Source organism: Ptychodera flava, chromosome 4 (genome assembly GCF_041260155.1).
Source record: "Ptychodera flava strain L36383 chromosome 4, AS_Pfla_20210202, whole genome shotgun sequence".
In the NCBI taxonomy this organism is placed as follows: domain Eukaryota; kingdom Metazoa; phylum Hemichordata; class Enteropneusta; family Ptychoderidae; genus Ptychodera; species Ptychodera flava.
The window spans coordinates 24,017,684-24,089,772 of record NC_091931.1 but is presented as its reverse complement, the minus strand read 5'-3'; the positions used below and the strand labels follow the sequence as shown (position 1 = coordinate 24,089,772).

The 72,089-nt window shown below is 36.6% G+C and overlaps 1 protein-coding gene across 2 annotated transcripts; it reads right to left on the bottom strand.

Moving 5' to 3' along the window:
* Positions 1-17,302: 17,302 nt before the first annotated feature.
* LOC139131238 (zinc finger protein 227-like) lies at positions 17,303-39,363 on the bottom strand. Of its 2 annotated transcripts, XM_070697218.1 has the most exons (3): positions 39,195-39,363; positions 35,151-35,308; positions 17,303-21,525 (listed from the first exon to the last, which is right to left on the bottom strand). In XM_070697218.1, the coding sequence occupies exon 3, from the start codon at positions 21,354-21,356 to the stop codon at positions 19,722-19,724; it is 1,635 nt and encodes a 544-aa protein (XP_070553319.1). In that variant the 5' UTR covers positions 21,357-21,525; positions 35,151-35,308; positions 39,195-39,363; the 3' UTR covers positions 17,303-19,721. The 2 variants fall into 2 exon arrangements, with proteins under 2 accessions (XP_070553319.1, XP_070553318.1); XM_070697217.1 differs by lacking the exon at positions 35,151-35,308.
* Between the last annotated feature and the right edge of the window lie 32,726 nt (positions 39,364-72,089).

Sequence of the window (72,089 nt, the reverse complement as noted above, 5' to 3'; positions counted from 1 at the left end):
GAATGGGGGGGTCAGCCACTTTTTGACGTCGGCAAAAAATAATCCACCGCCCCCCCCCCAGGCCGAAGAAAAGACCAGTCCCTAATACATATTTCTACAGTGTATAGAGTATAGGTAAACTGTAAGCTTTGGATCTGAGATAGAAAAATCATTTCCATTATTTGTATTTGCGAGTGAAGAGATGTTGTGTCTTTCTGAAATTTCAGTATAATAAAACCTTTGACAGAAAAAAACAACAGAAAAGAAATGATATTGTTTGTGTTTTATCTTGATGTGCTACTTCAGATGTCTTTCATTAACATCATGGTATTCTTTGATGTTTTCTCATTTAGAGAGTGTCTTTTAAAATGCAAGGAATTCCGACCTTCCCTTCACTTAAATTGAACCCTTGTCAACCTTAAAACAGCTTAAACACTTCATTGCAATGCAAAGGACCTTGGTGGTCAAGGCTTGCCACTAGAGGGTGCACCCCTCTGGCTCAAGCGACGGTGATTCAATCAGTTCAACGTGATCAAGAACGCGGAGATTGCAACTTCTATTTCATAGCCTACCAGCTCTAAAAACGCGATGTTATGCGACAACTAGGATTTAAGATTTTTGTCTTCTGATCAATAAACATTTTTGAAATTTCAATGAAATTGTCTACAATAATTGTATACTGTGTTCTTCCCTATGCCCTAATTCACAAGGCCCCTGGGGAGTACTCCCATAGAATAGGTTTACGAAAAAATCTCTAAACATGGATTGATTTTTCATCGGAAAACAAACTGTAACTAAACATGGGCCGATAACAAAGCAAATGTCCCATGATTCAGGAAAACCTACACATGCAACAGAATAAAGGTGAAAATTCTCAAAATTGTCAAGCACATCGCTAACAATGGGTCTTATATTTGGAATATATATGGGTAGATGTTTTCAATGTAGGTAGGCGCCTCCCTGTATGAAAATATCAGGAGTACCCCTCCTGGGAATCAAGGGTTTATGGTTCTCCAAAGTACGTTGCATATCCTGTCACCATTGCTATTTCTGCCTGTATACTTAGATTAAATAGTAAAAAAAATTAAAGGTCTTCAAGGTAAATACCACAGCAAAGTGTAAAATAAGTAGCCAATGTTGTACCCCTACCTGTGGTACAAAATATAATATCAGGACCATACATAGAACATATATGCAAAGCAAGCTACAAAAGAAACTCCGATAATTGATAACTTTGTCGAATGCGATGGTGGAAGAGAAAACTGGTGTAGCTGTCCTGTGGACATGGGCAGCTGAGCTTTTATATTCGGTACACTCTTTGTAGGCGCATTACTTGTGAATAAGAATGATATAAACCACAGCGTATGGAGGGACTGCAATTAAACGTATTTTGGCAAGCTTGGTGTCTGCAATTTCCTTTGGTTTCAGTTTATCTTTATTGTATTAAACATTTAAGCAATACAGATTACCTTCTTCAAGATAAACACACTAAAAAGACAATGGATGAAACAAAACTGATATACAATAGTAGTTGAAAAATAAACAGAGTTAACTTTCTATTAAATGCAAAAAGTAAATGGGTATACTGCCATACAAAGAAACTAACATAAAAAAGCCAAAAGGATATGAAAATTAAGTTTGAGACGTGAGACATAAAGACTAAATAAAAAATCCAAAATATATAACAAAGAATCAGATGCGAAAGTATCAACAAAATACAATATCTGAGCAGATAAAATGATCACTAGCCGTGATCAAAATTGCAAAGTGAGAGAGAGAGAGAGAGAGAGAGAGAGAGAGAGAGAGAGAGAGAGAGAGAGAGGAGAGAGAGAGAGAGAGAGAGAGAGAGAGAGAAGGAGAGAGAGAGAGAGGAGTGAGAGAGAGAGAAGTCCTTATGAGGGAATGTAGAGAGTGATGAGCCTGCAGCTATAACCAGCAGTGTTTCTTGTCACATCGTCTATTACACAGACTCCATTGCGATCGCTGCAGTTGATCTCCTTTTGAACACTCTATTTGTCGCATGACTCATGAAAACTGTTCAATGCTCGTAGATTCTCGTTCATATGAATGACTGATAAGAAGTCCTACACGAAAGGTCCTTATTAATCATGAGATATGTCTTGCCTACTTTTGATCCTCAGCGTGTTTATTTCTCAGTTGAGCGACTACACGCACAGTATTAAGTAAAACTTGTCGAAAGGAAACAGTTCGCGTTCGGACATTTTGTTACTAATAGGATGTCGTAAGGCTGCGTTCACAAAAAACGAGGGGGGCTGGAGGAATTCAGGGGGGAATTCAACAATTTTGGGGTTGGAGAAAGGGGACTTGAAAGCTTTGCTCTGCCTACGGGGGAACTGAAAAAAAATTGGTTCCCTTTTACTTTTACATTTTCCAATTTCATTTCAAGGTTTGGTACCTAATTCAATGAAAAATCAATAACATTTTAATGTCATCCAATCGTTCTAATGTTAGTAATAATTAAACCAAATTTTAGAACCATTTTGTCACATTTCATGACTTTTATCTCGAAAAAAATGTAAACATGTATGATTTTTCTTGAGGGAACAAGTGGGCATAGTAACGGGGCAAAGTTGCGAATGTTGATATTCTTTTACTATTAACACAATTGGAACTAATTTGGGATAATTGGATGGTTAATTATGCCTTTAAAATCTGCAAATGTAAGCTAATCTGCTTTTCTTTTACGTTACACGATTGTTTTTATGAGTAATTTGTAATATCGCAACATTCAGCTATAGGGCACCTACCATTCTTGAGAAATATGAAAAATATGAAGATCCAATTATCCCAAATTAGTTCCAATCGTGTTATTTACATGCGATGTATCAAATCCAGTTTCTTACTCTCTCCCTACAGCATGCTGAAACACACAATACAGCCTGTATATATAAATGTATGGTGATAACTGAATTCGTGTCAAGTCTGAAAGTCATATGTCAATGATACAAATGCACGGTACATATCGACAGGCTCTATTGGCAAGCTGAATACGGGCAGTTCAACATGCTGTAGGGACTAAAACAAGAACGCGGTTGTATAAACTGAACAAAAATATTGTCAAAATTATCAAAGTTAATACAACTATACCCTGCTATTGCAGAGTCACTGTCATATACACAGGGAGACTTGAAAAGTTTTTGAGGGTATGAGAGGGTCTGAAAAAAGAGTTCAATTACGATTCCTTCAGCCCTCCCCCTCACTATTATATGTGAACGCAGCCTAAGTATTGTCTCCTTGTGAAAATACATACAATATAGAGCAATAACTGCAATACTATTCTTACAAATGGCTGTCTGGAAAGATTATTACACACCTTCTGGGTAGAAGAATAGAAATAAAAAATAATAGTGTAATATTGGATGAGTAAATGAAACCAAGTAGAGTTTTTATGGTATATTCCTCTACGAGTGATAGAACAGCATGGATATTTTAAATCACGTGAAGAAGGACATGAATTGCAAGGGTAATACGCACTTCGAAAACACTGCACACATTTCCTTATATTTTGGTCAGAGACATATCGATATGTTGATAAAATACAATGCAGGGATCGCTACCATGTAAAGGTTTCCGATTACAGGAGCATATTACTTGATGTACACCGATATTTCAAATTTCAAACGACCGCCATTCTCCATATTCACTGTCTTCTACGATCATTAATGTGATTATGTGTGTGTGAAAGTATACTGTTCTCTGTGTATGAGTTGAACTTTCATATATTTGTTAATTGTTATTTTCTTGTGTGTATATATTTCTTGTAACACGACTTTCGTAGGACGACTTGAATCTGATGAAATATACTCTTCTTCATGTCATGTCCGATGTTTACGAGTATAGATCTTCAGACTTGAGACTCTGTGTTGCTGTCTTTGTCGGTGTCTCTGTTATTTTTTTCACGCTCGTTGTTGTCGCCTACATCAATCAAACTTTGACAGTCTTGAGACCCTGTGTTGTTGATGTCGTTGTCATTTCTTTCACATTCATTGCTGTCGCCTACATCGCGCAAAACACGACAGTTCTTGCGCCTGAGGAAGGCCTTCATCAGAAAGAAGTCAGCGAGGCTCCATCTAGATAACAAATGTACGAAAGAAACATATTATGACAACTTTACCACGACTACTGTGTCGTTGACTTGCACAGTAAAGTGTAAGACTTTTATCCCAACTTCACCTGATTTGGTAACCAACGATGCTATCAAATAGGATGGGACGATGCCGAGCACAAGGTCATTTAGTACACTGTCACGTTCTTTAACAGAAATTCCAAACCTCGGACTGGAGGGATTACAAAGTCGTGTGACGTTTAGGAAAGTGAATGAGGCATCATTAATATAATTTTCTTGCGATTGCATAATTGTAGGCAAGATACGTGACATGAGCAATATTGATTAATTTTAATCCATAGCATTTTGATAAAATAAACTATTTATTTGCATACCTGTACCGAGCGTTGACCACAAGAAAAGTCAAGTTTATCGCCATGTAAATACTGGTGTTACGGGTGAATTCTGCTGGCAAGGTGAGTACCTTAAGTGATATATAAATTGTCGATATCACTGATATGGTAAAATTCTCAACAGCAACCATCATAAGAACCGCTATGAACATATTTAAGATGAATTTAAATTTCTTGCTGTCATCTTCAGTTGGGTCTCCCCGGAAATTTGAGACGAGCATTAGTATCGTAGAACTGGTTATTTCAAAGGGCCAAAAGATGTACAGGTACGATCCTGGGAGTCCGAATTGGAGTGGACAACTGAATAATGGTAAACCAAGACAACTGGCCAGGCGAAAGCAAACTTCCAAAAGTACACTTTGTTCAAAAGTATTTTCGCGATGTGACAGTAGTGGGTTTCCGCTGTTCGAGGTTATGGAGAACGACAAGCCATAGGATTGACGTTGCTATGGACAGCACTGGTAGAAATGCAGGAAATGATTCCAACACCTGGCGATTGGGAATGAGATTGAAATCATTGCATTTTTATGTGGTTGTGCCATTAGCAAGACAGTCGACGAATACGATGAAGAACATCACCAGAAGACACAAACGCGTGATCAGCAAGGCTACCGTCATTACCAGGAGAAAATACCACCATCTCGTGCAGCAGTTTCTCTCATTGTTTTCAATTCCATTCTCATGGACATCATCATTTCCCAATTCCTTAAGTGATAAAAACACGACAAAGAGCAAAGAAACCCGTTAATAATTTTAACCAGGTAGTACACATCCTTGCGAATCGCACTGTAATATATCAATACTTTGAAAGCATTGTATCGTTACTCTGTCGAAACCCTGCCGACAATAAGAGAATTTTGTTATATGCAGGCTTTGTACCTTGTTCTAAAAAGGTGACTGTGATCAATAAAATAGAGCTTAGACACATAAATTACTCGAATGAAATAACACAACACAAATGGGTGAATATGAAATCATAAAAACCGTTTCAATATAAGTGTCAGAATGGCCGTCATTCTTTTTCCTCACCTGAAGAGCAATATCTGGTTGTCGATCTGAAAAAAACAAACAAACATGAATGCAAATATTCAAGTCAGTCTTCTTCTCTAAACATCTACACATAGCAAAAGGACATCGCAAGTAAATTGATGAGAGCGTAGACTAAACGTAGATTTGTCGGCATTGATTTATTAAATGCTGACAAATCTACGCTAGTCTATCCTAGGCAATCCCTTATTCTAGTATCAAATGAATAATTAATCATGATTTTAAAAAGCAGTAATGTGAATGTTTATCATCCCCTCATCGAGGCATGTAATAAATACTACTACTAGTTATGGGCGGGCGACCCGGTGGAACTCTCCGAAAACAATGACGTAACTGTACACAGTCAGACGAGGCTGCTGCGAGGTTACCCATTCAACCTAAATATTTATTAGACTTACCTGGCATTAAGGATATTGTAGGGGATTATTGATTATTTGGTGGCCATTCTACGAAATGAGAAATTCCTAGGCAAAAACTTGAAGAAATTAATCTACACTGTTGCCCTTGCTTTTTATATATAATCCAATTTTCTCTGTTCGACGTCATCGTATACTCGTGTTTTTCGCGGAGCCGATCTCGGTCGTCCAAGTTTTCGAATTTCGGACTTTAAATTTGATGTTTGCAGTGACACATATCTCGCCCGTGGATACATCCTAATTTTGTTACTTGACGGAAACTCTCTTTGAGTGTTTTCTGAGTCAACTTTCGAAAAGTACATAGGATTCCACAGCACTGCCTGCACACAGCTCAACAGCTGATGTCTTAGCTACAGCCTTACGTCGCGCTGCAAATTTGATTCCGAGCTAGAATTTACGAAATTTTTTGTGCAATGAAGGAAATTTATCGTTGTGAGTCGAATGACTTTATGCTTGTGCCCGCTATGTCGCTTTCCCCGAAGATTATACTGTACTCATTTATTCAGTTGAACTTACGTTCGGATGTAGGTTTCGGTTTTATCGCCAACCGGCATCGCCAGGTACGACGTCCACATTAAGCCTACACGACTCGACTCGAGCTGCGACCTTACTGAGCCATTAAAATAAAACGATCGACAGTATCTCCATTCGATTCTCGGGAAAAGCTAAAGGTTTAGCAACTCGAAATCTCGTTGAAGACACAAATAGGCATATGCCTTCTATGTTTCCATGTCTGGATTTATCGGGTCACTTTTTTGTAAAATGTCATGAGAACCAGCACTGCCTCGATCACGACAAATCTGTCTGTGTCACACAGGTGGAGATTCGGGCCAGTTCATGTGATAAGATGAGTAACGCCAATATATGAACGATGTGAAAATACAATGTAGGTAAAGGGTGTGATCAAATTTGGACAAAATTACCCATTTCTATAGTTATTTTGTAACCGATCAAACGGTTACAATATGAAAACAAAAGCCTAATTAAAGCACTACTTAACATTTTTTCAAAGTCCACATTAATTCATTATCCATACGACCAAGACGCAATTTATCAAATGTTATGTTAAATCTCGTCTCCTTGCTGATAACTATGAGAATAGTTTGTGTACATGTACTTTGTAAAGTGAATATAAGCCGTCCACTTAGGCCTTTACAATGAGAGAGAGAGAGAGAGAGAGAGAGGAGAGAAGAGAGAGAGGAGAGAGAGAGAGAGAGAGAAGCGGGTCTGTCGCGTGTTTTCGGGAACGCTCTGTTGGTAACATAAACAGGTTTTCACCACGCCCGACGTTTAGATAGTTACGTGTACATTTTATGTTTATCAATTTGCTCAATCTACTTGAACACTGAAATGTAATTCACAGAAGTGTTTTTAAAGACGATTTGATCATTACAAGCCGTGGCTGTTCTGGAAGTCTTGTGCGACATTTAATTGATGTTGACGTCCAACTGTCAAAAAGTGATCAATTTTTAAGGCTGTGAATTGGTCGTCTTTGAAAATTATGAAAAGAGGAACCAAACTGGCTAAAATGCAGTAAGTGTTCGGGCGTGAATGCCAACCCACTTCGAAATAAAAAAACTTTCACCTACTATACCTGCTCTGTCGTTGATACCGTCGTTTTCTTGGTCATTTCTTTGTGCCATTTCTGATGTCTGTTATAACGTATCTTCAGTTTTGAACAAATAAAAGATTATAGTATTCGCTTCTCTTTCGTAACCTTTGTGGGGAGAAACACTCGAGACGCTAAATGGGCAGTAATATGTGGATCGCTGCCAAGCCAGTGTGAAAAGCATGAGGGGAATGGGAGCAGCACGCTACCGGGCGTACGTATCGGGTAAGAACAGTGCCAAAAATAAACTTGATCTCTATATTTGAAGCATATGTCACAATTATGCCATTATTTGATTATTCTTCGTTTCGAAGTCATGAATCTTTGGTCATTAATTTTGCCAATATTTTGTTATTTAATCTATACTGTCTCATAATTCTGCACTATATTCAATTATTGTTTTCTTATTTGTTTGTCTTTATCTCATTCAATATCAACGACTTTATTGTTAACGTGTATTTCAAAGGAATTGTTTCATAGGTTGTTGTTACTGTGTCATTATTCAGTCGTCATTTCATTATGTACTGATTTTTACTTCAATATTCAGTATTTTTCTTAATTTCGAATCTACGTCATGATGACGACACCATTTGCTGATTGTATCTTTGGTTGTTTATGTCATTATTAATCTTATCCGTCCGATTTATTTGCCTTACTTACCCAGAAATCATTGTACAAAATAGCGACGTAGCTATAGGTGCAGAGAATATCCGTAGTGACTTTAACAGTCGTAAAATGATAAGTATCTTCATGACCCCCACCTCCATCGCCATCTCTATGACGACAATGACAGACTTCTAGACTCTGTTATTGCCTGTATAGCTAGACGACACGTTGAGCAATGTGGTGGGCGCAAACGCACGCAGGCGACAAAGATGCGATTACATCCTGGTGGTGGCAAGATTTCAAAACACCCTTTCGCTGAGAAATTTTCGCTAAAAACACCCTTATGATGAGAAATACTGGAGGAAAATAGACCAGAAAACAAACACCTCCTAATTCATAAATTATAGGAGTCGGTGAGAGATAACCATGTCGATGTTGTCTGCTGATTAAATGAAGATTGGGTAAAATTGCACTACTCTGTTGGTTAGTTTTTAATCATCCTGAGGTTTACCACAAGAACCGAGCCGTATTAACACATTCGCCCGGCATTTATATGATGTACTTTATCAAACGTTGTGTAAAATCAGTACTATTTGCTGGCTTTTATAGGCGAGTATAGTTAGGCTAGCTGCAGTAAATATGATCAGTCCACTCAGGCCCAGACAGCTCTCATTTCCGCCGTTGTGACAAACTTTGAGGAGAGAGAGAGAGAGAGAGAGAGAGAGAGAGAGAGAGAGAGAGAGAGAGAGAGAGAGAGAGAGTGTGTGTGTTTTCTGTTTTACTGGTGTAATGTTTGCTGGAGAGTTGTTAATGTAAATACTTTGTTGGGTTTGACTTTGAGATATTTATGCTCTATATACATCCCGAAGCCTATATACTCAATTGAAATTTACACACGTAAATTGCGTTAACAGAAACGTCCTCACAATGGTTCGATCATTGCAAATATGGTTGTTTTAGTGTTTGGTGAGAGATACTAATTAACCTTGAGGTCTCACAATTATAAAATTCTTAAGGACTGGAGCAAGAGTTTGAACTAAAGTTTAAAACGAAGGGTTACTTAGTTGTTAGTAATCCGTGGCACTTTGCGGCCACTTCATTTTCTAATTTAGGTATTCAATTAAAAAATAGAATGAAGGGTAATTATCAAATTTCAAATATTTTAGGCGAGCAGATTGAATTTGCAGTTTGCTTTTCAACATGGCATATGGCCATTCGGACATTGATAAAGTGAAATACGATTTGACAAACGACTTTGGAAAGTTAAAAGGAAAATAAATAGGTTAGTTAAACAGAATTTTGAAAAAGATAGGATTTTCAAATATCGAATGAAGCTTTCCAAGCAAAATTCTGATTGGCCGCAATGTACCATCCTCACAAGGCTTTTTACTTATTTCTCACTCTCTAACTTTAGGCAAAATCTAATATATTTAGAAAAGGGCCAAATGCGCTTCATCTGCTCGCCTAAAATATTTGAAATTTGATAATTACCCTTCATTCTAATTTTTAATTGAATACCTCAATTAGAAAATGGAGTGGCCGCAAAGTGCCACGGATTCGGATTCTTCACTTACCTTCTGCCTTCGATACCGTTGGTCGGTATACCATCTGTTTGTGCCATTCATGATACTGGTTATACCGTACTCTTTGTTGAACAAAGATGTCAACATGCAATGTTCACTTTCTCCCTCGTTCACTCTGTTGGAAAGTGACTGGTATGAAACACGCCACAAAGGTATAATTTCCGAATAAATGGCATGGTAGTGGGAAAGTTGTTGGAGTTGCATGCTGTTGGGTGCACGCATCATAGCTATTTTACACTGTCATGTAATATTATTACATTTGCGTAAAGAATGCTCTGTCTACAGCAGTGGCTGCACGATGGACGGATGCTTCTGACTTGCCTGAGTGATAATCACCTTAATAGCCTACGATCCGAAATACATTCCTGTAGGATTGGCAACTGCATCAATTAAATCAAGATTCGCCATTGTGGCATAAATTATGTACACTATCGCTGACAATCAGCCAGTTTACATTGTCTGATAAAATTTACAAACACTCCGGACACGAGTGAGTCAAAAAGTGTTGTACTGTTTTTAGCTTGGCTTGTGAAGCACGTGTAGGCGTTGACCACAGGTATCCTTTCTTACTGTTTCAGACAAAGTATGAAAAGTACACAAATCTAGTCAAGTTTGTCGCTGTAGAGAATTTGAGAGCCAAGAGTACATGAAAAAGAGAAATCAAATTTGTTTCCAAAAATGTTGAACTTCCACACCATGTAAGAAAATTTGTTTTTGATCTTCTGTAACATGACAAGCACCACATAATTTTCAAGGGCGTAGCTTCCGTTTAAATAACTTTGCACTACAAGGTAAGATTGTAATGAATAAATTTAAAATTGAAATTACATGTATAATTCTTTTTTTTTTATTCAAGGGGCGTTTGTAGCACCTTGTTTCCCAAATATAGTTCCATTTTAAATCTTGCGGATAATTTATTTTGGGTCAATATTGTCTCAACATAGAATTTGTCAACTTTTTGTTTAATCACGTCGACATATTGGGACCTTGTAAATTTTGTAAATATGTTCTTACTGTAAAGATTAGTATTTTCGTTAAAAGCTTAAGATACCCCATGGTCTTATCGCGCTTTTCAACAGAAAAAGCTCGTTTGCAAAATTGCGTTTACTCCCAACGCGAGTTGTTACTTTCTCAATATTTAATTGATTTTATGTAATTACATCTTTAACAAACATAGTTCCAAATTTAATCCACCCTTTACAAAAGTAAACAAGTTTTACACTTAGTAGATTGAATGGACCAAAGTGCTTGCTGTAGCAATGCCTCGGCTCATTCTGTTTTTATATTCTAAGACTAGTTTTGAGGGTTTCGTGTAAAACTCATTTCCCTCCAGAAAGGCAGAAACAACATGTGTTGAGACATTACACAATAGGATAAAATATTCCTAAGATTTTATTGAAAACGAATATTAATGTTTCCTTCAAACGTAACACTTTTATTCATCAACAAAAGGGACTCTGAATGAATAAATGAAAACTGCAACTTTGGCGAATATGATGACATGAAAACTTATCGTATTATTGATTCTGATAATGACTCTCACTTAGTTACAAAGTCTCAACCCTACAAAGTGCAAGGTCCCTACTGCTTTATATCTTCTTACATTCCTATACAAACTCGATACCCATGCATTGATTAAAGTTAATAGCATGAGAGATCTCCTTGTTATTATTGACAAAAGATTTGTCTTTTGCGAACATCAGTGTACATGAAGTAGCCTGATTCAGGGTGCGAGAAAAGCGCCAGTGTTTATTAGGTGGAATAACCACTGTATTAACAATGAGCACGCTTTAAATTGTTGTACTGTACCATGGTTGTATCACCCCTATTTGTAACAATCAACCCTATTTGTAACAAATCTTAATTTAAAAAAACAAACTTTGCCGTATTTGTTGAAATAATAATAAAATATGCATATTTGTATGTTTGGGGGCAATTTTTTTTCCTTGTCAAAACTCATTTTTCCGAAACTACTTTTGTAACAAATAGGGTTGATTGTTACAAATAGGGCTGACATGTCAACCCTATTTGAAACAATCAACCCTATTTGTAACAAAGCCTAATGTTCAAAGAAACTTGGCCGTATTTGATGAAATCTTGATGAAATATACATATTTATATCTTTGGGGAAATTTTCTTTTTTCCATGTCGAAACTCATTTTTTTCCGAAAATGCTAGTTAGATTAAATGTTGTTGTGCAGGTTCCTAGGGATAAGAGGCCTACTCGTAAGATATAACAAGTCGTACAGATACATGCCAAAAGTTTGTTTCGGGGCAATTTTCACCAATTTCGGTCAAAAATGTTAAAAATCTTGTTTTCTGACCGAAATCATACTAAACCTATATGGGGTTAACTTTTGTTACAAATAGGGTTGATTGTTACAAATAGGGTTGACGTGTCAACCCTATTTGTAACAATCAACCCTATTTGTAACAATCAACCCTATTTGTAACAAAGTTTAACCAATTTGTAACAAAACCTAATTTTCAAAAAAACTTGGCTGTATTTGATGAAATCTTGATGAAATATACATATTAGTATGTTCAGGGGTAATTTTCTTTGTTTTCCTTGTTGAAACTCATTTTTCCGAACATGCTCGTGAGATTAAATTATTTTGTGCAGGTTCCTAGGGATAAGAGGCCCACTCGTAAGATACAATCAAGTCATGGAGATACATGCCAAAAGTTTGTTTCGGGGCAATTTTCACCAATTTCGGTCAAAAATGTTAAAAATTTTGTTTTCTGACCGAAATCATACTAAACCTATATGGGGTTAACTTTTGTTACAAATTGGGTTGATTGTTACAAATAGGGTTGACGTGTCAACCCTATTTGTAACAATCAACCCTATTTGTAACAAAGTTTAACCAATTTGTAACAAAACCTAATTTTCAAAAAAAACTTGGCCGTATTTGATGAAATCTTGATGAAATATACATATTAGTATGTTCAGGGGTAATTTTCTTTGTTTTCCTTGTTGAAACTCATTTTTCCGAACATGCTCGTGAGATTAAATTATTTTGTGCAGGTTCCTAGGGATAAGAGGCCCACTCGTAAGATACAATCAAGTCATGGAGATACATGCCAAAAGTTTGTTTCGGGGCAATTTTCACCAATTTCGGTCGAAAATGTTAAAAATCTTGTTTTCTGACCGAAAGCATACTAAACCTATATGGGGTTAACTTTTGTTACAAATTGGGTTGATTGTTACAAATAGGGTTGACGTGTCAACCCTATTTGTAACAATCAACCCTATTTGTAACAATCAACCCTATTTGTAACAAAATTTAACCAACTTGTAACAAAACCTAATTTTCAAAAAAACTTGGCCGTATTTGATGAAATCTTGATGAAATATACATATTAGTATGTTTGGGGCAATTTTCTTTTTTCCTTGTCGTAACTCATTTTTTCCAAAATTGCTCGTTAGATTAAATTTCTTTGTGCAGGTTGCTATGGATAAGAGGCCTACTCGTAAGATATAATCAAGTCGTGCAGATACATGCCAAAAGTTTGTTTCGGGGCAATTTTCACCAATTTCGGTCAAAAATGTTTAAAATCTTGTTTTCTGACCGAAATCATACTAAACCTATATGGGGTTAACTTTTGTTACAAATTGGGTTGGCACGTCAACCCTATTTGTAACAATCAAACCAATTTGTAACAAAAGTTAATCCCATATAGGTTTAGTATGATTTCGGTCAGAAAACACGTTTTTGAACATTTTGAACGAAATTCGTGAAAATTGCCCCGAAACAAACCTTTGGCATGTATCTGCAAACTCGATTATATCTTACGAGTAGGCCTCTTATACTAGGCAACCTGCACAACGAAAGTTAATCTAACGAGCATTTTCGGAAAAAATGAGTTTCGACAAGGAAAAAATAAAAATTGCCCCAAAACATACTAATATGTATATTTCATCAAGATTTATCAAAAACGGCCAAGTTATTTTGAAAATTAGGTTTTGTTACAAGTTGGTTAAATTTTGTTACAAATAGGGTTGTTGCTACAAATAGGGTTGACACGTCAACCCTATTTGTAACAATCAACCCTATTTGTAACAAAAGTTAACCCAATATAGGTTTAGTATGATTTCGGTCAGAAAACAAGATTTTTAACATTTTTGACCGAAATTGGTGAAAATTGCCCGGAAACAAACTTTTGGCATGTATCTGCACGACTTGATTATATCTTACGAGTAGGGCTCTTATCCCTAGGAACTGACAACGAAATTTATATCTCACGAGCATTTTCGAAAAAATGAGTTTCAACGAAGAAAAAAAAGAAAATTGCCCCCGAACATACTAATATGATATTCACAGATTTCATCAAATACGGCCAAGTTTTTTGAAAATTAGGTTTTGTTACAAATTGGTTAAACTTTGTTACAAATAGGGTTGATTGTTACAAATAGGGTTGATTGTTACAAATAGGGTTGACTCGTCAACCCTATTTGTAACAATCAACCCTATTTGTAACAAAATTTAACCCCATATAGGTTTAGTATGATTTCGGTCAGAAAACAAAATTTTTAACATTTTTGACCGAAATTGGTGAAAATTGCCCCGAAACAAACTTTTTGCATGTATCTGTACGACTTGTTATATCTTACGAGTATAGTAGGCCTGTAATCCCTAGGAACCTGCACAACAACATTTAATCTAACGAGCATTTTTGGAAAAAAATGAGTTTGGACATGGAAAAAAAAAGAAAATTGCCCAAACATATAAATATGTATATTTCATCAAGATTTCATCAAATACGGCCAAGTTTCTTTGAAAATTAGGTTTTGTTACAAATAGGGTTGATTGTTACAAATAGGGTTGACATGTCACCCCTATTTGTAACAATCAACCCAATTTGTAACAAAAGCAGTTTCTGAAAAATGAGTTTTGACAAGAAAAAAAAGAAAATTGCCCCAAACATACAAATATGCATATTTTATTAATATTTCAACAAATACGGCAAAGTTTTTTTGAAAATTAAGTTTTGTTACAAATAGGGTTGATTGTTACAAATAGGGGTGATACACATGGTAAGGTCTAAACCTAAATATGCTTCTGTTATCTGAAATAGTATAAGTAACACCAGTCTGACAGAAGTTGAAAGAGTGCATAATTTATATTATCGTATACCTACATTCACGTGCCTGTGTAAAGCTACGGGAGAAAGCGCCCTCAGATCCGTGCATTTTTTCACGTATCACGCCCCGGCCCGGTGCCCAAATATGGGCAATCGAGTGCATTTCTGAACTATCTCGATTCGACCTCGGGTCGCAAAAGCCGTATCAGGGCCGTAAAGATTAATATTTCCTTATAAAGGATTACTGGTTTTTAGAGTGATTACATTAACATGTTGTGCAATATTTACGATTTACAGTCATTTAAAAGTAGAAGGACTACGGTTGGCAATATTTCAAAATTCAAAATTTGAAAACGAGGCTTGATCTTGGTCGGATATTTATCATGGCTAGTTTTTCATAACTATTTTGAGTTCTTCATCAAAGATTGCTTTCTCATTTCATAGTTTCGATCTCAAGCATATGTTTGTGATCTGGGCCTTGAAAGGTGTTAATCTAGGGACCAGATAATTATAGCGGCATAGTTTACAGATTTTGTGAGTCGATGATATGGTAAAAAACGCATATGAGTTTTTGGGTAGCCTATAATGGGAAAAATACTTTCTTGAAACAATGCACCTATTTCTGCCAAATAATAAACGCACTTCAAAATTATTATTACCAATCCAAGTTGAAAAATTACCATTTCAATGTTACTGCTCATTCTGAACAAAGAAGAAACCATTAGCACATTCAGATTTTTGAATACCCCAATGCTTTGAGAGGCAAAAAACATGAGAGGACAAAGACTTCACGAAAAGTTTTGGGATTTAGACAATATAAAGATATAAACATGGAGGGGAAAAATGAAAAGACCGCTTACATGGGTACTGGCACCCATCAATATAAAGCTTGCCATTTCTAAAGGAAATCTTCTTTTTCTCTTTTCTAGCAGCATCCATGACGAGCTTCAGTTGTTTTCTTCTTTCTAAGTCTTCTCCATAGGAGGGTCGTTGGTTACAAAAATGCCTGTCCCTTCCAAAACGGTTCTTGCTCTTCTGAGAATGTCAAACTTCCGAGGCCTACTGTGTAGTCTTACAATGATCTGTCTTGGCCTTGTATTTCCTTTCAAACCAGTTCTGTGAGTGTTCTCGATTTCATGCACCGAAACATCAAAATGTGAAGACAGAATTTCTCGTGTAATGGTCATAGTATCTTCGTTTTTTTTCTCTTCGACTCCGCCAATACGCGTGCACGTTGAAACTCCTAGAATATCTCCCATGTCGAGTATTAATGCATGTAAATATGGGGTGATCAAGTGTTTGCATTTCATTGCGATAGAGATTGATTGTCATTGCAGTGTGCCTGCATAAAGCTGAAGCTTGAATTTTTCATATTTCCGTCACTGATGCAGTAAGAGCACGTCTTTCAAGTTCTGCTTTAAAACTTTACCTTTCAAAACCTGTTCATAAAATTGCACTGTCATCCACGGATGCTGAACCGCAACGACGTCATCGGCTGTTCTTTTCGATGCGTACACTCAACGTCATATACGTCACCAAACCTGAATGACAGGCGATATTTTGTCTTTTCCGCGGACGTAGTTACACCAGTAAATTCACTGGTCACTACAATATGAGCTTGGGCCAGCCTTATATAAATATGGACGTCTTTTGATTGCTATGTTTTGTCAGGATAGAAAATAGCTCGAAATGTGCAACTTGCGCAATTACACAGTCGAGAGAAAACACTGTTATAGACACTTGATGATTGATATTAATGTACTTGAATACACTGAGGTGGTTAAAAGTGCATGTGCGTGCAAGAAATTTGATTTTGGAATTTCACCGAAATGTTGATTCACTATACATTGTAGTCTATGAGGAAACTGTGAATTCTTTTTTCAAACACAAAACTAGCTATTATCTATGCTTTTATAAATGTTTGAATGGATATAAATGTACCTGATAAAAAGAGGGAGTTTGAAAGAGCAGATGCGAATAACAAATATGATATTGGAATTACATCCAAGTGATAATTTGTAAAGGTTACAGAGTATTCTTTGAAGGTTCAAAGGTCATAGACTTTAATTAAGATATTATTGATTCTGACTATGACACGCCGGGGCAGGATCACTGATTTTCGCGCATGAAAAGTGAGGAGAGTCACTCTTTTTCTTGCAAACACTTTTGAAGGGTCACTTTTTTCGCATAGTGTCTGATATTTTCATGTTAGGTGTGCTACCCGAGTTGAAAACATCTACAATGTACATTCCAAAAGTATGACCCAATGTTAGTGAATCATTCCGGCAGCACATACCCTAGCTGTGGTGGTTTCGGACTGGATTCATGCCCTTTACGGACTGGTTTTGACTTTTACGACATTTATCCCCGTTAAAGGTAGGAATCCCATCTGTAACCACCACTGCTATTGACCCGCAGCTACACATACCCATACACCTTTTCTATGGGAGTACCCCTAGGGGTCACATGATTGTACAGGGAACACACTTTTGAAACATTTTTAGTTTGTTTTCGACTCAAGTTTAGTAGCTATATATTCACAGGTATTACATGCAAGATTCAATGACAATGAACGCCTGAAACATGACAAAATTATGGAATTCTGGGACCAAACACGGAACGTCAAATAAGTACCGTAACCTTTTGATATTGCCATAGGCTTGTGACGATCAGGCTTGGTCTGGTTCTCTGCCCCATTTCTATTCCTTATGAGCAGTTGGCCAGCGGTTGAAATGGGGTAGGTAACCAGACTAAATCATGCTTTTGTAGGCAGGGAGCTTCCTGTTTAAGGTACATTGTGCCTCGGGACGGATTTTCGGACTCAAATTCTTACAGATTGTTTCGGTTCTACAACTACTTGGGGCTCATTTTAAAGCTCTTGGAGTGAAAAAATATCACCGTCATAGTTTTTTAAAAGTCAAATAATTTTGTTTTCCCATGAATTAGTGCGGCAATGGCCTTCCATTTTGGATGTTATATATCGGTAAATGTAAGGTAATTTTGTTTCCTTAGAACACAGTGACCCCTTATTTTATTCTTGACTTTGGAAGAATATCGTTGAAAGTTTAATAGAAAAGAAAGTTTGAACAAAAGTTTAAGTCTTTCACTTTTGAGGCACATACTACGTTACAAAAGCAAAGCAACTCATTGCGCAATCATGTGTGCCCACTTCAGTAATTACTTGCCCAGTCTTGCCTCCCACTAAAATGTTCACTAAGCTACACTCCCATCACAAAAGTCATGTACTCAAAGTTTATGAAGTTAAAATCATCACCATAAGTGAAAAAAATACTCGACAGTTTGCTCACATTTGGTTTGAATTGGTCCATTAAAGAAATAGTTAAACCAGAAAAAACAAGAAGGACAAAAGTAAATAAGGTCTGAAACTTTAGGTACTGGAGGTCAACTTTAGGAACATGCATAGCAGAGAAATGTTTCAACACAGTCCCTGTAAGTTTGAGCAGGTCTGCCAATATGTAACAGTTCATGAATAATGACAGGAAATAACTCATTGTGTAGGCTGTTTCAGTTACAGCCATCACTCCCACACATAGAAGGTACACTGCATACAAATGAGGTCATGCCTCATAATACCTCTCCCTTAGATGTTTAGGCTGTTTCAGAAGTACCACCTTTCCCACACATTTGCAGGATTTTCCCTATTTCTTAACTCATTTGCATATTTTTGACACTGACATGTTCATTTCAAACAAATTCACATCTCAACCCCTTTGTCTACCTATAAACCAAATACTAAGATGTTAGGTGCGGCGGTTTTAGAATTTTTGAAGTGAACGGACATACATCCACACGCACGCATGCATGCACGCACGCATGCCCACACACACGCATGCCCACACACACACATATACATACACACACATACATACATGTATACATACATACATACAAACATACATACATACATAAATACATACATGTGCAACTGATTCACCATATAAGCTCTTTTTGGTATATACACATATACCAAATATGAGCTAAAAATGAAATGTTCAAAAATGCTTATGTGATATGTACATGTGAAAAAAAAATCATTGAATCTCTTTGATGGAATTTACATAACAAATTTTGAAGAATTACAACAATTAAGGAATATAACAGCCTTTTCAACAAGAGATATAATAAAAAATACAGTATCTACTGATTTTACTATAATTTGAAGAAAGATGCAGAAGAACATCAGTACAGACCTGAAAAGGCAATTTGAACTTGATCATGACACAACAATTTTCACTAAGATGGAGAATCTGAAAATATTTCCGACCAAATCAGAATTTATGATTGCTACAAAAAAAATTAACATCTAAATAATACAAACCAACTTATGTATCAACAGACAATATGCATCCATTATCTCCTTATATGAATTCCTTAACATCTCAAGATTTCAGTAGGTTCTAAGTTGCTTTGAATGTAACAGGATAAAGAACTATTGCAGTGAGAAAATGCACAAATTTTAAAAATCTAATACAAAATACTACAACTGACACTAGGTATGATCAACATATAGTAGAGGTCCAGTAAATATGAGAGATTTGAAATACATGAAATACTTTTGCGGCATACTTTGCAGACGATTAACCTCTCATTTGTATATGTCCTGATCTGAACTTTTATACTTCTACTCAGAGTAAAACCCCTACCACACACTTTGCAAACAAATGGCTTTTCATTTGTATATGTCATAATCATTATATGTGAACTCTTAGATGTCTACTCCTTTGCAAAACCAATACAAAATACTTTGCAGATGAAAGGCTTTTCATTTGTAGGTGTCCTGATGTGACATTCAAATGTCCACTCCTTGTAAAACCCATACCATATAATTTTCAGACAAAAGGCTTTCCGTTTGTATGTGTCCTCATTTCCACTCAATGCAAAACCCTTTCCACTCACTTAGTATACAAATGGTTTTTGATTTGTATGTGTAATAATGTGATGTTTTAGATCTCCACTCCATTTGAAACCCTTACCACACACTTTGCAGATGAATGGCTTTTCGTTTGTATGAGTCCTTGTGTGTTCTTTCAGATATCTGCTAAGTGCAAAACCTTTACCACATAATTTGCAGACAAATGGCCTTTCATTTGTGTGTGTACTCATGTGAGCTTTTAGATTTCCACTTCTTTTAAAACCCTTACCACACACTTTGCAGACAAATGGCTTTTCATTTGTATGTGTCCTCATGTGATATTTGAGAGTTCCACTCCTTGCAAAACCCTTTCCACACACTTTGCAGACAAATGGCTTTTCCTTTGTGTGTGTCCTCATGTGAACTTTTAGATCTGCACTCTGTGCAAAACCCTTTCCACACACCTTGCATACAAATGGCTTTTCATTTGTGTGTGTCCTCATGTGATCTTTTAGATGTACACTCTGTGCAAAACCCTTTCCACACACTTTGCAGACAAATGGCTTTTCATTTGTGTGTGTCCTCATGTGAACTTTGAGATTTCCACTCCTTGCAAAACCCTTTCCACACACTTTGCAGACAAATGGCTTTTCATTTGTGTGTGTCCTCATGTGAACTTTGAGATTTCCACTCCTTGCAAAACCCTTTCCACACACTTTGCAGACAAATGGCTTTTCATTTGTGTGTGTCCTCATGTGAACTTTGAGATTTCCACTACTTGCAAAACCCTTTCCACACACTTTGCAGACAAATGGCTTTTCATTTGTGTGTGTCCTGATGTGAACTTTTAGATCTGCATTCCTTGCAAAACCCTTTCCACACACTTTGCAGACAAATGGCTTTTCATTTGTGTGTGTCCTCATGTGAACTTTTAGATCTGCACTCTGTGCAAAACCCTTTCCACACACTTTGCAGACAAATGGCTTTTCATTTGTGTGTGTCCTGATGTGAACTTTTAGATCTGCATTCCTTGCAAAACCCTTTCCACACACTTTGCAGACAAATGGCCTATCATTTGTGTGTGTCCTCATGTGAACTTTTAGATGTGCACTCTGTGCAAAACCCTTTCCACACACTTTGCAGACAAATGGCTTTTCCTTTGTGTGTGTCCTCATGTGAACTTTTAGATCTGCACTCTGTGCAAAACCCTTTCCACACACCTTGCATACAAATGGCTTTTCATTTGTGTGTGTCCTCATGTGATCTTTTAGATGTACACTCTGTGCAAAACCCTTTCCACACACTTTGCAGACAAATGGCTTTTCATTTGTGTGTGTCCTCATGTGAACTTTGAGATTTCCACTCCTTGCAAAACCCTTTCCACACACTTTGCAGACAAATGGCTTTTCATTTGTGTGTGTCCTCATGTGAACTTTGAGATTTCCACTCCTTGCAAAACCCTTTCCACACACTTTGCAGACAAATGGCTTTTCACTGGTATGTGTCTTGACGTGGCTTTTTATGGAGTTATTGCAGTTGAAGCGTTCATTGCATAGTTTGCATGTAAACTGCTGTTCATCAATATGAATCAGTGTATGGTGTTTCATGTCTTCATTCTGTGTAAAACTCTCACTACATTCTCCACAAATTAGTGGCCTTTCTTTTCCATTATTTCCCATCTGACATTGTTCATGTTCTAATTCTGTGTTTAAGTCTTGTAACAATCTTGGAAAAGAGATGTCGCATTTTAAGAAAGGTTGCTGTCTCACTCATGTTATCTGTACATTTCTTCTCTTGATGGTTGAGCCTGCTGAAAAGACCTCTGTGCAACTGGCGTCTTTGAATATTCTGAAAAACAATAATAAATGGAATACAATCATTATTGGCTTTGGACTGCCAAACAATTGGTCTGTAAGTTGTTTGAACAGTTTTGACTGTCTAGGGGTCTATTAAAAGTCAAAACAAGAACTCTTTTGTAACTGACACCATCAGCTTTTCTAGACGTTTGTTGTCAAAACAATCAACAGAAAATAAGTTAGTTGATGCTACATGCAATTGTGTTGACTTTTATTAGACCCCAAGACAGTGTAAACTGAAGAGTGAGGGCAGTTCAAACAATGTTAAGATTAATTGTTTAGCGGTTCAAAGCCAATAATGGTTGTAAGTTCTTATGTCAATGTGTTGGGAAAATTTGTGAATTTCATGTTCATTGCAGAATCCAAAATTCAAGGTTTACAGTTGTCACATATCACGAAGTACCGGTACATGTATCTTTGAACATGCTGCATTACATGGCTCGAGAACATTTTATAGGTTGCACGCAGTAATAGCTCCAGGGACAATCTAAGATTATCATACAAGGTCAGTAAAAGACATTTGTTCGTTTTAATCAAAGCCTTCACCATTAACAAAAGACAAAAGTTCAAATGTGTAAAATCTTAATGTCAGACAGGGAGTACCAGGGGTTTCATTAAGTTTTGAAGTAGGGGGCCAGAATGAAAATGTAGGCGGCTTGCAGCTGTCATAACCACAAAGCGGTCATCGTGGGGGAGGGTTCGGGGGGTGTTTCCCCTCCCGACCGAAGGCCGGAAACCCTGAAAAATTAGTTAAAATTCACATTTTACAGCTTACAGTCACTTGAATTTCTAGTATTTTCAGGAGAATTGTCAGCAGTGTTCCAGGGCAATTTGTGTTCATATCATAAAAGCCATTTTCCTGAGATATTAGGCCTAAATATGATAAATCATAATTAAAAATGATAAAATGTGGTAACGTTGACGATATTTTGAACAAAGAAAATTGAAGTCTTAGAACCTAAGAACCTCTTTGCTTTTCAGAGGTAAACTATAATAATTCACTTTTATTAATGATATAAATTTGATATTGTAGATGATATTATACAGTGTTATATCTAGACAGGGGATAGGGGATTCTCCCTCTGTTGAAATGTTGGCACCCCCAATTAATTTGTCAAGGGGGACCACTCCCCCCCAATGAAATGGTGCCAGTCACACCTTTGAGGTACAAGAAGAACACATGAACAGGTGAAATCCCCTAAAATTTACTGGTGAAAGGGGGAAATCCCCCTTTTTGATGCCACCCTGGATGAAACACTGATATTTCAGTGATATTTTCATTAGTGTATAATGTTTTGCTTAAAATTAAGAACCATGATGTTTGGTATGGAAATCTGTAGATGAAGAACTTTTATACCAATGGGGAGGTAAAAGATAATTTATATAACAATAATGATAAAAAACAAGTCATCGTTGATGACACAGTCCCCGCTTATCCATTTTGTTATAATCTTTTGTGTCTAGGAAGCTGTGGTCTAGGTCGCTTTGGAATGACATCAACGCAACGGTGGCATCAGGCTTGTGACTTGCATAATAAAGTTATCTGAGGAACATTCAATAAATGACTCATCTCTGCCGGTAATGACCACTGAAGGAACTTTTGATTACATCACACATAATGATGCCCTCACTGCCTCTAGTGTCATGACGGCACATACTAGACACATGGTTTGGTGGAATTTTCGAAATGGTATGGGATCGGGTATGTTGTTGTAATCAGCCATCAGCCATTTCGGATCATATAATGAAACAAATTAATGTGCACAAGAATGCAGCCATAGTATTTTATCTTCGTATCACGTTTGAACAAAATCAGTCCATCGAGGGACAGTGACCTATGTTGATGTTTCAAAGGCATAAAAAAATCACCACAAAATTGAAATCAAATGGCTGTCTATTGACCATATGGATCATAGCACAAAATTAGTAGACATGGATATGTATGCCATAGTACTTTATCTTTGTACCAGGTCTCAACAACATTGGTTAAGGAATATTTGCATATGATTAAGCATCAAAGACATGAAAAAATCCAAAAATGACCATCGGGCAGCAATATTGGAAAAAAATACCGTCAAGGACACTATGTGCTCACATTCGGTTTGAATTGGTCCATTCGAGAAATATTTAAACCAGGAAAAACAAGAATGACAAAAGCAAATAAGGTCTGCAACTTAGGTACTGGAGGTCATCTTTAGGAACATACATATCAGCTTCTATAGCAATGGGAGAAGCAGATCCTAAATACATAAGCAAATGTCAACAACAAAACATAGGGCCAAAGTCCCTGAAGCTACTATAGACATGGATACAAAATTAAGTATTTCCTGATTGTATGAAATTATCTCACTAAGGTCATCCTAGGGACCTGTAAACCAGATATTAAAACTTGTGTGACCAGCGGTTTTGAAAAAACAAGCGACTCAACAGTTGACAGAGCTCTGCTGTGTTATGTAGAGAACAACCTTTTGTAACACATGTATTGATGAAGAAGATGGACATCTTTGATAGCTCATTTCAGGATGGCCTGACCAAAAATGGAAAAACAAATTCCGTAAAAATACAGATTTGCATATTTCATTTCAGTTGGGTTATCCCTGTATACCAAATAACAAAGCTGTCTGACCAGTGGTTATGGAGAAGAAGATTTTTTACCAAAAACGCCTTTTTTGGTGCTAATTTGCATATTTTCAACAATATCAAAAATTAATAAAAAGAGTTTCTCAAAATCATATATTTTATCCACACAACAAATATCAAATAAGTAAGTACTGCAGTTCTCAAGATATTTGAGTGGACGGACACCTCACAAAAAGACATACATACATACATACATACATACATACATGCATACATACATACATACTGACAGTGCACGCCGGACAGATACCCATCCCAATAGCTTCTATAGACTATATTAGTCTATAGTAGCTAATAAACAAGAGTTAATTACATTCTAATTAAAGTAAACAAGACTTGCTTAAATCAAGATTTTCGTCATAAAAAACAGCATATCTGTCAGGTTATAAAGAATCTAAAGCTGGTTATCTTTTTATCAGTATTTTCATCCTATTAACCAAGCACATTTTAACTTTCAAATTAACATTGTAAGTAAGTTCTGTTGAATAAGTTGAGACTGTACGTACTCAGAGAAAGCACACTGAAGAGACAAATGTTTGAAACTTAAGAAGTTCAAGGTCATGAAAAGCATCATGTAACACTTTCATTGCACTGTTTACACAGATTGCATAATTGCTATAAATAGCACATGAGGAATCTTACAGCCAAGCTTTCCATAAAAACCCTATCACTTTGACCACTCTTTTAATTGATCACTCTATTTTTTCCTCAAAAAGTAATTTTATTTATCCTTACCTGGTTACCAAGTCAACCATAAATGGAAATTAGAACTTTCTCTATCTCTATTTATTGACCACCCTATCATGACAAACTATTTTGAACAATTTCTTTTAGATAACATACAAGACACAATAAATGACGGTTCAGAATATGTCAAAGTTGGGATTCAGGAAAGTTGCCTTTACATGTTTTAATCCTCCAAGATGGTAAGCATTTCACTATGAACTGTCAAAAAAGTTGAACTTTCTGATAATTCTACACTAAAATTATTTGGCTTTGATGATTTCCTAATTAATTCAATTTTTTAAAATCATATTAATTATTTTTTCTGGGTGAATTGATAGGGTTTATACAGTACAAGAATTACATACAATGTAAGTCAAATTTTGATCAAAAATGACAAAAAATTCCTTAAAAATACAGATTTGCATATTTCATCATGATTGGAACAAATCTAAGTTGGGTTGTCCTAGGGACCTGTATACCAAATAACAAAGCTGTCTGACCAGCGGTTATGAAGGAGAAGATTTTTTACCAAAAACGCCTTTTTGGCATTAATTTGCCTATTTTCAACAATATCAAAAAATTTAAAAAAAACAGTTTCTCAAAATCATATTTTTCATCTACACAACAAATATCAAATCAGTAAGTACTGCGGTTCTCAAGATATTTGAGTGGACGGACGCCTCACAAACGGACATACATACATACATACATACATACATACATACAGACTGACGACGGACGCCGGACGGATACCCATCCCAATAGCTTCTATAGACTATAGTCTATAGTAGCTAAAAACAGAGAAGGCTTGATAAAAAGAAAAGGTGGGAGTGGGCAAAAAATGCACAAGGGATCTGGTAAAAAAGTAATGCTACATCATTGATCTTCTAAACCAGTGTTTCAGCCAGCTTTTGCTTGCATGGGGACACAGTGACCCATAGTAGGTCTGAATGGGGGACAAATTAAATTTTTGGGGGACATGTAATGTATTTCAATAAAACAACACAGCACAGTGTCATTATGTGTCATTATGAGCTGGTACTATATTTGATGTTCAATAGGCAAGTTAGGTGAGTGCATTAACGGTAAGTATATATAGTAGGCCAATGGTGTTGTGCAAAATTGTGCCAACATGAAACTTGCAGTATCATTAAGTTACTGCTACCATGTGGTATCCACATAAACTGTAGGGCTCCCCCTAAGTCACCAAGATGATTAGCCAACTCATTAGCCAAATCAAAAATCTTGTAGCCCCTTTGACATATTTTAGGCAGTTTATGATCTCAAGTGTGGCAACAACTTTCTTGGTATTCAGGAGTCCTTCATTTTTCAAATCAAAATGTTTTGTATTTTACATTAAAGAAATATTTGATCAGTTTTTATTGCATTAATTATCTGTGTTTTTATGACATTAAAGTGATAGAAATATTTTTCATTTCTGGTGGTAAACTTTTACCACCAGAAATAAAATTAGGTGGCAATTCTAAAATCAGGTAGCAATGTGAAGTGTATATTACCAAAGATACAGAATATTTCTGTAGCATTCTGTCAGTGTTCACAGAATGACAACTTATACATTAAGCTACAAGCTCCTAATGTGGCAAATTTATGCAGTTTTTAAGTCATGATGAAAATTTGTGAGCCACACACATAAAAATTTTCCATGCAGAAGAAAGCATTGGGTAGCATAGTGGCAATGTAGATACAATTATTGTGGTGTTTAAGGCCCTGGTGTTGTGTCATAGTTGTGATCAAGGAGGCTCGATAGCGTCTTAAGCATAAGCATTTTTCTTGAGACAAAAATGGTTTGGCCAAACCCAAATCCTGTAAAACAATACACAATATTGATATTGTTCATTTAATTTCCCAATGTTTAGAGTAATTATTGTTTCAAAGATTATGATAACATTTAGCCCAGAAATATTTTCATTTATATTTTGATATCATCAAGAAATGTCTAGTGATGTTCACTATTATATCATTAAACTTTTGGAATCTGCAGAAATATTAAAATCATTCAGAATCACACCATTTCTTGTATAAGTTATAGCAGTTTGAAATATGCCAAATGGACAATTTTAATAGCTCTACTTTTGAATTGTTGCTTTGATGTTAAGTTACCATGCAAAATTGAAGCTCTCAAATGTGAGATTTGAAAATGAATATGCTTACTTCAAGTACTGTTGACAATTTCCCTTTGCCATGACTCTTAATAAAGTAGAATTTAAAACTGACAGTCAAGCTAAATGCCATTTAAATTGGAAGGCACCAGAAATTTCTTTTTAACATGCGATTGTACCTATTGGCCCTCCCTAGGTGGTTTCTTTTGAACCATAATTGTGTACTTAAAGGGTCTTCATTCATGACATCACGTGAAATGACCCAGATTTGACCTTTCAGAAAACTCAGTTTTTCTCCTTTTCACTTGTACAATGACTCTGTTTGTGAAAGTTTCCTTAGAAATTATGGTTTTTACTATCAAACTGAGTAGCTGCAGGCCAAATTTTGATGCAAGCAATGTAGGTAAAACTTGAACTCAAGGACGACCGGTACGCGGCACTATGCAGAACCAAGCCTCAGTGTATTCATGGACGTTGTGCGTCCGTGATGTATTGTAGTATCGAACAGCAACAATGTTTGTTTTACGTACCAGGGAATTTGTAACTTTGTAGAAAGGAGAGTAAACTGTTTCAATACATTGCAACTTTGTAGGAAGGAGGGTAAACTATTTCAACATCTTACAACATTTTATTGTTAGCCGTAGTTTTCTGTCCAGGAGGCACTGTCTAAAAATTCAATAGCCACTAAAATATGGCCTACTCAGATTGCGTCATGGTGACCACAACGGTTATTTTATCGGGACAAAACAAAAAAAATTGCGTCAAATGTCGCAATGCCGCACGCTGGCTGAAACACTGTAAACCCTACCCCCTCCTGCATATCAAATGGTCCACCCCTTGGTATTACATAAGACCAAATGACAGGAAGTACATTTACAACCTTGGAGATTTTTAATTAATGCCATGAGTGTTATCATTCTAATGTGAACAGCACTTAAGTTAGTTACAGATAGTGAAATGCCTTCCACTGTGGGTGGTGATTACAACATCTGGAATTATCCTGGATCCAAATTTCTCATCAGTTTTTGTATGTCTTACATAGAAAAGTTGCAAAAATTGGTCCAAAATGAAACATAGGGCCAAAGTCCCTGAAGCTACTATAGACATGGATACAAAATTAAGTATTTCCTGACTGTATGAAATTATCTCACAAAGGTCATCCTAGGGACCTGTAAACCAAATATTAAAGCTGTCTGACCAGTGTTTTTAAAAAACAAGTGACTCAACAGTTGACAGAGCTCTGCTGTGTTATGTAGAGAATAACCTTTGGTGACACATGTATTGATGAAGAAGGTGGAAATCTTTGATAGCTCATTTCAGGATGGCCTGACCAAAAATAGAAAAAAAAATTCCGTAAAAATACAGATTTGCATATTTCATCACAATTTTAACAAATCTAAGTTGGGTTATCCCTAGGGACCTGTATACCAAATAACAAAGCTGTCTGACCAGTGGTTATGAAGAAGATTTTTTACCAAAAACGCCTTTTTTGGTGCTAATTTGCATATTTTCAACAATATCAAAAATTAATAAAAACAGTTTCTCAAAATCATATATTTTATCCACACAACAAATATCAAATCAGTAAGTACTGCAGTTCTCAAGATATTTGAGTGGACGGACGCCTCACAAACGGACATACATGTACATACATACATACATACATACATACATACATACATACATACATACATACATACATACATACATACATACATACATACACACATACACATACTGACAGTGCACACCAGACAGATACCCATCCCAATAGCTTCTATAGACTATATTAGTCTATAGTAGCTAATAAACGAGAGTTAATTACATTCTAATTAAAGTAAACAAGACTTGCTAAAATCAAGATTTTCGTCATAAAAAAACAGCATATCTGTCAGGTTATAAAGAATCTAAAGCTGGTTATCTTTTTATCAGTATTTTCATCCTATTAACCAAGCACATTTTAACTTTCAAATTAACATTGTAAGTAAGTTCTGTTGAATAAGTTGAGACTGTACGTACTCAGAGAAAGCACACTGAAGAGACAAATGTTTGAAACTTAAGAAGTTCAAGGTCATCAAAAGCATCATGTAACACTTTCATTGCACTGTTTACACAGATTGCATAATTGCTATAAATAGCACAAGGAATCTTACAGCCCAGCTTTACCATAAAAACCCTATCACTTTGACCACTCTTTTAATTGACCACTCTATTTTTTCCCCCCAAAAGTAATTTTATTTTATCCTTACCAAGTCAACCATAAATGGAAATTAGAACTTTCTCTATCTCTATTTATTTGACCACCCTATCATGACAAACTATTCTGAGCAATTTCTTTTAGATAACATACAGGGCGCAATAAATGATGGTTCAGAATATGTCAAAGTTGGGATTCAGGAAAGTTGCCTTGACATGTTTTAATCCTCAAAGATGGTAAGCATTTCACAATGAACTGTCAAAAAAAGTTAAATTTTCTGATAATTCTACACTAAAATCATTTTGGCTTTGATGATTTCCTAATTAATTCAATTATTTAAAATCATATTTATTATTTTTTACTGGGTGAATCGATAGGGTTTATACAGTACAAGAATTACACACAATGTAAGTCAAATTTTGATCAAAAATGACAAAAAAATCCTTAAAAATACAGATTTGCATATTTCATCACAATTTTAACAAATCTGAGTTGGGTTATCCCTAGGGACCTGTATACCAAATAACAAAGCTGTCTGCCCAGCGGTTATGAAGAAGAAGATTTTTTACCAAAAACGCCTTTTTTGGCATTAATTTGCCTATTTTCAACAATGTCAAAAAATTGAAAAAAGTAATTTCTCCAAATCGTATTTTTAATCTACACAACAAATATCAAATCAGTAAGTACTGCGGTTCTCAAGATATTTGAGTGGACGGACGCCTCACAAACGGACATACATACATACATACATACATACATACATACATACATACATACAGACTGACGCCGGACGGATACCCATCCAAATAGCTTCTATAGACTACAATGTATAGTCTATAGTAGCTAAAAAAATCACCTCAGCTTTGTTTTCTGGATCAAATTTTCCTACAAATTGGTATCAAATATGACAAAATTATGTTCACAGCCTTCAAAATTGTCTCACAACATACCCTGGGTTAGTATAGGTCATTTAAGGTCACAAACTGAGAAAAGTACCTAAAATATACAAATTTTGGGGTTTCCCAACACTTTGAGCAGAAAATTTATCTAATAACATCTTTCGGGACTTTATACCAAATTACAAAGCTATCAAACAAGGGACTTTATACCAAATTACAAAGCTATCAAAGCAGTAATGTTGAGATAAAGTTTTCTTGACCAAAAATGACAATATTGTCTTAAAAATACAATTTCTTATATTTCAGGACAATTTCCACATATCTAACTATTGTCATCTCTGTATGTCTGTGTACGAAATATGAAAGCTGTCTGTCCAGGGGTTTTAAAAGGAATCACTGTCTAAGATTTTTTGACCAAAAATGACAAAATTGCACAAAAATAGTAATTTTCCCAATTTTGTCATAATTTCCACAAATTAAAAGACTAACACCCTTGCAAAGAGACAACCCAAATTTGAGAGCGATTGGGCCAGGGTTTCAGAGAAGAAGAATTTTTACTGAAAATGAGAAAAATCACAAAAAATTCAGCAAAAATACAAAATTAAGGATATCTTCACAATATTCATAAAACTGTATAAGGTTAATCTAAGGTACTTGCACACAAATTTTCAAAGCAATCAAAAAAGCGGTTCTTGAGTTATTAATTCTTAACCATTTTCACATTTTGTAAGCTCATTTGCATAATTTTGGCAATGCAGACTTCATTTGAACAAAATCCCATCTATAGCCCAGGATGCATCCACACACCAAATACCAAGCTGAAACGTGCAGCGGTTTGCGTGTTTTTGATGTTGACGGACATACTGTACATACATACATACATACATACACACATGCATACAGACGCCATCGACTTCAGCCTATACGATAAACTCACATTGGTAAAACCAAATGTGAGCTAAAAATGACAATCTGGCAGCCATATTGGAACATGTCACGAAGTACATTGACATGTATGCCATAGTGCTTGATCTTTGTGCCAAGTTTGGACAAAATGGGTGCAATGACCTTTGAATTACGCTTCAAAGACATGCAAAATTCCAACAAAATGGCAGTTCTGCAGCCATATTGGATCCTATTGCAAGGTTAATTGATACATGCATATGCATGCCATAGTACGTGCTTTGCCTTTGTGCCAAGTTTGAACAAAATCGGTTCAAGGATGTTTGAGTTACGGTTCAAAGACATGAAAAAATCGCAAAAAAATGGCCGCCTGTCAGCCATATTGGATCATATCACGAAATAAAATTGGTGTTCATATGAAGGGCACAATGTTTTGCTTTTGTGCCAAATTTCAACAGAATCGGTTCGAGGATGTCTGAGTTATGGTCCAAAGACATGAAAAATCGCAATCACGCCCATATTGGATCGTATCGCAATATACTTCGACATGCGTTGTTAGGCCAGTGTTACGCCTTTGTGCCAAGTTTGAACAGAATCGGTTCAAGGATGTTTGAGTTATGGTTCAAAGACACGAAAAATCGCAAACAAAATGGCCGCCTTGCGACCGAATTGGATCGTATCGCAAAATAATTTAACATGCACATGTAGGCCATAGTGTTATGCCTTTGTGCCAAATTTGAACAGAATCTGTTTACGGATGTCTGAGTTATGGTCCAAAGACATGAAAAATCACAACAAAATGGCCGCCTCGCGCCCATATTGGATCGTATGGCAAAATTATTTGACATGGATATGAAAGCAATAGTGTTATGCCTTTGTGCCAAGTTTGAACAGAATCTGCTCAAGGATGTCTGAGTTATGGTCCAAAGACGTGCAAAATCGCAACAAAATGGCCGCCTCGAGGCCAAATTCGATCGTATCACAATATAAATCGACGTGCATCAGTAGGTCATAGTGCTATGCCTTTGTGCCTAGTTTGAACAAAATTGGTTCAGCAGTGTCTGAGAAACTGTTGATGACGGACGGATGGACGGACGGACGGACACACAGACGGGACCCAATCTATAAGTCCCCGCCGGACTTCGTCCGCGGGGACTAATGACAACCATTACCATATTTCGCATATAGAAACACACCCTGAAGGTTATTTGACTATATGGGTATGCAAAGTTAGAACCTTGATATAGGATATGAAAATTAGTACGTTCAGAAGCTCACATTTGGATTTAACCTGACGATCGCTTTTGAAGTGAATTTAGAGGTCTGATCGTATTTTAACCACTCTGGGCGACGTTCTTATTGGCGCCGATAGACCGAAAAGCACTATATATCATACGTCCAGCTGGTTATATACCTTAACATTTAGGCATAGCAACGCACTTCCTCTTACTAAAATTCGAACTATAATCGGGAAGTTTTTTCGTGAGAATAAAATCAGGTCATTGCCTTCGAAAACATATTAAATCCACATAATTATCCTTCTCTTGTTTCTTGCTCCATTTCCAAACCGAAGATCGTACAGAGAAGCTTGACCTTGCGGTCGCTTCCGTCTTCATTTGTTCATGGACCATTTTGAATTGAGCTAACAATGGCCGACAGGTGAAGTACGCACGTTTTCATTGGCGTATATAAAGGTCACCACATAGGAATCAACAATTCAGGTAGCCAATAGAATCATCCGTTGCAATTTCTATTTTTATTGAGGCAGTATACGCCAGACCGTGCTACATCGTAGTACAAGGTGAACGTAGTAGTCACTCGTCTTCTAAATTTTGTTTCATATAAAGCTGTTGAAAAGTTTGATTACACAGCTTGAGAAACTTGTCTGCATCATTTCAGACGGTAAAAAATATTTTAGCGATGAAAGAGTTCAAATTTTCCGAAAAAGTAGCCGGCGAAATCGTAACAGTAACCGATCAATTTCGCCGGCTGCCAGCTCTTAATGAAACCCCTGAGTACAATGTAAAAGTTTGGATAGACGACTGAATAATTCTGTCATGTAAACACAATATGTTGCAGCTTGTGATTATGGGTGAAATTTAGTGATAAACAAGGAATTTAGCGGTCACTCCACTGTATTATGTACATGTAGAGAATAATTTTTGTCCTTTGTTGATGATAGCTCAGTTCAGGATGGCCTGACCCAAAATGGCACAAATAACTGCAAAATACACAATTGAAGATTTTCATCATAATTTGCCTAGGAACATGTCTACAAAATATCAAAGATATCAGATGAGTATTTTTGTGAAACAAATTCTTTTACCAAAAATGGCAAAATCTGCCCCACAAATACAACATGGGGCCCGGGGACACCGATGTCCTTTGTACATCCTTAGAGTTTATTATTTGCCATAAATGTGAGGTTTGTCCAAAAGTCAAATTGTTTGGACATAAATGAAAGTTATTTGAACTGGTTGGTTACTGCTCCAGCATAAGTTCAAGTGTAAAATCTAAGTATCAACAGCTTTGATATGTGTGATAGTGAATTAAGACATGGGACTCAATAGTATCAACAATATCTAAAACAGGAGATGGTGAACTTATATAATGCAGAAAGGGTGAAATATTTAGCAACAAACGATTGTACCATAATGGACAATGGCTAATCTAAACCAAATTACTTATACTGGATTGTTGGCATTGATTACACATGTATCTATTGTCCATCAAATAGAAAATAAATTTGGGCCATTGACTAAAAAACATTTGCTTGTTACACTCACCACATGTACTTAGTATTTGGAGTGTACACCTATCTACAGTACATGTTCAATGAAAAAAAGTTTGGAGACTGTAAGTCAACCGTGCATCTTAATATATAAATAAGCTTACCCTCAAGAGTGTATAGGCGAAAACCAAATTTAATTTTGAATTACGTAATGCAGGGAAGGACATGCAATATGGTGAAAAGCAAACTAAATATCATAAAAACTGAATATAAAATGATATGGAAATATTGTCTGACAGTCCCAAGTATCTGGTGTGTGTCAAGAGACAAATATTAAAATTGGACAGCATCATTTTGACCACAGTTTCTCTGACTAGCTTGTTTTCTTCTGATTTTCTGAAACAGTGATAGGTACAAAATATTTATAATATCCTGCTATCACAATAGAAATACAACATAGCTTGCATTTTGTTCGCAGTAGAACTGAGTTTTACATGTAAGATAACTTTATCGTAAACTGTAAATTTTGGCTTCGGGCAGCTCAAACGTCACAATACTTAAAATATATTGATATCATACGGAGTGACTTGCATGTACTATGCAGTAGATGTATTCATAGTATGAGAGTCTACTACATTCAAGCATAGTGATGTTGACAATCACATGCATGCTAGTGCACAATTTCAAGTAGCCAAAAGGAAATTCTGATGGTCTTTTAGAGGAAATATAGGTAACAACAGTGAAACAAACAACATTACTCTTGGTGACCATGCTAAAGTGCAATCTTGGATCATGTATGATCATGCCATGTTGGATCATGCCATGAGTTTGAAATGAGTCTACTTCCTAAGTAAATGGATCAACATACAAGCACACACTGTCTTTAGCGATCGAAGTCAACAATGATGTCAAAATCAACACACAACTGAGGAAATCAACCAAAATAAGCAACAGAAAATTCAAAAGTTATCGCTATGTCTAAGGGACAGCATATCCTCAACAGCAAAACGACGCTCACTAGTTATATGCACATGGGTATACTAAGTGTGGCCTCGCTCTGACCAAGCTTTATACTACAGGCCGGTGGATTGCCTTCCTCGGTAGAATTACAGGTTTGCTGTCAAAGAAATCAATTTGCCGGTACTGGGTGAGTAACGCGTATGGAGGCCATCATTCTTCAGTCGATCCAAGGAGCCTTTTGTGCCAAAAATACGCGACAGCGATGAAAGTACCATCACTGTCAACTTAATATTTACGAGACATCATCAAATACACGCTAAAATGCTTAAAACATAAAAAAATTGGACCAGACTGAGAAACAAGATGGTGTCAGTTTTGATTCTTCATTCACATTTAGTACTTGCAAAACAACGCTTACTTGTTATATGCGCATGCACTTACTAAGCGTGGCCTTGACCTACTATGGGCCAGTGGATTGTCTTCCTCGGTAATAGATTTGCTGGTACCCGGTGATTATCGCCTATGTGGCCATCATTTTTCAGTCAATCGAAGGTGCCTTTCATACCAAAAAATTCACGACGGCGGCAAAAGTAACATCACTATCAAATGAAACATATTCAAATACATACTGCAACGTTTACAGCGTAAAAAATCTGACCAGACTGAGAAACAAGATGGCATCTGTTTCGATTCTTCAACTCAGATTTTGTTCTTCAGTTGTGCGCATGCACAGACAGTAGCTTTAGCAAAATTGACTAAAAATCAACTAAATATAAAGTAAAAATGGATAAAAGTATTATTAAAAAATAATACAAGGCATGCATCACCAAACTTTGAACATTTCTGACAGCATTTCAACTATACGAACACCCATGTCAAACATCAAAATGATCAAGTCAGTGGTTTTGAGGACAAATTGAAAATACTGATTTCCAAAAAAAACTAAAAAAGTGACTTTAAAATGATTCAATCAAAAAAAAGCAAAAAGGCCTTTTGAGATATTTGCCCAAGTGACCATCAGACCAAATTTCAGAAAAAGTTACTGAAGCGTTTCTGAGATACCTCTGTCCATGGCAATTTTACGGCACACTGTATACAGCATACGCCACGCCACTAGTTTAGACCCCCACAGGGTTCAAATGACTAAAATTGCAGATTTCGTCATAATTTCAAAATATCACATTGATAGACAGACATACATAGAGCTATAGACAGACAGACAGAAAGACATGTATACATACATACATACATACATGTATACATACATACATACATACAGACGCATCAATCTACGGTAATAACTTGTGAGCTCTTTTCGGTATATGTACATATGGCACAAGACATCTAATTAAATTCCCATAGGCCACCACAGTAGCGTTGAGCTCAATTTTCCTATTTTAAAACATTCAGCGGCACAAATCCTCTTAAGAGGTGTTAGGTCAATGTCAGCTTGACTACTGGTGAATTTGTGGCATTGTGCCAATATACCAAATTTAAGCTAACAATAAATATATAACATGACCATACAACCACTTCATATATTATTATTATTTGATGTAGAAAATCATAACTTACATCCTTACTTATCTAATTGGATGTTGAAATTGAATTTAGCTACACATTGCTTCCACACTGACAGGTAGAAGGTATACTATGCAACACGGGAAGAGACCGTAAGAAAAAACTTCATATCATTTTCAAATCTGTGACCCAAGTTTTTCGATATCGATAGCCGCCTACACGGCAAAAGTTTGAAAGCGGAGACGAAACAGCACGGCAAAAGTCACACAATGTACATAAAAGTACGGTCAGAACGCAAGGGTCACGCTTACGAATATGATGGATCAGTCAATTACTAAATAGTTTGAAGACAATGGAAACATGGATGCCGAAACGTCTCGGGTTGCGGAGCCGAAGTGACTTGGGGCCGGAAATTGAGAGGCCGAAACGACTTGGTGCCGAAACGACCAGTTACCGTGTGCTCTTCATGGTGAACACACGGTTCTATCTAAGGGATGGACCATTTGATATCCTGGGGGGGGGGATTGGAAGATTGGTGGAGAGCCATTATTTTTTTTTCCCACCTGCTTCACCATGAATTATTTTTTTTCTACATGGCATATGCTGGCAACTTTTTTTTCACTTTCCTTCTTCGAGAGATATTTTTTTTTACCAAATTTCGGTGCAATGTTTGTTTGCTTGGTATTTCACACCCAGTAACAAGATGCTGTTCTATCGCACACAGACTATATTCAAGAAACTAAATAAAGATATGTAAATACATGTACATTTTTGATTCACTTTACAAAAATATCAGTTTATAGATCTTATTTATACCATGGGTAACACACTGAAAATACAAATCAAACAACCTGATTACTGAGTTCTACATTAAGCATTAACAAACTTACAGTGAAAACTTTTCTGAGAACATCACTGGTGTCATCAGAAGAGATGATGGTATCCTACATATATTTGTAAAATCATGAACATTTATGGCAGCAGTGTTCTCCCAAGGATTTTGTTAAAAGAGGGCGAAGACGTGGTGCGAGGGGGAGGTCAGGAGGGGGGTGTCCCCCCTCCTGCCATTGGAGCTTTTGAAAAACAGAGATTAAAATAGTGTTATTTGGTGGCACTTGGGGAGTATTTTTTCAGATTTTTTTCATATAAAAAAGCTCAAAGGAAAAGAAATCTGAGACAGTGTTCCATAACTTTTATTCCAGTTCACTGATTTCAATGAAGATTATATTTTTTGAAAACGAAAAGATAGCGACAGACATACATTTATTCATCGATGTCAAAATTATCACCATAACACTTACGCTTATGTGTTCTCAGCCTGATACACGTACACGTCCGACCGAGTCTAACAATAGGTCGTTTTGCTTTGGGAAGAAATACACAAGCGAAATTCTAACCTTCTATAAAAACTTCAGAGTACTCTGCTGTCCTTGGTTACCCTCAAGTTCCTAGGCATGTTATACAGCTAAGTCGGTTACCTAATGCACGGCCCCTATGGAGGGACTGACCGTGGCTAATGTTACGGCCTGTGCCATGCAAATATGGCTGCCATCAATCACCGTCCCTCCATCCACAAGGAGGAGGGACGGTGCATCAATGAATGAGTTGCACATGGGCTTATGATCTCGGATGACATCACAAACTCGCGAGATTTGCAAGATCGATGAGAATTACGTTTGCAGCCTGCAGGATCGACGCTCACGCTTGCATTTTACTTGTAAATCACTGTCAACTTTTTTTCCCCCGTACATTTTATTGTTTTATTTTTCAAAAAAATAAATCTTTTTCATTTCTGGCAAGGGGCGCTCGGAATTTACAAGAGGGCGCCACGCCCCTGTTACCTTATTCAGGGAGAACACTGTCCAGGCATAAACTTGTGCTTGAAAAAAATATGTCATTGTCTGACAAGTGTCCTGGTTTGAGTGATATTAGCAAGTTGAACAGTCCACTTGACTGACTGAGTCCACTTGACCCAGTTCATGGCAGGCTGTCTCTCTTCTTGTGGTATTTTGACAAAATCCATACATTCAGATTTACACATTTCTGGAAAACACTGGTGAGCAATTTCAATTTCAGCATACTTCCTCTAATCAGAAGGTCATGTATACTGTACAATTGTTCATATTCAGTTATTGTTCCTCAAGCTTGAAATGGTTTATGCTTTATAAAACTCCAGAGCTACTGCTTGATTTTTATTGATGCTGCAGTGTGCATCGAACAATTGCCAAGATTTTTTTTTTCCGAGTCGCAATGGTACATAATTGTTTTTCCATCAGCCACAGTCCACTTAAAGCCATTTTTTTGGCATCTTTTTTTTCCCCAAATCTTCCAAGCCCCCCCCAGGATATCAAATGGTCCACCCCTTAAATGATTATAATTTGACACCCACAGTCCCACACGAGTTGCGAATTGTAACTGAGGTCCGTCTGACCGAATACTTGCCCACTGAACGAACATTCTCAATGTGCCGAAAAATTGAAAGGTGCTTACAATAGTACGGGAGCGGGCTATTGTTTTTGTATCGTTTATATACCGTCAATCAGAGAAGTACATGTATGTCATATAAAGTATTTGTGCAGGACTTAGCCCTGCGTACGATGCTGTGTGTTCCGCTACAGGTAATCGCCCCGCTCACCACATGTGGTGAGCGGGGCGATTAGCTGTAGCGGAACACACAGCATCGTACTCAGGGCTATGCAGGACTGTGCCTCACTGCATGCAGTTTCGTAGCCCCGCAACTCCCCTTTGTGTTGGGGAGGCCCCACCTCCCCACACAAAAATCTTCAAGGGGAGTTGTGGGACTACGAAACCGCAGCAAGGGTGTGCATAGCCCAGCGCCCGAACCTAGCCCTACGTTCGCGTTCCGTGCTGTGTGTTCCCGGCGTTATACGGCCTCGCGGTGGGAGGCCGTATAACGCCGGGAACACACAGCAGCGCCCAAACCATACATGTATACATATTTACCTGTTATTCACAAATGGTATGGTCACCGTATCTGTTTTAGTCGTGGCGTATCGAAAATGTAATTCTTCAGAGGGTCTCTCTTTGTTAAGGATCTTCTGAAATCCTTAAAGCGAGTCTTCAAAATTAAAATCTTTTGGTGCTCCGAACTGCTGTTTACAGTCATGTTCCGCCATCTTGCAAACTTGTTTTTACCCACAGTGCACCGTAACCTCGCTAATGCGCCTCGAAAGTGAAGGACTTGAACCTTGCTCAAACTTTGTTCGGTGAAACTTTTAACCATTCTCTCGTCAGACCAAGAACAAAGATCAGGAGTCACCGTGCAAAGTTTGATACGAGAGAAACAATTTTAATATCTAACATTTACTGGTATTTGAAATTCAAAATTGCCGCCATCTCTATGTTAAGGAAGCCGTCATTATTTGTGGCCTGGGGGGTCGGAGGAATTGCTTTAGAAACTCCAAAATTTTGAGTACCCCCCTGCCAACCGTGACGTGTTTGAGTGACCCCCCCAAAATGGATTGCTGCTGCGACAGGCCCTGTACAGACCCTGATTAAACCCTGTGGTAGGCCTACAGGTATGTGTTGGAAAGAGGTTCCATTGCTGTGACAGGGGCTGATGTACAGGTCTGTATCCAGTGTTCTGATGACATGCAATGTTCTCCGTAGGATTTTTTTACAAGAGGGTGAAGATGTGGTGCGAAAACACCACAAGCGACCGCGCAAGCGGTCGCAGGGGGGGGGGGGGTGGTCCTGCCGTTTGAGCTTTTGAAAAATAGAGAATAAAATGGTGTTATTTGGTGGCACTTGGGGAGTATTTTTTTCAGATTTTTTTCGTATAAAAAACTCAAAGGAACAGAAATCTGAGACAGTATTCCAAAACTTATATTCCAGTTCACTGATTTCAATGAAGATTACATTTTTTGAAAACGAAAAAAAAGCAACAGACATACATTTATTCACATTATTATTTCTTATTATTTTCCTGCAATAAATATGGGTTTATTTCAAGGCATTCCCACTGGTTTTAAACTTTATAGAATCAGAATTAGCTTGCTTTACACATCTTCCCCTATCGGTAACCTATGTCAATGTAGAATATAGAAAGCAGACGTTTCTCATGAATGATCAGGCAAGTATATCAATAATACTTAAAAGGAATTACTGAAAAATGTATATACGTACTCAGTGCTAGCCTCTAACATAAGGCTTGCCACGTCGAATAGCTGATAATTCTCGTCTGAAGATCACAATAACGTGAAACACATAGTGTAATGAGATTTTAGTTTCTGCTTTAAACCACCTGTATTATGATATATATATATATATATATATATATATATATATATATATATATATATATATATATATATATATATGTGTGTGTGTGTGTGTGTGTGTGTGTGTGTGTGTGTGTATGTGTGTGTGGTGTGTACGTGTGTGTACGTGTACATATACCGCGTATGACATACATATCTCAAGCATACATATTGCTGTTCTCTGCTATTATTGTTGTATTAATTCATAACTTCACTAAATGCTTCAGTACATATCAACAAAATTGAGTAGCGCCCCTTCTTGTTCTCCACTTTTGAGCAACCCCCTTGTAGCTTTCAATTTTTTGAGTGACCCGCTCAGATTCCTCCAACCCCCAAGCCATAAATAATGACGGCTCCCTAACTTTAGGGGGGGGGACAAATTTTCGATTTTCAAAAATCTGAGAGGGTGAAAATTGTCTTTACACTCCAAGAGCTTTAAAATGAGCCTCCACATGGGGTAGATCAGTGAAGAATTGTAAAAGTTTGAGAGTCCGAGTGTATGTTCCCCGAGGCGAATTCTTGTACCCCTCGTTTTTTGCTCACGTGTGAACACGTGAGCATATGTCGCAGCGATGTCTGTCTGTCTGTCTGTCTGTCTGTCTGTCTGTGTGTCTGTCTGTCTGTGGGTCCATTTTCTCAAAAACGGCTGAACGTATTTCAGTCAAATTTGGTAGACATCTTCAGAATTCAAATGGCTAGAACTGAAAAGGTTTTGGTGGGCGTGGCTTGGATATTAATGAAGTTATGAAAGTTTTAATTTTTCTGTTACGCCGCGTATGACAAGTGAAAACAATCGACTGTTTGAGGGCGCTGTGAAAAGTGCTTGTCCAGGTTGGCTACAGCTGGATAGCTCTGGTTTCAACACGGTCCCTCCGTGTTTCAACCTCGTATTGAACATTAAAAATATGATATTTTATTACTCATTCAACTCACTATTCAAGATAAAATATCGTTTAGCAAATTAGCTTTATCCTTGGTAATTGATTGTTTCCCTCGCTGCTCGATCGCCAGAAATGAGTACATACGTTCTCGCTAGCCCTGCGTACGTACGCAGTGTACGCTGTGCATTCCCTGTGTGCGTTCCTAACACACAGCGTACACTGCGTACGTACGAAGGGCTAGCAAGAGAGTTGCCGACATCGACGGTTATTTACGAAAAAAGAATAAAAGACTGGCATTTTTGGAAGCGATCGAGTAGCTGAGGTAGGCAGGGATACGACTTGGGCCCAAGAACGCTGAATTTCGGCAGTAATTTGGCTTTTTACGTCAAGTCCAAAAATGGATTTGAAGTCACCAACTCTACGTACGGGTCTTTGCAGGGCTGTGGTGAGCGGGGCTATTAGCTGTAGCGGAACACACAGCATCGTACGCAGGGCTAATACGTTCTCTACCTAGCCTCATGGCATGGAAGTGCTGATGAATAATAACTTTGGGTCAAAGGTATTGAAGTGTCCAATCAGGTTCGTGCACAGAGTCCAAGGCCATGACCTACTTCATGTACTTCTGCACTGTTTTGATTTTGCTTCGCCATGAAACGTATTCGTCATTGTCCATAGAAGTATGTTTGCTCTCCTTTGAGGTTGTTTGTGAAACAAATTCCGGGATAGGCCTTGGAATGCATACGATCGGCATCGCGGCAGTGCATGTAGTTAGCCCTACGAGTATGGCGAGAGTGTCCGGCTTTGGCTACGCCGCCTCCCACCTCCGGTAGGCGGCGTAGCCCCCGGCGTAGCCAAAGCCGGACACTGTCGCCATACTCGTAGGGCTATGCATGTAGCGTACCATGCTTGTGTAACTGCCGAGCTCAACGTGCATTCACGGTTGATACTCGTGTACAATCATGATGTGTTCAATTCTGATGAAGATTCATGTCTTACTTTTGCAGTCTTTTTTCCGTACGATAATCCCGACAATACGTGTTACTGTTAGACGAGGTGGCCATTTTATGATAAGTTTCAATACTGCACAGCTACATAGCGTCACTATCGTGTGATCGAGGTACAGCGTTGTTGAACGGGATACAGAAACTCTGCAGAGGGAGAAACGATCGTTGACATGAACAGTCAATGTACTTCAGCACGTAGTCCGCAGATAGCGGATCGAGAAAATAAACGTGTCCCAGTAAATAACGGAATATTTATGTACATTAACTCGATATTAATCAAATTTCCAGCTCATCGCAAAAAAAATGTATTGCAAAGATTAATTTGTCACTGACAAATACTGCACTGTATGGAAAAAACAGTCTGTAGAATAGTTCAAGTGGTATTACCCGAGACAAACACTTGTGTTGTCAATTTTGATTTCATTTCATAAACTTCATACTTCATCGAGTATCGTGTATTTCAGCCTTTGTGAAACCATTTTATTGATATTTTCAATTTTTGTCTTGGCTTTGTTGTGGAACATGTTGAATCGTCTCCGTGGACATGTAGGCAAAAGTGTGACGGGGTCGAAGTGACTTGGGTACCTGGGGCCGACCAAAACCAGTGTGAATTACTGGGGTCAAAGCGGACAGCGGCCGGGATGACGTGTTCCCCAAGCGAGCTACCTTCAGAAGTCTGTTTCATCGCAAAAAACGTCAACTTTTAAAAACCCGTCATTTATTTACTGATGTTATTCTCAGCATCACAAACATATACGCCTCTGCTATGTATCACAGCAAATAGTTATATTTGAGCGCCCCGTAAATGGGATCCTCGTTTTTTTTTGCGAACCGGAAGTGTGTCTTGCTCAATGCATTTCCTACCCATAGCGAGGGAAACTGCCCGCGTTCCCATGCTCCCATGCACCCTTTTTCAATGCAAGTGCAACGCCATCTGTGCAAAATTTGTGGTGGTATGCTCCCGTGTTATGGAAAACCTCTCTTATTCTAACAATGACGTAGTTGACTTTGGACTTCGATTTCGTAAATGTGATGTCCATGCAGTGAGTTTGGGTTGGCGCGCTTATAATGCAATCTTCGCCCGCCTGCGGTCCGATATCCCGCATTTATTAGCGATATTTATCTGTTTTGACTTGACCAAAGTTGGCAAAACTTGCTATGTACATAAAGATACTATGATACAAGATTATTGAAAGTCATTTGACATTTTTTTCAGCCAATTCCCAATATGCATATTTAATGAACCTTCCAAATTAGGGATATATACTGGCATTTACTTGATAAAATTTGGCGAAACATGCTGTGTACATTGATCATTATACCAGGTTATAACAGTATTGAAAGTCATTTTGCATTTTCATGTCAGCTAATTCATAATTTGCATAAATAGCTAACAAGCTTTCACGGTTTGGCATATAGAGCTTGAAGGACTTGACCAAAGGTAATTACACATGCTATATTGTGATACAATGACAGTACTCAAAGAAATTAATTATTTTTATTTCAGCTAATTACATATTTGAATACTTAATGACCTTTAGAATTGATGTGGTGAAATTCATTGTGTTGATCATAACACTTTAAATGTAGCAAAGCATGTAGCAAAGGTTCAAACTTGCACATAAATGCAATATATAATGAAACACGTGAGCATTTTCAGTTCATATCTGGTTTAGGGTAGTTATTTGTTAGCAACATTGTATAAACTGGGGTCACTCTGTGCTATGTTAGCTCAGTATGGCACGCGTATAGATCTGTAAAAGACAACTTGTTGTCTGCGTTCGTGTATACGGCGGTCAATATATGATCGAGACATCGTGTGCTTTTGTACACCATATGGATGCACAGGCGTACGGAACGTTTCGTAGATCGTCGTCGGATGGGTAGTGACTGACACTGTGAGGCCGAAGGCCGAACCTCGGTACTGTATTCTTATACAGTACTGAGGTTCGGCCTTCGGCCTCACAGTGTCAGTCACTTCCCATCCGACGACGATCTACGAAACGTTCCGTACGCCTGTGTGTGGATGTACTATTTTTGTACATCTATGGATACACAGGCGCCCGTGGGTCGGCTGGTCTGCTAGATCGATCGACTGTCTGCTCGATCTATCGATCCCGTACTCAATCTGCCCGCCACTGCAACCTAAATACCCTGGCAGATCGAGTACAGGATCGATAGATCGAGCAGAGAGAATCGATCGATCTAGCAGACTACCCAACCAACGAGCCTGTGCTGTGTGTGCATGGATGTATCATCCTCGCGAGCCAGAACATGATTTCCGTTCCACGGACCTACGCAAAAATCAACTCAGAGCTGTTGCCGTAAAGATGCATGTGGTTTACGACGATGTGGTTTACAAATAATTACATTTGACTGGTAAGAAAGATTGCTGCCATCAGAGCTTTTACCTTTTCAGCCGCTATCTAGAACTTACCGTTTCAACCATTAAATTTCTCAGTATAGTGAAGACAGGAAGGAAATAACGTAGGGAGGGGTGTAGTTTTTTAAAAATGACCCTGCGCAAATATTAGTGACCGTTCAAACTGAAGTGTTTCATCATGTAATTCCTCAGGCTGGACAGAGTGACCCTCACCTGCGTGACACTTTCCGTATCAATAATATATGATGTAAATTCTCGTTTGACCTTTGAACTCTCCAAGAATACTTTTTAACCTTCACAAATATTCTATTTTATGCAAGGTATAGGATAGTCTCGGTGACCCAGACTCTCTGCTGTAGGCGCTTCTTCTGCGGGCGGAAGCGACAGCGCCCCCAGCAGAGAGTCTGGGTCACCGAGACTGGTAAATCGGATGAAAAAGAGAACACATTTCACAATATAAGTCTATAAACTACGTGAAGGGCGATTCGCTAGTCAAAAAGCAGAAGAGACAATAGCTGTAATGTTTACCTTCATTTGTAATTGTACAGCGAGCACAATTATTTTTTGACAAGAACCTTCAACAGTCAATATTTAAAAATATACCGGTACGTATGTAAATGCACAGACATAGCAAGTTTTTAAGGGGAAGAATGTTTTTTTTTATATTACCCTGTCCGTCGCATTTTAATTGGTCGAGCTGAACCATGTGACCGACCACAAATACGCAATAATGGTTTGTTTATGTGCCCGTGAACATCGCAACTTTTCAGCTAAAACGTAAAGTTGTAATTTGTACAAAGATCCTAATCAATCACAAAATAAAATGGAACACTTGTGGGCCAAGTTTAGATACTTTTTTTGAAAAAATCTCTCCGAATTTGCAAATTTTTACAGCGCGCGCACTACTCACTGACAGAAAAGGCTCGTTTACAAAATTGCGTTTACTCCCAACACGATCGAGTTATTATATTTTCAATATTTTATTAATTTCATACAATTACATCTTTAACAAACGTAGTCCCAAATTTAATTCACCAATAACAAAAGTGTGCAATTTCATACTTAAAATAGATTGACTGGATCAAAGTACTATTATTTGCTTTAGCAATGCCTCAGCTCATTCGGGTTTTCTATATTCTAGTTTGGAGGGTTTCATATAAGGAAGAGATCATTTCCCTCTAGAAAGGCAGAAACACTATGTTTTGAGACATTGTACGCTAGGATAAAATATTCATAAGAATGTTATTGAAACGTATATCAATGTTTCGTCCTTCAAACGTAACGCTCTCATTGATCAACAGAAAGGTTGTCTTTTTTGAAAACAGGCTATTTAGTGTTCACCACAACTTTGGCGAAATTGATGACAAGAAAATATATTGTCTTATTGATTCTTATAATAACTCTCACTTGGTTATTAAGTCTAAACTTTACCAAATGCAAAGTCCTTACTACCCCATCCAAAGGTTTGTATACTTTGTAGTGGTAAGAAGAGAGGAGTAAGAAGACAGACCTTCTCTCTCTTACTACTACAAGGAGATAAAGCTTTCTGGGAACATTAGCGAGAATGATTTTAACATTAAGAAGAAGCATATCCACGGATGGCTTCAGAATGGTCACCATGTCAAGATTATTGTAAAGGAAAATGAAAAGGACAACTTTTGAATACAAGGTAACGGAAGTGATGAGATTCATGTAACAAACACGTGACTCATTACAGGGAAATGTGAATTGATATAAATGTGAGAACAGAGAGGTTAGGTAAAATCGCAAGTGTATGCCTCCAGATTAGAATTACTATGCAGCACACTACCTAATATAATTGGTCATTAGAGAACTACAGGTGACAGTTCATGTAAAGAAACTTGATTTTTGGTGGTACAGTATCATATAATTGTTTTTTGATGGACGGTACTGACTGCTCATACAAGACTAGGCTATATTGCTAGATTGATCCTGTGGTACAGCACAATACATCCAAAATGAAATGCATGAGTAGTCTGAGATATGCCACTTCAAATACCTTGGCAGTATCATATACCATTTCAAGGTCAAAGTCACCATTAAATATTTCATTATCAGGGCAAGTTGGTGAGAACTACTGAAGCGCGACATGTCCCATTTGGTGCATTTCAACAAACACTTGAACATTGGAAGGCCCCTGAAAACATAGAAGGTGTACATATGATTTTTAAGGACTAAACCTACTATATAGACCAAGCAAAGTTGATGATAAAACACTTGGTCTTGGCCCATTATCTTTTTTTTTGCTGACTTAGTAGATGGGGAATTGATACTGTCTGGCAGGAAAGGGGTTAAAGAGATATGAAAATCGGATTTCTTATCAGACCGATTGAAGGAAATGCTAATTTCAGATCATAGATGCAGATTATCAGGTATGATTTCAATGAGCAAGTGGTTATGGTATGCTGCATCAGCCTGGATGTTTCTGATTTTCATTAAAGAATTTAATGTTACTAGTTAAGCATATGGGTTACATTACTGTTATCAATAATGTTAGCATTATCATCTAAAGAATTTAGTGATGAATTCAATAATTAAAAACGAAACTTTTGTCAAAACTTCATACGTACTTCAAGTTACATAAACTAATGACCAGAATGTTCATTTTTGGACACCGTGGTGCGAAGCACCAAAGGTGTCCTTTGTCGCCACAATGTCTGTGTGTGTGTCCGTCTGTCCGTCCGTCCGTCCGTCCGTCCGTCTGTCCGTCCGTCCGTCCGTAGACAGATTTTGTTCCACTCATAACTTAAGAACCCTTAGGTCCAATGTCATGCAATTTGGTATTTGGTATTATCATGATGAGACTTAGATCTGATTAGATTTTGGTGGGTGTGGCTTATTAATTAATTGCTCATTTGCATATTTTATGACTTTTTTCGTTCACGCAGATATCTCAGAGACGCCTGGAGCGATTTCGTTCAAACTTGGTACAAGGATAGTACTCTACCTCATACAGATGCACGTTGATTTGTTTCACAATGCGATCAAATTTGGCCGTGTTAGAGGACTTTTTAGTTTTCACCTCCATAGACTCCCATGTATAAGGCAGTCCATAGACTCCCATGTTTAAGGCAGTCCATAGACTCCCATGTATAAGGCAGTCCATAGACTCCCATGTATAAGGAAGTCCATAGACTCCCATGTATAAGGCAGTCCATAGACTCCCATGTATAAGGCAGTCCATAGACTCCCATGTATAAGGCCAAGAAAACTAAAAATTTAGTTTCTCATCGTATTCATATTGCAAAAAGGATGCAGTGACACAGTTTTTAGTCCCCACAGATAAAGTCCAGGGGGCTCATAGATTGGGTCATGTCAGTCCGTGAGTCCATCCATGTGAGTCCATCCGTTCATGCAGATATCACAGACACTTTGACAAAATGTCACGTGACCTTGGTGACCTTTGACCTCGAATATACATATTTGTCCATAACTCAGTAACCACCAGTGCTAACCTTTCATATATGGTATGATGGGACACCCTATGACGCCACATATTGTACCTCATTAATTATGCACATATCTAATTTTGAGCAAGCCAATAGAGCTAGAGGTCTGATTTTTGGTATATAGGGATAACTTAGCAATACAATTTTTTTGACAAAATGTCATGTGACCTTGGTGACCTTTGACCTCAAATATACATATTTGTCCATAACTCAGTAATCACTAATGCTACACCCTTCATATTTGGTATGATGGGACACCTTATGACGCCACATATTGTACCTCATTAATTATGCACATATCTAATTTTGAGCGAGCCAATAGAGCTAGAGGTCTGATTTTTGGTATTTAGGGATAACTTAGCAATACAATTATTTTGACAAAATGTCATGTGACCTCAATTACCTTTTACCTCAAATATACATATTTGTCCAAAACTCAGTAACCACAAGTGCTACACCCTATATATTTGGTATGATGGGACACCTTATGACGCCACATATTGTTTCTCATTAATTATGCGCATATCTAATTTTACGCGAGCCAATAGAGCTAGAGGTCTGATTTTTGGTATATAAGGGATAACTTAGCAACATAATTTTTTTGACAAAATGTCATGTGACCTCGGTGACCTTTGACCTCAAATATACATATTTGTCCAAAACTCAGTAACCACAAGTGCTACACCCTTCATATTTGGTATGATGGGACACCTTATGACGTCACATATTGTTCCTCATTAATTATGCACATATCTAATTTTGAGCGAGCCAATGACCCACGGTGTCCACTCAAGTCTCACTTTGATTTTGCATGTCTCTTCTTTATTTGATGTTATTTCAGGAAGCATTGATAGAAAAAATGATGGAAGAAAAAGAAGATATTGCGACGTTGAACTCCAAACCCAAAGCCACTTGCTCTAAGGGACTGGTCAGTTTCCTCGGCCTGGAAGGGGGACAGTGGATTCATGGAGGTCAACCTGTTTTTGACTTTGGTTATAGGGGGTCACCATGATTTTGAAATGCCCAATAGGGGGATGGGCCTGAATTTCGACACAGGCTCATACTTGACTAAAATGCCTTGTGCAAGTCACAAATTCCATCATTCAGTTGCTTTTTTCGGCGCGCAGGCTTGTAACTTTAATAATAATAATAAGAACATATTTTTCAGAGCCCCCTAAAAGCGCGAAACTTTAACATATCAGACATATATATATCAGAGATATCGATTATATCTGGATGTTTAATATTTTTCGGCGCACCTTTTAGGTCCTTTAATATATCAGACACATTTGTTAGAAATATCTTGATGTATGTAAATTGAAAGTCTGTTTTGCAAAGTGTAATGATTATAGTCCGTGGGCTGGAGAGCCCACGGTGCACCCCCCCCCCACATCCCTACTACTTGGGTATTTTTTTGTTCTTTAGGACCTGCTGAACAAGAAAAAAGATGTTAACATTGGATATTTTGGGATGCACTACCTATCTGGGCTGGTTTTTGTTTTGTTTGTACCGCAAAAAGTGGCGAAAAATAGGTAGGGGTAGGGGGTACTATATCCTCCCCTACATTGAGTAAACTAGCATGAAATAGCACAAACTATACATTTTTGGAAAGCTGAGATTCTGCTCTTTATGAGAAACACCAACTTTAGCAAAATTAATTTGTGTACATAGAATAGGACGATTTTAAAATGAATTTTTTTGACAATTTTGAAATTTTTTACCGAAAATACAATGTAACAATTGTGATTTACTTGTTATTAAGCAAAATTTTGACAGCTATTTGTGTTTGAATTATTTATTCCCACATATTAAACAAGAAAAAAAGTGTTAACATTAGATATTTAACTATACACTACTTCTCTTGAGTCAATTTTGAATTGCGTGTATCTGTATGGGGTGTGCAAAAGCTAGGGGTAGGGGTACAACATTCTTTCCTTGATGAAGTAAACTGGCTTGAAATGCCATATACCTTATAGTTTTAGAAAGCTTAGATACTGGTCTTTCTAAAATGCATATAGTTTTAGTGAAAAAATATGACGTCATAGAATTGGATAACTTTAAATCAATTTTTTCTGGTAATTCAGTATTTTTAACCGGAAGAAAATACGATAACTATTGTTTCCTCCTTATGAAGCAAATCAAACACATTTATGGATGTTATTTACTAATTGCAATGTGCTGAAGAAGAAAATAAATGTCAAAATTGGGTATTTACCATGCATTATTGTCTCTAGTCACTAAAATAGCAAGTTTTGCTACATTGGTATATCGTGAATGGGCATTTTATTGTTATGCAATGAACTAATGCACAGCCTTAAAAAGAAGACCCGAAAACGTGCACACATAGTCATATTGCCATTTTCTCCTTCAAGTAAATAGATTATTGACGACTGTCTATTGTTATCATTTAATTTTTAAATATTTTTTTATAAAATAATTTTGTTAAGGCGTATTTGGAAAATTGTCTATGCCTCCTTGTCTTACTTTATATACAGCAAGCATTACTAACAATCTATTAGGCAGCGGCCAGAGGGGGCATCTACGTGCACCTCCTCCCCCCCTAACCCCAAAGGATAACAAACCTGTAATTTTCAGAAGCCTTGGGATCCCTAGAATAAGAAATGGGATTTTAACAGACAAAATATAGGGACTCAATAGCTGTTACGGTCATGTTTTGAAGGGTACCACAAAATCATGATTTTGTGACCCACGTGGATTTTGTCAAACCAGTCTTCTTGTACCTGATCTTCTGAGCTTACTGTTTAACATGACCTAGGTTATGGGGTATCATTAGAAAGGTTATTTATTCTTCTTGAAAATGGTATATAGCAATATGCAATATCTTCTATAGTTTTCATAAAATAGGGCCATAATTTACCCCATACCCCAAAGTTTTATGTCACAAATTACTGTCAAAACTAATCTAAATTCCACCAATTATTTACCTATACATAATACAAAAGGCAATACTGTGTATTAACTTTGTGTTATTTGCTACAGGTACATGTTAGAAACCTGGAATAAACTGTTAACAGAAAAAATATTGGGATCCTGTAGCTGTAACAGTCATATTTTGAAGGGTACCGAAAAATCACAGTATTACTGACTCGTATTTGTTTTTGGTAAACCTGTCTTCTTGTAAGTCTTCTGCTGAGCTTAGTTTGAACATAACGAGGCCAATGGGGTACCATTAGAAAGTAAATTTACTCTTCTTAAAAATGATATGTTGCAGTATGCAATATCGTCTATAGTTTTCATGAAATAAGATCAAAACTTACCCCATACTCCAATGTTTTATGTCGCAAATTACCATTAAAACTAATCTCAAATTCTACCAATTATTTTCCTAGACACATTACAAAAGGCAATTCTTTGTGTAAAATATATTTTATTTGGTACAGGGACATGTCAAAAATATGAGTTAGACTTTAAAGAGACAAAATATTGGTATTTTGTATTTTGTATATACTATTGTATATTGGTATACAAGTTTCCATATAATTTATCTGCCAACCTTTATTTTATCCGTAATGCAGATTGTAGGGTATCATTACAAAGCTTTTATCACTCTTTATTTTAGCATATGATAAAGTGCATTATCATCTGAAGTTGTAATGAAATGGCAAAAAACTTACCCCAGCCCTTAGTTTTATTTGCAAACTACATCTGTTCGAAAACTTTGCAGTTTGCGAATTTGGGATATGGGGTAAGTCTGGTCCTATTTCATGAAAACTATTAAAGATATTTCATATTACAATATGTCACTTTAAGGCAAAATAAATTTTCTTTCCAATGATAGCCTATAAGATAGGTTAGAGTAAAAAGTAAGCTCAGCATATGACTTACAAGATGACACATTTAACAAAAACACATACGAGTGGGCAAGGCTGAGACTTTACAGTACCCTTCAAAACATGACAGCAACAACCATTCATTCCCAATATTTTGTCTGTTAAAAGTCTATCTAATATTTGTAACATGTCTCTGTAGCAAATAAAACAGATTTCATACAAATCATTGCCTTTTGTAGTATGTCTAGGTAAAAGTTTGGTAGAATTTGAGATTAGTAGTGATAGTAATTTGCAATATAAACTTAGGGGTGGGGGGTAAGTTTTGGTCTTATTTCCTGAATACTTAAGAAGATATTGTATATTACAATATGTCATATCAAAGAAGAAAAAATTACCTTTCTAACGATACCTCAATAACCGGGTTATGTTAAAAAATAGGCTCAGCAGATGACTTATAATAAGACATGTTTAACCAAACGTATGCGAGTTGGCAATACTGTGAGTTTGTGGTACCCTTCAAAATATGACTGTTACAGCTACAGCATCACAGTATTTTTTCTGTTAAAAGTTCGTTTCAAGTTTCTAACATGAATCTAAAGCAAATATACTAAATTTAATACAAATCATTGCCCTTTATATTATGTCCCGGTCAATAGTTGTCAGAATTTGAGATTAGTTTTGACGGTAATTTGGAATATAAAACTTTGGGGTATGGGGTAAGTTGTGGTTCTATTTCATGAAAACTATAAAAGATATTGCATATTGCAATATATTATTTTAAAGAAGAGTAAATTACCTTTCTACTTTGCTACATTATGTTAAAAAGTAAGCTCAGTAGAAGACTTACAAGAAGACAGGTTTAACAAAAATGTATGCGAGTTGGCAGTACTGTGATTTTGCAGTACCATTCAAAATATGACTGTTACAGCTACAGCATCTGGATATTTTTCTGTTAAAAGTTTATTTCAAGTTTCTAACATTTACCTGTATCAAATAAAACAAATTTGATACAAAGCATTGCCCTTTGTATAATGTCTAGGTAAATAATTGGTAGAATTTAAGATTAGTTTTGACAGTAATTTGTGACATAAAACTTTAGGGTATGGGGTAAGGTTTGGCCCTATTTTATGAAAACTATAGAAGATATTGCATATTACAATATGTCATTTTAAAGCCAAGTAAATTGTCTTTCCAACGGCAGCCCATAATCTAGACTATGGTAAAAAGTAAGCTCAGCAGAAAACTTACAAGACGACACATTTAACAAAAACATATGCGAGTCGGTAATACTGTGACTTCACGGTACCCTTCAAAACATGCCAGTAACAGTCATTCAATACCAATATTTTGTCTCTTTAAAGTCTAACTCATATTTTTGACATGTCCCTGTACCAAATAAAATATATTTTACACAAAGAATTGCCTTTTGTAATGTGTCTGGGAAAATAATTGGTAGAATTTGAGATTAGTTTTGATGGTAATTTGCGACATAAGACATTGGAGTATGGGGTAAGTTTTGATCTTATTTCATGAAAACTATAGAAGATATTGCATATTGCAGCATATCATTTTTAAGAAGAGTAAATTTACTTTCTAATGGTACCTCATTGGCCTCGTTATGTTCAAACTAAGCTCAGCAGAAGACTTACAAGAAGACAGGTTTACCAAAAACAAATGCGAGTCAGTAATACTGTGATTTTTTGGTACCCTTCAAAATATGACTGTTACAGCTACAGGATCCCAATATTTTTTCTGTTAACAGTTTATTCCAGGTTTCTAACATGTACCTGTAGCAAATAACACAAAGTTAATACACAGTATTGCCTTTTGTATTATGTATAGGTAAATAATTGGTGGAATTTAGATTAGTTTTGACAGTAATTTGTGACATAAAACTTTGGGGTATGGGGTAAATTATGGCCCTATTTTATGAAAACTATAGAAGATATTGCATATTGCTATATACCATTTTCAAGAAGAATAAATAACCTTTCTAATGATACCCCATAACCTAGGTCATGTTAAACAGTAAGCTCAGAAGATCAGGTACAAGAAGACTGGTTTGACAAAAATCCACGTGGGTCACAAAATCATGATTTTGTGGTACCCTTCAAAACATGACCGTAACAGCTATTGAGTCCCTATATTTTGTCTGTTAAAATCCCATTTCTTATTCTAGGGATCCCAAGGCTTCTGAAAATTACAGGTTTGTTATCCTGTGGGGTTAGGGGGGAGGTGCATGTAGATGCCCTCTCTAGCCTCTGCCTAATAGATTGTTAGTAATGCTTGCTGTATATAAAGTAAGACAAGGAGGCATAGACAATTTTCAAATACGCCTTAACAAAATTATTTTATAAAAAAATATTTAAAAATTAAATGATAACAATAGACAGTCGTCAATAATCTATTTACTTGAAGGAGAAAATGGCAATATGACTATGTGTGCACGTTTTCGGGTCTTCTTTTTAAGGCTGTGCATTAGTTCATTGCATAACAATAAAATGCCCATTCACGATATACCAATGTAGCAAAACTTGCTATTTTAGTGACTAGAGACAATAATGCATGGTAAATACCCAATTTTGACATTTTTTTCTTCTTCAGCACATTGCAATTAGTAAATAACATCCATAAATGTGTTTGATTTGCTTCATAAGGAGAAAACAATAGTTATCGTATTTTCTTCCGGTTAAAAATACTGAATTACCAGAAAAAATTGATTTAAAGTTATCCAATTCTATGACGTCATATTTTTTCACTAAAACTTTATGCATTTTAGAAAGACAAGTATCTAAGCTTTCTAAAACTATAAGGTATATGGCATTTCAAGCCAGTTTACTTCATCAAGGAAAGAATGTTGTACCCCTACCCCTAGCTTTTGCACACCCCATACAGATACACGCAATTCAAAATTGACTCAAGAGAAGTAGTGTATAGTTAAACATCTAATGTTAACACTTTTTTTCTTGTTTAATATGTGGGAATAAATAATTCAAACACAAAAAGCTGTCAAAATTTTGCTTAATAACAAGTAAATCACAATTGTTGCATTGTATTTTCGGTAAAAAATTTCAAAATTGTCAAAAAATTAAAGTCGTTCTATTCTATGTACACAAATTAATTTTGCCAAAGTTGGTGTTTCTCATAAAGAGCAGAATCTCAGCTTTCCAAAATTGTATGGTTTGTGCTATTTCATGCTAGTTTACTCAATGTAGGGGAGGATATAGTACCCCCTACCCCTACCTATTTTTCGCCACTTTTTGCGGTACAAACAAAACAAAAACCAGCCCAGATAGGTAGTGCATCCCAAAATATCCAATGTTGACATCTTTTTTCTTGTTCAGCAGGTCCTAAAGAACAAAAAAATACCCAAGTAGTAGGGATGTGGTGGGGGGTGCACGGTGGGCCCCTCCAGCCCACGGACTATTATGAAACCTGCAGTGCATATGAAAAGTTCCTGATACTTTTTAGTTTTCTCTATGAGAATTCAGCATTAGAAAGCAACATGCACAAATATTTCATAATCACATTTTTGTTACAACAGTTCTGGACATCTGGTTATGCATAAAAAGTGCGGAATACATGCTCATTGAAAATACTGTATTCAAACTTGAAAATTGACACTTTTAAGTTCCTATTACAAGTGACATGTTTCATTAAAACAAAGAATGACTGCATGTTTAAAATATACCCCGAAAATTATAAACACTATATATATATAATATATATATATATATATATATATATATATATATATATATACTAAATTATTGAATTTATATTCCTCCTTTTGTTTTACCTTTGTCGCGCGCAGTGGGGTCACCCTGTTTTAGAAAGTAGGAATAGTCATAGGTCAGCCACTATTTGACGTTAGCAAAATATAATCCACGCCCTCCCCCCTCGCCGAAGGAACTGACCAGTCCCTAAAGGCAGAGATTTACAATGTATTAATTCTCATACTCCTATAAGAAGAGAAAGGAAAAGAAAAAGAAACAAGAATAGGAAGAAAGAAAACGAAATCAGAATAAAATAACTCTGCACAGATTGTAAAAGATGAACCACAAACCACTAAATAGAACTTGTGCTTGCCACTGATCCTTGGCATATCACCAAATAGGTGGAAGAGTTCATTGTTTTTGTACTTTCTCATTTGATGTGTTGGATATCAAAGCTTAGAAATGATTAGGTCATGATGCATTTAAATTTTCTCAAATGCAGCCAAGAATAGTGTAAAAGTTTGCTTTCCGCCGAACTGATCCAGTATGGGTAGTAAAATGCTGGGCAAAAGTACTATGTGCAATTAGCTGATCCATTTTGCCTAATACCTAGACAAGAATGTTCAAATTAGACAAAATTGTGGTTCAGCATCAGTAAAATGCAGAAACTGTCAATTCTATCAAGGCATGCCATGGTCAAGGCTAATAGTGTGACGTTTTCACAAACTGTTTCAACGTTGAATCATTCTTGGTCAATACCCACTAATAAGTAGAGCATCATGGGAAGAATTGGTGATTGTGGGCGGGGAAAGAGGAGTGGAGGTGGTGTTGGAGGAGTCAGATATTCAGACTTTAATAACAGAAACTGAATTCCGAGTTTGCAGTGTTTCAGTTTTAACATCGATGAATACTACCAGACCTCTGTTTCCCTTGGTATCTTGGTTTATTTAAATTTATCGTTTAATCTCAGAGTTCCTCCCCCGGCAAAATTTCACATAAGAACAATGCAAAACAAGCAGTGGTACACTCTAGCCTTTGAACAAAAACACCTAGTACCCGTTCATGACAAAGATTGTTTTCAAAAATACAAAAAGAAATTCTATGAACAATTACAATTTGTAATAGGTGTATGGACACCAGCAATCACAATTCATGGAGTGAGGATTTTTATTGCATCTAATACATATTTCTACAGTGTATAGAGTATAGGTAAACTGTAAGCTTTGGATCTGAGAGGGAAAAATCATTTCCATTATTTGTAGTTTCGAGTGGAGAGAGGCGTCTTTCTGAAATTTCAGTATAATAAAATTTAACCTTTTTTCTCATTAAGAGAGTGTCTTTTAAAATGCAAGGAATTCCGACCTTCCCTTCACTTAAATTGAACCCTTGTCAACCTTAAAACAGCTTAAACACTTCATTGCAATGCAAAGGACCTTGGTGGTCAAGGATTGCCACTAGAGGGTGCACCCCTCTGGCTCAAGCGACGGTGATTCAATCAGTTTAACGTGATCAAGAACGCGGAGCTTGCAACATAATGAACGTAAACTTCTATTTCACATCCTTCCAGCTCTAAAAACGCGATGTTATGCGACAACTAGGATTTAAGATTTTTTCTCCTGATCAATAAACATTTTTGAAATTTCAATGAAATTGTCTACAATAATTGTATACTGTGTTCTTCCCTATGCCCTAATTCACAAGGCCCCTGGGGAGTACTCCCATAGAATAGGTTTACGGAAAAATATCTAAACATGGATTGATTTTTCATCGGAAAACAAACTGTAACTAAACATGGGCCGATAACAAAGCAAATGTCCCATGATTCGGGAAAACCTACACATGCAACAGAATAAAGGTGAAAATTCTCAAAATTTGTCAAGCACATCGCTAACGATGGGTCTTATATTTGGAATATATATGGGTAGATGTTTTCAATGTAGGCGCCTCCGCTGTATGAAAATATCAGGAGTACCCCTCCTGGGAATCAAGGGTTTATGGTTCTCCAAAGTATCTTGCATATCCTGTCACCATTGCTATTCCTGTATACTTAGATTAAATAGTAAAAAAATTAAAGGTCTTCAAGGTAAATACCACAGCAAAGTGTAAAATAAGTAGCCAATGTTGTACCCCTGTACCTGTGGTACAAAATATAATATCAGGACCGTACATATAGAACATATATGCAAAGCAAGCTACGAAAGAAACTCCGATAATTGATAACTTTGTCGAATGCGTTGGTGGAAGAGAAAACTGGTGTAGCTGTCCTGTGGACATGGGCAGCTGAGCTTTTATATTCGGTACACTCTTTGTAGGCGCATTACTTGTGAATAAGAATGATATAAACCACAGCGTGTGGAGGGACTGCAATTAAACGTATTTTGGCAAGCTCGGTGTCCTCAATTTCCTTTGGTTTCCGTTTATCTTTATTGTATTAAACATTTAAGCAATACAGATTACCTTCTTCAAGATAAACACACTAAAAAGACAATGGATGAAACAAAACTTATATACAATAGTAGTTGAAAAATAAACAGAGTTTCTATTAAATGCAAAGAGTAAATGGATATACGGCCATACAAAGAAACTAATGAAACCCGGTTGAGTGGCAACATAACAAAGCTAAAGGATATTACAATTCTAAGACTTGAGACGTATGGACTAAATAAAAAATCCAAAATATATAACAAAGAATCACATGTGAAAGTATCAGCGATATACAATATCTAAGATAAAATGATCACTAGCCGTGATCGTGTGCTCAAAATTGCAAAGTTAGAGAGAGAGAGAGAGAGAGAGAGAGAGAGAGAGAGGGAGAGAGAAAGGAGTCCTTATTAGGGAACTGTAGAGAGCAATGAGCCTGCAGCTATAACAAGCAGTGTTTTTTGTCACATATCGTCTATTACTATCTAGTAAATCGATGACGACATTTATAGACTCCATTGCGATCGCTGCACTTCATCCCCTTTTAAACACTTTATTTGTCATGCGACCCATGACAACTGTTCAAAGCATGAGATTCTCATTAATATGAATGACTGATACCAAGTCCTACACGGAAGGTCCCTATTCATCATGATATATATATATATATATATATATATATATATATATATATATATATATATATATATATATATATATATATATATATCTTGCCTACTTTCGATCCTCACCGTGCTTATTTCTCAGTTGATAGACTACATGCACAGTATCAAATCAAAACCTGTCGAAAGGAAACAGTTCACGTTAAGACATTTTGTTACTAATAGGATGTCGTAAGGCTGCGTTCACAAAAAACGAGGGGGGCTGGAGGAATTCAGGGGGGAATTCAACAATTTTGGGGTTGGAGAAAGGGGACTTGAAAGCTTTGCTCTGCCTACGGGGGAACTGAAAAAAAATTGGTTCCCTTTTACTTTTACATTTTCCAATTTCATTTCAAGGTTTGGTACCTAATTCAATGAAAAATCAATAACATTTTAATGTCATCCAATCGTTCTAATGTTAGTAATAATTAAACCAAATTTTAGAACCATTTTGTCACATTTCATGACTTTTATCTCGAAAAAAATGTAAACATGTATGATTTTTCTTGAGGGAAACAAGTGGGCATAGTAACGGGGCAAAGTTGCGAATGTTGATATTTTTTTTTACTATTAACACAATTGGAACTAATTTGAGATAATTGGATGGTTAATTAATGTCTTTAAAATCTGCAAATGTAAGCTAATCTGCTTTTCTTTTTACGTTACACACTTGTTTTTATGAGTAATTTGTAATATCGCAACATTCAGCTATAGGGCACCTACCATTCTTGAGAAATATGAAAAATATGAAGATCCAATTATCCCAAATTAGTTCCAATCGTGTTTATTTATATGCGATGTATCAAATCCAGTTTCTTACTGTCTCCCTACAGCATGCTGAAACACACAATACAGCCTGTATATATAAATGTATGGTGACAACTGAATTAGAGTCAAGGCTGAAAGTCATATGTCAATGATACAAATGCACGGTACATATCGACAGGCTGTATTGGCAAGCTGAATACGGGGCAGTTCAACATGCTGTAGGGACTAAAACAAGAACGCAGTTGTATAAACTGAACAAAAACATTGTCAAAATTATAAAAGTTAATACAACTACTGCCTTGCTATTGCAGAGTCACTGTTACAGACACAGGGTGACTTGAAAAGTTTTTTGAAGGTATGAGAGGGTCTGAAAAAAGTTCAATCGCGATTCCTTCAGCCCTCCCCACTCTCACTGTTATTTGTGAACGCAGCCTAAGTATTGTCTCCTTGTGAAAATACACACTATACAGAGCAATAACTGCAATACTATTCTCACAAATGGCTGTCTTGAAAGAAATTACACGCCTTCTGGGTAGAAGAATAGAAATAAAAAAATAATAGTGTAATATTAGATGAGTAAATGAAACCACTGGTTTTTACGGTATATTCCTCTATGTGTGTTAGAACAGCAAGGGTATTTTATATCCCTTGAAAAAAGACATGAATCGCAAGGGTAATACGCACTTCGTAAAGACTGTACACATTTCCCTATACATTGGTCAGATACATATCGATATGTTGATACAATAAAATGCAGGGATCGCTTCCATGTAAAGGTTTCCGATCACAGGAGCATATTATTCGGTGTACACTGGTATTTCAAATTTAAAACGACCGTCATTCTCTATATTCACTGTGTTCTACGATCATTAATGTGATATATATGTGTGAAAGTATATTGTTCTCTGTGTATGAGTTGAATTTTTATATTTTTTAATTGTTATATTCTTGTGTATACATTTCCTTGTAACACGACTTTCATAGGACGACTTGAATCTGATGAAATACTCTTCTTCAAGGGTAAGTTGCATCCGATGTTTACGAGTGTAGATTTTTAGACTCGAGACTCTGCGTCGTTGATGTCGTTGACGGTGTCTCTGTTATTTTTTTCACACTCATTGCTGTCGCCTACATCGCGCAAAACACGACAGTTCTTGCGCCAAAGGAAGGCCTTCATCAGAAAGAATTCAGCGAGGCTCCATCTAAAACAAATGTACGAAAGAAACATAATGACAACGTTAGCATGACTACTGCGTCGTTGACTTGCATAGTAAAGTCTAAAGCTTTATCCCAAATAAACATGATTTGATAATCAACGATTCTATCAAATAGGAAGGGACGATGCAGAATACAAGATAATTTCAAGTGTCATGCTCTTTGACAGAAATTCCAATTAACCTCAGGCTGGAGGGATTTAAAAGTAGTGTGACATTTAGCAAAGTGAATGAGGCATCTTAAATATAAAAAATTTCTTGGTATTGCATAATTGTATGCAAGATACGTGGCATCAACAATATAGCATCAACAATATAGCATTTTGATAAAACAAATTATTTATTTGCATACCTGTACCAAGCGTTGACCACAAGAAACGTCAAGTTTATTGCCGTGTGAAAACTACTGTTACCGGTGAATTCTGATGGTAAAGTGAGTACCTTAAGTGATATATAAATTGTTGATATCACTGATATGGTAAAATTCTCAATAGCAACCATCATGAGAACCGCTGTGAACATTCGTAAGACATATTTATATTTCTTGCTGTCATCTATGGTCGGGCCTCTCCGGAAATTTGAGACGAGCATTAGCATCGTAGAACTGGTTATTTCTATGGGCCAAAAGATGTACAGTTTCGATCCTGGACGTTCTGAAGTGGAGTGGAAAACTGAAATATGGTAAAACAAGACAACTATCCAGGCGAAAACAAACTTCCAAAAGTACAGTTTCTTCAACAGTTTTTTGGTGATATGACAGTATGTGGGTTTCCGCTGTTTGAGGTTATGAATAACGACAAGCCATAGGATTGATGTTGCTGTGGACAGCACTGGTAGAAATGGTTCAAAGACCTGTCGATTGGGGATGAGATCGAAATCGCGGCATTTTGATGTGGTTGTACCATTAGCAAGACAGTCGACGAATACGACGAAGAACATCGCCAGAAGACACATACGCGTGACCAACAAGGCAACGGTTATTACCAGGACAACAAACCACCATCTCGTGAAACAGTTCATGCCGTTCCCAGGGTCCTTAGATGATAACAAATTGACAAAGAGTAAAAAAAAAACCGGTTAGAATCTTACATGTAATCAGGTAGTAAATATCCTTTGCAAAATGCTTTGTTATACATCAATAATTTGAAATTAGTTTTACTTTTCCGAAACGTTACCTACGATGAGAGAGAGAGGGGGGAGTAAGGGGGTGTGTGCGTCACCTTGTGTTCGTGTTTTCATGGTAATGAAGGTTTTGTACCTTGTTTTTAAAAAGTGACTTTGATAAGTAAACTGAACTTAGGCACACAAATTACTCGACTGTAGTAACACAATGCATATCAGAGTAGTACACAGACTGCCAGTTCTGGCTCACTGATCGTTTTTTACTTTCAATATTAAAGCGTGTGCTTGCTTATTGGAGTGTCCCCCTTTGTGCATGACGTTTTGCAGAACTCGTCGAACGCTCTGCACGGACATGCTTCACGTTCTCTTTTACATGCGAAAACCCCACTGGAATTGCTGGACCTGGGATCTTCAGTTGCTGTCACATCTATAGAAGGCTACTTCAATTTCGCCTAGAGCGAAGCTGTCTTTGGCCATTTTGAAACCTACTGTCATTGCAGAGTTTTTCTTGGTAATGTTTATCAACAATCACAGCACACAATCGCAGTGCAACGACAACAGCACTTTAAGCCCCTCAACACCATTTGGGTGTTGAAGGAGAGGGTCTGACCCCTCCCTGTACTCCCAAAGCCCTTGTGGCACGGCAGCCCTTCTTCAAGAATCTTTCTGTTGTTGGGCATCACTGTCATTATCGATTTGTATGGCTTAGAGTATCCTATATCATCCCCTAGTCGAAAGGAGTGCTGAAAGAGCTTTGAAAGGACTTCATAGGCACATGCCGCCAGTGGTAGGCCAGGACTGTTAAAGCTAATTTTAATTTTCAGGGAACTTGCGTTTTTGTAGAACACAAAATAGACGTCATGCGTTTTGCTTTCCGAGCCGCTCAGAATACTCAAAGTAACGAACGGCATGTCAGTCTCTGCTGTTGTGCCTTCAGGGACAATGACATGAGACGAGAACAACACTATCTGCTGTCGAATTTCAACTAGTCAACGGAAAGAAAGGATGGTGAGACCGAGCAGCTACAACATCGACACCCTAACCGGTGGTAAAAAAATGTAGGTATTGCTGAGATCTTGCAATCTGAATCTCGCATTGCAATTTTTCACTTGATTATGAGTATCAACATTTTTAGATTTTCTGTCCGACTTGGTTTTTCCTGTGGAAAGTTTGAGTTTTTCTCTGTCCATAATGACATTGTTTATCAAAACAGCTTGGATTTTCAGATCTATGTGTGATTTAGTGTAATGACCGTTTCATTTAAAATGTTCCTGTGATGGTTGTTAGGTCAGGGAAATGATCGTTTTCTGTTTAATGTACTTTTTGAGGATTTAATGAGTCTGGCATGATATTTAGACGTGCTAGAGGTCAACTTGCGTGTATAATGCATGGTACATAGCTAGCTATCCCAGGCCATTGCACCAGGTACAGGATGACCAACGAAATGTTTTGAGGTTACTTGGCATAGTATAAATACGTCAGATTCATGTGTCATCAGCAAAGCAATCTGCTTATGAACGATAAGACCTTATTTTAGGCTGTCATTCATTTCATTTATTTACTTTGCAGTGGTTTGTAGTCCCAAATTAATTATTTAAAGTTAACTTCAATGCAATGCCTCGACTTGATTCAGTATTTCAAGTTTGGTTCTTGCTGCAGGGTGTAGAAAAAATAGGCTGGCCACGTTGTATTGGGAATTCATGTTTTACCACCAAGGTAAGTATAGAATTTTGTTGGATTTAATGTTTACACAAGGATGACAGGGACAGACCATTATTGTATAGAAAGGCACTGTACTTGCCAATTGAGTTGTGATTAAATAATACAAATGTTTTGAATATGTTCATTGTTTTCAGGGTCGAATGACGTCAGCTTTTCAACACGAAGAATACCTTTAGAGGATATGTCGTGTATGTGGTAGCACCCTGAAGATTGCATCTTACAGCAGCTCAGGACAATGCAGACAGGAAGAAGTGTGCATCCACACAGTGAACTTTTAGAAGAATGTTTTAAATTAAATGATACAAATGATGACCCTTTATACATCCTCTTAGGTTTGAACACGATTGGAACTTATTTGAGATAATTGGATGATGAAGTAATGTCGATATAATCTGTAAATGTAACCTCATCTGCTTTTTTCAAGTTACACACTTGTTTTTCCGAGTAATTTGTAATATCGCAACATTCAGCTATAGGACACCTAACATTTTTGAGGAATTTGAAAAAAAGATCAAATTATTCCAAATTAATTCCAATTGTGTTAATTTGGTTCATGTTGTTGTAGAGTACTTTTAAAGTACTATTCTGTTACACAGAACCATAGTAAACATTTCAATACTTCTATCAGTGTTTGCAACTGGAAATATCACAGTTAAATGAAAACCAAACTTGTCTTCTTTGCAGACTATTGCCAACTGAGGGAAAACTAAATCATTAGTCTGTGGCAAATGTAGTGGTGCTGGTCACAATCAAAGGATATGCATTATTTGATAGTGACCAAGGTCATGAAATGAAATGTTTGTACACTCAGAATCAAAGATGGGACAATGTATTGTTTCTGATAGTATGAAATTAATGACCATCAGTATGTGCTGTTTTTAATTTTAAAGTGAGATATATATGAGACTAAAGAGTCCAAACTTCAGACATTAAGAGTAGTCCGGCTGAAGAGCTAACTTTTGACATTTACTTTAGTGTTGCTGTTCCACTTACTGACTAGACTGTCAAGAGTCAATACTTGCTTCTGTATGAGCCATTTAAAATACGTAGGTGGTTGCATTGTATGATATTTTCATGTACATAGATGAATCCCACAAGAAAATAATCAAATATAGGAAAGCTGAGTTTGCGTTAAAAATTTGTTTTTTGACAGTTCTCCTGTCACATTTTGAGAGGATTCAAAACAAAATCATTCAATTACTTTTGACAAAATGTCAAAAGTTCGAGTTACTGGCCGTGAAAATGAGATGAGAAAGTATAAAGTTTGCAACAGAATTTTGTACATAGACCAAATAGACCATGGGCCTTGTGTAGGGAGGAGGCATAATTGTGAGTGATACATAATGATCAAATACGGTGGTTTCAATCGGATTCGAACTCACAACGTAATGTACCCAGTCACCTAGCAGAGAGGCCACAGACAAAACTGCTCGGCCTAATCCCCAATCTCAAAAAAGATTGTTTCAATAACTGAACTAAGTTGTTTCATTTTTCTGACTGCGACCCCTCCACACACTGTAGAGTACATGAAGCACTCACGCTCGGACGCTCACCATCGCACATCACACAAACTTTATCGAAAGGAAGCAATGAATCCATTACTTAAAACAGGGCGAAAGACAGCCTGGTGGAATTCTGTCCACCAGCATGATGATAAAAATGCAAGGAAAAATTTTAATCAGCCATCATTTCCTGTGCCTGTCATTCAAGTACGGCAGTTCAGATATTGAAACTTTGTTGCAAAGTTCCACCACGGGGTCGTCCTGGTAATTTGCAAAACAAAGTCATAGTCTGGCCGGCGTTTCTATGTCCAGCTGGATTTGACTGCAGTTTCATTCAATAGCTCGTCCCAATGTGACAGACCGGGCATGGCATGCCAAGTACTGACTGAATTTCAGGTTTCAGGCTTTGGTAGTCCGTGTTGGTTATTACCATTTCATGGCTTTTGGTACCCCCAGAGTAAAGTTGGTAGTCTGTGGACGCGGCACTACTGCTAATTTCAGCCCTGAATTAATGAAATATTCTCACAAGTTATCAAAATAAACTTTCGGTGGAGATTTTATGCAATTTATGCGCATGCTACATGTCATATACATGCTATGATTTCTTTACAGTTTTCATGTTCTCAGAAATTAAAAGTCAGACCATGTAAATTTGATGTCACAATTATTTTCCAGTCGTTGTGAAGAAATCGCTTACCAAAGCATTTAATGTGAAAAGCTCTAATGCATTGTGTACATCGCACTGTTGAAAAGTTTAGCACATGTTGTGAAACTTGAACGGCATTCAAAGTTTATACAGTCCAGCTGTGTTCTATTTAAGTGATCTCAGTCAAGAAATCTGTCATTGTACCAATTTCACACAGAATACGGTTATATTCTTCACGATATAAGTTCGCTCACATTTCAGCCAATTGAACTTGGCTAGTTCAATTGCTGGTAAACTAGCAAACTTGCAAATTGCAGTCATCTAACATAAATTAATATATGTCCCATTTTCCTCCCCACTATCATCTGATGTATTGCCTATCTTTCTGCCCTGCTGTCCTTTTCTGACTCGTTCCTATCTGTGCCAACTGTGAGCTCAGCTGCCTCACTTATTCCTATCTAATCCTCCGTCTCTGAGCCTATACTGCTAGTCAGAAAAGTGAATGGTAAGCCCTTGGAGTGATAGCTGGTAAACCAATACTTGATAATTTCATATATTACAAATTAAGAACGGAAGATATGTTTGAGGTCATTACACATTGCAAAAAGCATCACTGAGTTATATTGTAAGCCTCCAAATAGAAAAGAGAATCTCCAAACTTTATTACACTGTGACCAAAAGCACAAATTTCCTCACCACTACAGGGCTCGAAATTAGCGGTAGTCCAGCGTCCACAGACTACCAACTTTTCTCTGGGGCTACCAAAATCCATGAAATGGTGGCCCACACGGACTACGAAAGCCTGAGACCCGAAATTCAGTCAGTTCTTGGCATACCATGCCATGCCATGCCATGCCATGCCCTGTCCGTCACTTTGGGACGAGCTATTACAATGCAGTCAAACCCAGCTGGCCGCTGAAAGGCCAGACTATGACTTTGTTATGCAAAGTACTAAGACTACCGGTCGTGTGGTGGAACCTAGCAACAAACTGAAAGTTTCAACATCTGAACTGACGTACTTGAATGGCAGGCACTGGAAATGATGGCCAATGAAAACGCAGTTTCGTTGCATTTTGATCATTATGTACCATCGATCATTATGTATCAATCACAATTACACGGAAATTATGCCTTCTTCATACAGAAAGCCCATGGTCTATTTTAACCCTACTACAGTATGTCTCAGTGCTGAGAAGGTGGTGCCGTTGTCATGACGACTGTCAAAATTTGCATAAAACTCTGAGAGTAAAACGGGTTGTCAATAGGTCACCAAACTTTTGAGTATCACTATCATCCATTATACCTGTTTCCTTGGGTATTAAAGGTGTGTAATATTCACATCAAATGACTAGAAAATTCACTTCATCGGTAGAATCAAGAAAAATATCCTTTCCTTGTCTGGGTAACGAAAAAAGATATCCCTGAACTAAAATATGCATGGGCTACCAGCCATTGTCCCTGGGCTACCAACTTCAGAAAATGGTAGCCCAAGTGGACTACTAAGGGAAAAAGTTAATTTCGAGCCCTGCACTATATTGTCCTTGAGACCATGTTAGTGAAATTGTCCCCTTATATCAACAGAGACAGAAAGCTGCCACAATTTTGTATTGCGCATCTCTTAGTCAGTCATTCCACCAAGGAAAAAATTATGGTTTTGTTAAATTAAACATAAATTTGAGCCATGGACATGTGGAGGGTTATTTGACTGAGATGAATAATTTTCGATTTCTTGTGTTGTATTATCTTTGTCTATACAAGCCAGCCTGTTACTGTTGTCTTAGACTTAATAGTCCAGTCAATCTAAGCCAAAAAGGGGTCAACCTAGGACTGATTGCAACAGAAATTATTTCTTCACCATGCATTTTGGAAAGGTCGTAGAAATAACATACTAAAAGTATAATAAAATCTAAGGGGTGCAACAGTGCCTAATTTGCATAAATGTAAATGGGACTCATGGGTATAAAATTGTAGCTGATAGATGGTTTCTACTTAAAATATGTGGCTAAACATAATTTTGATACAGTTTTTTTCGCTTGTTTGCCTCGCTTTTGGATTAGGCAATGTTGATTGACATATTTTGTCGTCATAGAAATATTCCTCATTTGCATAAATCCAATATGGCCGCCACAACACTTCACTTTTCTTTGTTTTTCTCTAATTAATAACTATTTTTAAGCTACTACTGACAGCAATAGAATAATTTTTTCACTTTGTATTTTGGAGAAGTCCTAGAATAACATATTAAAAGCGTAGTACAATCTAGAATTGTAAACTATGCCTAATTTGCATAGATGTAAAAAGAGTATGGTTACAAACTTGGTGCACGTGCTGATAGAATGTTTCTGCTAAAAATATTTGGCTAAACATGATATGTTATGCAGGTTTTTGGCTTATTTGCTTTGTTTTTGGTTAAGGTAATGTTGATGGAAATATTTTGTCGTCATAGAAATATTCCTCATTTGCATAAATCCAATATGGCCGCCACAACCTTCACTTTTCTTTGTATTTTCCCAATTAATAACTATTTTTAAGCTACATTTGACAGCAATAGAATAATTTATTCACTGTGTATTTCAGAGAAGTCCTACAATGACATACGAAAAGCCTAGTACAATCTAGATATGTAAACAATGGCAATCCATACCGTTAATTTGCAGAAATGTAAAATGGTTATGGATACAAACTAGATGCTGATACAATGTTTCTACTAAAAACATTTTGTAGAATCATGATATATACAGGTTTTCGGCTTATTTGCCTTGTTTTAGGTTTAGGTAATGTTGATGGAAATATTTTTTCGTCATAGAAATATTCCTCATTTTCATAAATTAAATATGGCCGCCACAACACTTCTTTTCCTTTGAATATCCCTAATCAATAACTATTTTAAGCTACTTCTGAAGCAATAGAATTATTTTTTTCTCTGTGTATTTTAGAGAGGTCCTAGAGTGACATACTAAAAGTCCCATACAATCTAAGCGGTATAAAATACCTAATTTGTATAGGTGTAAACGGATAAAGGGTGCACTACATTCACTGATAAAAGAAATATGCACATTGAATTGAGGAAAACGCGACATTATGTTCAAGTAATGTATGCATTTATCTTATTTTTTGTCCAGGCAATATTTTTGAATATATTTTATCGCCCGAGAAATATTCCAAATTTGCGTAAATCAAGTATAGCTGCCACTGTTTTTCACTTTTTACTGCATTTCAATCTACACATAAAGTAGTTTCGTTTCCACTCTGTATTTCGGGAGGGTCCCAGAACGACAAACAAAACGACTAGTAAACTCTAAGAGGAAGAGGTGAGACAGTGCATAATTTGAATAAATGTAATACTCAGAAATTGGAACAAAATCGTTGCTGTTAATAGATTTCTTAAAATATATTGAACAAATTGACATTTTATTTAAGCAATTTGATTATTGAATTTTTATGTGTGTATAGGCAATGCATCATATCATTTAAGATTCATCATTTTAAATAACTGCAATGTGCCCCTCCTACCACTTTACTTTTCCCTTTCTTTGACCTATAAATGACTATATATTAAAATGTTAAAAAACAATAGAGATCATTAAAACTATTCTTCATTGTAAATTTGGTAGGTTCATGGAAATTACATACCGTAAGTTTAATGAAGTTGTGCATAAGACAGCTAATTTACCAAAGGCTAAACGGGTCATAGATCTATACAAACCTGGTGCTGATAATCTTTTTACGAAAGTCATTTAGGAGATAAGCTGACATTGTAATGACTATGTAAGATCATTTTTGTGTTTTTAATTTAGGCAATGTTTTCAAATATATCTTACAGCAATAATAGTTCTTATTTGCATTAATTCAATAAGTCAACCATGTCACTTTCTTTTTCTGATTGGAACATGAATTATTTCTTCACCTTAAATATTTAAAAGGTCCAAGAAAAGGTATATTCAAAGTCTAATACAATCTACATTGTGCAACAGGGCTAATTGTAAAAGATTTTATAGGAAATGCCTACATTCTATTAAATGTAATACTTGAAACTTGAAATGTTATACAATATCGTAAAGAGAGATTGGAATTTTTTACTAACATTGCTAAATATATTTTACCTATTTTTGAACGATTCCTCATGTGCATAAATCCTATATGATGATCATTAAAATAATTTTCTTTAATTTTTTCAAATTGACGTCAACTTATTTTAATTAACTATATTATCAGTAAAATGAGAAGTTACATTAAGAGACACTACTACTTTAAGTACTTCCTATCGAAAGATGATCATTTTATGACTTGAATGAACATTTTGCCCAGTACAAAGAAATTGACATGATTATTTATTTTCTGTGTATTTTAACTCATTGTAATGATTACATACTAATAGGGCATACAGAATGAAAAGCCCTGTGAAACTAAACAATGATTGATTCGTGTAGTTCATTTCAATTATCTAGAGAATTTCCATAATGTTAAGACTACCTGCCAATAAAATTTGAACTTTCTGGCGGATTTGGATTATCTTAATGCATACCAAAATGCTTGGCCAAATAACCAACGCTTTGTACTACGAGAGGCTCTAATGGTTTCTTCTATTTTCACCCTTACCGGTATTACTAATATAGATTAAGTGTTGGTAAAATGTAATTAAAGACCAGGTTATGTGGTCAAAGATAAATAAGATATACTTTTGACTGTGTGCAACTTGCCTGTTAATGCCACGTACAGAAATTTATGATAATAATGATATAGAAATACAATTATAATGATCATGATGATATAGAGGTACAATTATTATACTATACTGCCAATTATCATGAAATATGTGATGAGCAAAGCTGTTTCTTAAGCAGCTGAAAGACATTACGATAATCAAAGGACACTGCATTTCTCAAAATTTTGAAATTTCTTGAAGACAACAATTGAAAATTAATATAAAGTCATATAATGGACTGAAGAGAGAGATTTCCTGTTTAATCTTACAGTGCACAGCCATAGAATTTAAGGAAAAACTGAAAAAAATCTGTTGACTGAATCATGATAATCTAAATCACTGGTAAAAACAAATCTAGATACTTTTCATAATGTTACATGGTCTAGCTGCTCTTTCTAATTTTTATAACCGTGAAACAAGAAAACCAAAATATGAAGGGATTTGCATCACAGAAGCTGCCGTTAACGAGTTTATCAATTAAATAGTTTTTACTATAACCCAAACGAGATTCGAACCCCACATCACATTTTTGACATCAAATTATCATATAATTGGTCATCCTGTATTTTGAACCTTATGGAAGTCTCACCTCAGATTGGCCAGACTGTCAATTCCTTGAATGATCGATCTTATTGGTAATGATACAAAAGTCTAATTATCTGCAAATGGAAAGTCCATTACATAAACAGCCCCATGAGTGATACTTGCATATCTAAGATCTGATGTGATACGCGGTACAATTATATCATCCCTTGCTCACAACTTTCATTGAGTTTACCCTTCCCCATTCTTATGGGTTCTACGATGAACTGCAGCAGGCTCAATAACCCCGGCAGAAAGCAAAATCTAGACTTTCTGTTGTCAACGAAAGGATTCTGGCTGTAAACAAATGAACCTCCTAGAGGAAGATGTGAACAGGGAGGAAGAGGAAGAAATTTATGATATGATAACAATTATCATAACAATTGTCATCACTACCAGTATCATGGTTATTCAAATGATTCTCGTATTGATACCAATGATAGTTCAATAATGAGAAAGATGATTCACAGGCACAACTGTTAAGTGTGGTGAACCATTTATTAGTAACTGAATATTTCCATCGTCATAGTGACGAAAAGCATAAAAATTCCTTCAAGATTTTACTGCAATTGAACATATTGTAGGAGAAAATGACTGAACTATTGACAATAGATGTCAAAAAATTGAACACGTCCGATGATTTTTCATGAATAACCTTAACGTCGTAAAAGAAAGAAGAATATCCAAAGAAAATATTCTGATTCCCTTTATTTAAACAGTAATGCTCTGAAATTCTACTCCGTATTCACTGCATTACTGAATAACCAGAAAATGTCACTGGAAGCTATTGTAGTCGTATTGTATTCAGAAGACAGTTTGTGTCAATTATGCAAATTAGGCCTTTTGTTTTTTAAAATAACTAGCATGCAAATTAGGTCAACCTCATATTTTTTTGGGATAGATTTTGATAATTCTTGCAAAACCTTAACAATTTCATAGAGAAAAAATTTGTTTATATATGAGCTTAAACATTTATTTTGTCTGAAATAA

What these genes read in the sequence shown, in the direction of transcription:
- LOC139131238 (XM_070697218.1), bottom strand. Translation starts at nt 21,356, where the DNA reads ATGGGAAATAATGGAAAAGAAAGGCCACTAATTTGTGGAGAATGTAGT.